At 56.9% G+C, this 69351-nt stretch overlaps 2 protein-coding genes across 3 annotated transcripts in view; both read right to left on the bottom strand.

The window, feature by feature from the left end:
- Positions 1-12759: 12759 nt before the first annotated feature.
- LOC121161617 (TRIO and F-actin binding protein) lies at positions 12760-61175 on the bottom strand. Its single transcript, XM_040988129.1, has 25 exons — positions 61133-61175; positions 59518-59526; positions 58904-59017; positions 58633-58789; positions 56254-56401; positions 55456-55615; positions 49214-50147; positions 47513-48985; positions 42926-43040; positions 41403-42404; positions 39630-39710; positions 37303-37440; positions 27649-27705; positions 25618-25686; positions 25442-25531; positions 25049-25158; positions 23624-24149; positions 23044-23154; positions 18333-18480; positions 16764-16866; positions 16181-16340; positions 15981-16088; positions 15061-15147; positions 14287-14455; positions 12760-13605 (listed from the first exon to the last, which is right to left on the bottom strand). The coding sequence occupies exons 1-24, from the start codon at positions 61173-61175 to the stop codon at positions 14294-14296; spliced, it is 6105 nt and encodes a 2034-aa protein (XP_040844063.1). The 3' UTR covers positions 12760-13605; positions 14287-14293.
- Positions 61176-68800: 7625 nt separating this feature from the next.
- NOL12 (nucleolar protein 12) overlaps positions 68801-69351 on the bottom strand; it is a 4374-nt gene continuing 3823 nt past the window's right edge. For both annotated transcript variants that reach the window (XM_040985835.1, XM_040985833.1), the window contains exon 6: positions 68801-69351. This exon is cut by the window's right edge and continues 1507 nt beyond it. The gene's annotated coding sequence lies outside the window, so the exon portion shown is untranslated.

Genomic DNA, 69351 nt, shown 5'->3' with positions numbered 1-69351 from the left:
TGGCATCAGCCCTGGGCTGAGGGTTCAGGGGTACCTGCCCCCTGGGCCCCCTTCCACAACAACACACTATTTTTATTCCTTAAGCAAGACTACCTGCCACTTTTTATACAATGAGCCTTGGCCAGGAGCTGCGGGTGGTCAAAAGGGGCTATAGCTGGACTGGTCAGTGGAACTGTTTGCTGACAAAGTAGCCTGAAGAGAAGGGAGGAGGTTTGGGTAGGGAGAGAGTCCTAGTGGGGGGGTCGTGCAGATACTACTGGACCCCTGGGTCTCCAAGGCTTAAGCAAAATAACAAGGTCCCACAAATACTCATACACAGGATGAATTAATCCTACATGACCCCGGTGGCACTGGCCAGCAAGGGGAACCATCAAGGGCCAGGTGAGTTTGGTAGGTTTGCTTTGGTACTGATCAGAAACGATACCCCAGGGTTCCCCAAAAGAAGTGGGTAGGGAAAGCTGCACCCACATAGCCACTCCTACACGGGGGATGTTGGCCCTGCACCCCCAGAGTTTGGCACCTCCCTCACGGCTCAGTGTCCAGCGAATCTCAGACTAAGTGCTGAATGGATCCTGGGCCATGTGCGTGGGGATTCTGCACAGTACCTTACTGCTTGCAAAGTGTTCCTCCTGCAGGTTCCTGGGAACCTGATGATTGCTACTCCAGCACCCTGCCCCCTTCGCCATGGAGAGCGCCAGACTGGGAAGGATGGATTGGAGTGGCCACCCCAGGAGTCTCAGGGACCCCAACCTTCATTGCACGTTGAGACTATCACAGCCAGGATCCCGGCCCCTCCCAGCCTCTGGCAAATTCTTTCCCTGAACTGCAGAAGAGAATGGGGGAGGGGTGGGCTCAGGTCACGGGGGTCCCAGCCACTTACATCCCTTCTCCGGCAACACCGGCCACAGCGGTCTAGTCTCCCCACTCCCTGCCTCTCCGGAGGTGGCGGTGGAAGGGGTGGATTGAAAAGGAAGTGTGAGGTAGGGGGCCCGCGAATTGGGGGAAGGATGAGGACAGCTGCCTCCAGGATGGTGAGACCTCGCCTCACGGGCAATGCAGAGCTAGGAGCTTCGGGGGACATCTGACCGGTCCTCCAACCCCCACGCACTCGCCGCCGCCGCCCTGGGGGCCAGGCCCTTTAACAACCCATGAGTCGCAGGGCCAAGACAGCTGCTCCTGGGAAATGTAGCCCCGGTCCGGGACCCTTCTGCGCCTCGGCACGCCTCCTTCCTGGCCTCAGTAACAGGGACTCTGCCTGCCTCCGGGGTCACCGTGAGTGTATAGTGGGATCCTGCATTAGACTGTCCAGGGCACCTGTTTGCAATTCGAGTTGTGTTTGTGCCCATGTGTACCAAGCCCTGGGTGCCTAAGAGCACCACTTGAGGGACAGGAAGCCCAAAGAAGCTTCAGGAGCCCCTAGCCAGGGCCCTTTCCATGCCCCACCTGCAGTCTCGTTTTTAGTGTTACTCACTGGGTGTGTGCCAGCCACGATGTGGGCACTGCACGTGCCCTGGACCATACAGCCAAGAGCTCTTTGCCTTTACGGAGCCAACATTCTCGTGGACAACCAATGACACCAAGTCAGTAATGACACAGTGCCAAATGTTCACAGCAAAGCAGTAGGGTGAGAAAGCTACAGGCAACAGCAGGTGGAGGTGGCTTGGTGTTTGTTATTTGTTTATTCAAGAGGGAGACAGAAAGATCCCATCTACCGGTTTGTTTTCCAAATGCGGACCATGCCAGGGGACTGGGTGGGCACTAAAGCTAGAAGTACAGAAGGCAATTCCCTTTATGTGGGTGGCAACCCAGATAGTTTGGGGCCATCTTGTACTGCTGTCCCAGGCATTGTAGTAGGAAGCTGGATGGGAAGTGGGGCAGCCGGGGACTTGAACTCACACTCATCTGGGATGCTGGTGTTGGAGGTCACAGCTTCATGCGCTGGACCAGTCTCCATTCAGGTTCTTCAAAGGAGAGCTGGGCCCAGTGTGATGGCTCAATGGCTAAATCCTTGCCTTACCTGCTCCAGGATCCTACCTGCTCCACTTCCTATTCAGTTCCCTGCCTGTGGGCTGGGAAAGCAATAGAGGACGGCCCACAGCCTTGAGTCAACTGCACTAGTGCGGAAGACCAGTCAGCCAGACTTGACCATGTCCCATGGTCTTGGCCCACCTCCACATCCCTCCCAGCCATGTTCAGCCTAATCTGATTGATGGAATGATTTTGACAGGCAGAGTGAGTGACAGCAGCATCTCAGCTCCTCTGGGAGGCTCTGGGGAGCGTTCAGGGCCAGTTCCCTGCACCCCACCCACCCCCAAGGGCATGGGGACCAGCAGGATGGTGGGGTGTGGGCCCCAACTCCCAAGGAATTCCTGGACCACACACTTGCTCTGCCTATGGCTCCTCAACTGGAGCGCTATGGGTGTTCGGGGCTCAGCCTGTTTCCCAGGGCTGAGGGTCCCAAGGCTTCCCGGAGGAGGCAGTCCAGGCCCAGCCTTGAGCCTGGCCTTCCAGCAGGGCAGGTGATTGCACTGCCCACGCTCTTGCCCACCTAGGTCCCCTCCATTTCTTGGGTGGGCTCCTCTTCCTTTTTGATCCTGAAATGTTCATTCCTGGGCCCTGTCCAAGGCCCTTTCCTGCTCTCCGATCATACTTCTGGGGAGTGTTCCTTGCAGACTTTTCCCAATTCCTGGCCCCAGATCCCAGAGTTTCCTGCCAGGACACCTCTGCCCAGAGCCCTCCAGGATCTGTAAAGCCAGTGTGGCCAGTGACCCTGCCCTACCCAAACAGCCTCTGCTGACTTGCCCCGCCCCCTACCTTGGCATCTGGTGTTCCTTACTTTTCCCTCCCTCAACCTCTTCAAGACTTATGAATCTGGGGTCAGTGAGATGGCTCAACTGGCTAATCTCCCACTTGCAAGCATCAGCATCCCCTATGGGTGCTGGTTCATGTCCCAGCTGTTCCATTTCTCTTCCAACTCTCTGCTTATGCCTTCAGAAAGCTGTCGAGGACAGCCCAAAGCCTTGGGACCCTGCATTTGCATGGGAGACCCAGAAGAAGCTCCTGGCTTCAGATCACTGGCTTGCTTTGGCCATTGTGATCATTTGGGGAGTGAATTAGTGGATGGAAGAGCTCTTTCTCTCAGTCCCTCCTCTTTCAAATAAACCCACCTTTCAAATAAAAATAACAATTAAAAACTCTTTTTAAAAAAGTATCAGTCTAATCACCTGAATGTCCCTGAAATCCAGGCCCTCATCCTCACTCACTCCCCAGGGATAGATAGACCAGGCACACCGTTTTTTGTCTTGTTTTGTTTTGTTTTGTTTTGTTTTTAGAGATTTACTTATTTTGGCAAGTGTGTGGTGGACAGAGACCCAGCTCCCCTCCCTCCCTGGTGGGCTGCCACCTGACCAGTCAGGGTCAGCCATAGTGGGCATCAGAAACTCTGGGAGAAGGGGGTGTGCCCAGGAGACCCAAGCTCAAGATCATCACCATGTGTAACTGGGCTGGAAGCCATGCCCAACACCCCTCCTCACCCCCCGTTCCTGCTGTGGGCAGCCAAGGCAGAGGTCATGGTGGGAAGCAGGAGGGACCCACTGGTGCTGCCGTAGGACCTGCCTCCTTCCAATGGAGACACTCAGCTAGTTCTAAAAGAGACCTCTAGAGGGAGACACTAAACTGCATGCTACCAAATGCAGGAAGCCAAGGGCAGGTTACAAAAAACAGAGGACCTGGTACCACGGCTCAGTGGCTAAAATCCTCGCTTTGCAAGCACCTGGATCCCATCTGGGCACCAGTTCGTGTCCTGGCCACTCCACTTCCCATCTGGCTCCTGCCTGTGGCCTGAGAAAGCAGTAGAGGTTGGCCCAAAGCCTTGGGACCCTGCATCCATGTGGGAGACCCAGAGGCCCCTGGAACTCTGGCCTTTTGCAGCCACTTGGGGAGTAAACCAGCGGATGGAAGGTCTTTCTCTCTGTCTTTCCTCTGTGAAGCCGCCTTTCCAATAAAATAATGCACTGCATATGTACAAAGCAAGTGTGCGTCCGTATGTGTGTGTGTGTGCGTCCGTGTGTGTGTCCGCGTGTGTGTGTGTGTGTGTGTGTGCGTGCGCACGCACTCCGCATCACTAGGGAGACGTACAACCAACTACAGCAGGCTTCAGGTTTTCACTGTATACGCTTCTACATTGTGTTAATTTAGAAATATGCATCAAGTATAGAGCCAAAGATAGCCAAGAAAGGAGCCATTGAGGGGTGCAGGAGCAGCGGGTGAGCACAGGGCTCAGCACTGGCCCTGGTACCCACCCTGGCACTGGCCCCAACACTGGTTCTAGTACCCATAGGAGACAACAGCAGCCCTCAGGCAGGAGGGTGGCACCGGGTCCTTCCTACACGGGAGTTGGTTTGCACAAAGGAACAAAGGGCTACAGCTTTAAACACCGTGATGCTGTAATCTTGCTTTTTTTAAATGAACAGGAGCTGGTTTGGAAGCACAGTAGCTGGGACTCAAACCAGCACCCACATGGGAGGCCAGCACCGCAGGCAGAAGTTTATGTTCCAGACAAACTACGATGTTTGGAGATGTATACGCTGGTTTTGGCCAGAGTGATATTAACACAAATACCTCATTGCCTATCTATAGGATCAGGCATTCAATCAACACAGATAGAGTTTAAGATTTGCTTATTTATTTGAAAGGCAGTACTAGAAAGAGAGAACTTCCATCTTCTGCTTCATTCCCCAGGTGGCTCTTACGCCAGGGCTGGGCAAGGCCCAAGTCAGGTCTGCCACATGGGTGCCGGGGCTCAAGCACTTAGGCCATCATCTGCTTTCCCCAGGCACATTGGTAGAGAGCTGGATGGAAAGTGGAGTAGCCGGGACTTGCATCAGCACACATAAGGGATGCCCACGCCATAGGCAGTGGTTTAGCCACCTGTGGCACAGCACTGGCCCTGATCCATGTGTTTGGACAACAGTTTCCCTCTGCACACAAGGACCTCAGATTATTCAACCCCAGCCTGGATCCCCTTGAAGGGCAACCCAACCTGAGTGATACTCAGTGAGGTGATCAGCCTGGAACACAGTCACAGCAGGCTGAACTGCCCCCAGAGACGAGGCGACAGAAGTCCCCTGCCACCCACGTGTAATAAAGCTGGACAGGACCCAGCGGTAAGTACCGAGCGAGGTGGGTCTGACTAGGGGGTGGCACTGGGTCAATGCCACACTATGTTTAGCTCTGTTTCCTAGCGCACAGCCTGGGTTCCAGCCACACAGGCATGGGACTAGGAGGGGCCAGCATGAGGTCGTGGTCACCACCCCTCACAGCTTCCCTAGGAGAAGCCCAGGTCAGAGGTGAGGGGCCCGAGGCCCAGAGAGGGGTGTGTGGCACACTGGGGGTAACGCAGTTGATCAGTCTGCAGGAGGTGCCTGGTGTTGTGAGTGCCTGGCCAGGGTGGGGGTGCATGGGTGTGGGCACCCTGGCGCATCTCCAAACCTCATGTAAAGTGCAGGGTGCCCAGCGGGAGGATTTTGCAGGCGTCAGCTGGCTCTGTCCACCCTGCCTCCCACGCCTGGGGCACCTCCTCCCCTTGGCCTCCTGGTTATGCCTGTTTCTCTTGGTGGAGGTGCCACTCCAGCCAAGCTGCCTTCTCTGGTCCCTGCGGCTGGGCTGTGCCATCAGCTCCCCTGCCCTGGAATTGGCCTCTTTCCTCGGGCCCTCAGGCAGGGACAGGATGTGCTCCTTCTCCTCTGTGTCACCTGGCTGGGACAGTGGCTGTGATGGTGACGGCTGCCCTCCACGCACATACCCCACCCCCTGGCTCAGGGCAGGCAGGCAAGTGGTGGGGGAGGAGAGTATTGAGGGTACCTCTGCTTGGCCCCAGCCAGGCTCTCCCACGCCATGCTCTGCTGGGGGCTGTTTCACTACTCCAAATGCTCATCTGCTTTGGACTAGAGAACCCCCCGCACAGGGCGTATGAGAGCATTTCATGTCCACATCTGTGTGCTCTTGATGTGGCCCCTCCCTGAGGAGGACAAACTCCTCCTGGCTCCCACTTGTCCAGGACTCCCTCCCACTGGGTTGGCTCCCTGGGACGGAGTGTATGTGTGCACGTGTTTCATGGTGTGGTGTGTGTATGTGCTATGAGTGCAGGGTGTGTTGCAGTACATGGATGTATGCACACGCGACATGCATACACACATGCAGTATGTGTGCACGCACGGATGTGGTTTGGTATGTGGGTGCATGTGCATTGTGGCACGCATGTATACCTGTGGTGCAGGGTGTGTAAGCCTGTTGTATGTGTTGTAGTTGTGTGTGTATACACAATGTGTATACACATGTACGCAGTGTGTGTACATGCAGGTGTGTGTGCCCTTCCCAGGAGGATGTTAGCATCTACGAATAGGTACGTAATCCTGGGCCAGCCATATTCCTGGTTTCTTTCTTTCACACTAACAGGGGCCACGTGCTTTGTTCTGCTGCCTCCCAGCACAGCCTGACGCTGTGTCCGCACCACACACTTGCTGGCAGGAAGCCACTAGCTCCACCCTTCTGCTGACGTGGGTGTGCAATGTGGCTATAACCTAATGCCGGTATAGCGAGTCCACCAGCAGCCGCCTCTCACACCCCCTTGGCAAGCACAGCCTGCCCTTAGGTGTATGGGGAGGTGTATTGGGGATGCCCCAACCAGGTCCCAGGGCCATTGGACAGCCAAGCTGGGATGAACTTTGAGACAAAAGGTCTTCCGTGTATGCTGATGGGGGCTGTGGCAGTCAGGGATGGCCACGGGTCTCACCGAGCCACAAGGGAGCTCATGGAAGTTGGGAGCAACTGTGGCCAGGGTAGTGGGAGCTGGGGTGGGTCTGGCCTGAGTGCTGAGAAGGCTAGGGAGGGGGCCCGGGCAGGGAGCACCGTGTGCCTGAGCTCAGGAGTTCTAGAGAGAAAGTGTGGTTGGTTTAGGTTGTGGCTGTGACTGGAAGTGGATGCTGACACTCCTGGTGTACCCCCCGCCGTGACACATTAGCTTGGAGCTGGACTGGAAGTGGAGCAGCCAGGACATGAACCGGCGCCGTTATGGGATTACACAGATGGAGGCTGTTTGTTATGCTACCATGTTGGCAACTCTGCAATATTAGGTAAACTGAGGCAGGAGAGCAGGATGGTTTGTTCACGTTGGCCCTATGGAGCTGCCCTCAGGTGTCCCCTGCCCCTCAGGACCTGTGAAACACTTGGCTTCCAGGGGTCTCCAATGGGCAAACGTGCTGAGCTCAGGGTTAGCCCAATGGCTGTAAGCTACAGTCATGAGGCCTGGCCTCTCAGGGGAAAGGAGAGACTGTGTGGGAAATGCTCGTTCCAGGGCCTGGCCTACCATTGCAGCCATCAGCACTTGTCAGGGAGGGCAGCCTAAGTAAGCCAAAAGCCTGGGCTCGGTCAGGCCTTCTGGAAGGCAAGGCATTAAATCACCAACCTGGGTGAGTTACAACCCTCTAAGTGCCTCAGTGTGCTCCTCCAAGAAATGGGAAGGCAGCAAGACTTCAAAGGATGGGGTGGGCACCCAGCCAGGGAGACGCCTGGCCCCATCAAAGCGAGCCCCGCCCGCCCCCGGGCCTCAGCCCCCACCGCGGACAGGACAGGCCGCTGGCAAGACAAACATGACTCACAGTGAAGGCCCCACCCTTGCCTGTACCGGAAACGCCACCAGCTTCCTGACCCTGGGCCGGTGACCCAGGCTCGTGCCATTTGGCCTGGTGCCTCTGTCCTTCCTGGAGAGTGCCTGGCTCTGGATCAGTAGTCTCCAACCAGCCAGTGGGCTGGGGTGAAACCACACGAGTGCTGTGTGGGCACTGAGGACCCCAGGTGGTTTTGGGGGGCCGCAGCCTGGGGGAGTCATCTAGAAAGCACCTCCCCTTGTTGGGGATGGGGGGTGAGCCCTGGGAGGCGGCAGCTAATGACTGAGCCAAGTCCTACCAGAGAGGAAAGTATGCGTATGGGAGAATAGTGAGGGCAGGCAGCATGGCTGAGCTGCGGGACCTGATGCAGTGGAAGCCCAGAACTCATAGGACCCAGGGGGAGGGGATGGCGGTGGACAGGCAGAGGGGTTCACAAGCCAGGATTCAATCCTGAGGTCTCAGGGGCGAGCGGGATGAGGGTCCCCTGAAGCCCATGTGCTGGAAAGGGGGGGCCAGAGGCTGGGTGGGAACTTTGGAGGAAGCCGCACTGGGAAGAGGTGAGGTCATGGTTGTTGAGACAAGGACAAGCAACAATGTCCTGGAGAGGCCAGGGTTGGTTGACTAAGGGGCAGGGGTGGGAGGAGTCAGGTGGCGCCCAGTGGCCAGATGGGGACACTCAAACTGCCAGGGCCACTGTCCCTCCTGCCCCATTCCCCCAAGCACCTCTCTCCCCCACCTCCCCACCTTTGTCACCTGCCAGGGGCGAGGAAGTTGCGGGCTCCATAACTGCAGCCTGTGGCTGGCGGATAGCCCACCTCTGAGACAGCCCTGATGGGTGACAGGTGGGAGGCTCTGCCTCCTCCCAACCAGGGCACTGGGCGCAGGGCAGCCAGCTGGCTGCTGAGCCTCTTCATGAAAGGCCAGCTCCTGTTTGTGGAAGGCCTGCATTCCGGGCCCCATGCCAGGCATCTTGAGTCCCTCAAGGAGTTTATCCCTCACCACGCCCCATCTCAATAACAAGCACCACGGGAACAACAGCGCCAGTTCACGGCGACGTCACCACCAGCTCGGTGCCAGGCGCCCTGCCTTGGTGTCTTACATGTACTGGACCATGGTTTGAATTGTCACACTAATGCATCATGGGTACAACTAGCCCTGACACAGACGAGGGTGTTGAGGCCCAGTGAGGCTCTGTAACTTTCCCATGTTGCGGAACTGGGAACAGAGAGGGCCATTTGCCCCGCTGGACTGGATGAATCTGCTTCTTGGGGGCACCTGTGTGAGGGTACACCTGGGTAAAGGGGGTAAGGATGGCAGAGAGGGCGGTGACTTCTTGGTGACCAGAGAGGGCTGAGGGACAATGACCTCCAAGGCAGGAGAGTAGACTGGACTGCAAACAGCCCTGGAGAGGCAGCTCTGTCTCCAGACCTTGTACCTGCACCAGGCTGGCCTCCTCTCCCAGCCACACCATGTCCCCACCGCCCAGGTCCTAGTGAAACCTAGCTGTCCTAGCTGGCCTCTTCTCTTGCTCCCCCGTGAATGCCCCTTCCCAAAGCATTCTGTGCCCTCCCTGGGTACTATCCGGCTTTCTCCACCTGCCAGGGGCTCTGTGGCTCCCCACTCTCCTGCCATGAACCTGGTGCCTCCCAGGGTGTCCATCAGCAGGAAGCTGGAATAGGGAGCAGGGTTGGGACTCAGATGCAGACACTCTGGGACATGGTGTCTAGCGTGGCCTCTGCCTATCTATTTATCTATCTATTATCTATCTATCTATCTATCTATCTATCTATCTATCTATTTATTTGTTGATGAGAAAGAGGCTTTCTATCTGCTGGCTTAGATAGCCAGAGCAGAGCTGGGTCAGTCTGAGGGCAGGAGACCCAGATGAAATTCTCCAGTGAAATCGCACATGGGAGCTCAGTCTCTCTACCTCTCCATCCTGGAGCCAGCCTGGACTCAAGGGGTGAGACAGTGTCACAGCCCGAGTGCAAGCCTCTCTGTAAGCTTCTCCGTCTTCCTCTGTCTCCTCGGAGTTCCTCTTTGCCCTGCCCACTGACAACACAGCCATGTCTTTCCTCACAATGACCCTATACCTCCTACATCAGGCTTTTGTTACCATCTGTGCTAACCACCCGCCTCTGTCTGAGTTCTAGGTCACCCCTAGGGCCTTGTCTTTCTGCACCCTGCTGTCCTTCCATGTGTGTGTTGGACCCCTGCCTGGGTCAGTCTCTGGGGACACAACCCCCACGCTAGCATCCTGTCTTCATGATGTCCCTGCCTGGGAGGGAGGTGAATGGGGAGTCAGGCCATTTGGTAAAACAAACATCAGCAGAGAGCACAGAGCAAGTATAGCCTGGACAGGAAGATAGGAGCCAGGAGCTTCTTCTAGACCTCCCAGGTAGATGCAGGGTTCTAGGGACTTGGACCATCCTTTACTGCTTCCCCAGACACATCAGCAGGGAGCTGGATCGGAAGTGGAGCACCCAGAACCCCTCCGGGGCCCATATGGGATTTGGTGCAGCAGGTGGTAGATTACCCTGATACACCACTGCACTAGTTGCTCAGATGACATTTTAATCACTTCCCCCTGGCACCGGACTCTGGGACTGGCACTGGGCTCCTGTGATGGAAGCGATGTCCCAGCATGCCTAAGCCTGACCCATAAGGAGTATGCAGTACGGCGGGAAACTCCCTAAGGCAAGGAATGCCCATGTAAGAAGTCAGACTGGAGACCACCAAGCTGTCAGGAAGCCCCAGGGAAGAGGGGCACGTGAAGAGGCAGAGGTGGGGAGGGGAGAGGGGTGCTCAAGCAGCTCCCTGCTGACACAGCCGCTGCACCGAGGCACCAGACATAGGAGGGCCAAAGCCATTTCTGGTGTCCAGCCCAGCAGGGCCAGGTCAGCTGGCTGGCACGTGCGCGAGCATTACAGGCTGCAGCCTAAGCCAGCGTGTGTGTGTGCTTGTGTGCTGACTGTTGACTCAACAAAAAGGTAATAGGTAATTTAATAGGCATGCCAGCCTCGGGGGAGATGTTATTGTTCCCACTTAACAGACAGGAAAATAAAGCCAGGGAAGGATGTGACTCAGCATGTGTGGAGCCAGCAGTTGGGGGTGTTTTGCTTTGCACTAGTTTATTTGAGACACAGAGCACACTCCCCAAACGCCGGCAGCACCTGGGGGAACTGGAAACACGAGCCTGCGGGTGGCAGGAGCCCAGGCTGCTGGGGTTTGGGGCAGGTCTGCCCATACTCTGTGGCACACTCCCAGCTGTCTGAGGCTGTGACCATCTCTTGGAGTCAAACCAGGTGGCCCTGGTGGCATTCTCTAGCTGGTGGCAGCCACTGTGGAGTTCCCTGCTGTGACTCGCTAGGGCATCGGCTGCTGTTGTGTTCTAGCTTGCTGTGTCTCCAGTTTGTTATGTGCTAAAGCAGGTGCTTGTGTTTTGCTATTGATAAGCGATGACTCACACATTGGGAAATGCAGAAACCTAAGTTCACATTGTGCTCGCTTCTTATGTGGGTACATGCCTACATGCACACCACCCACATCCAGAGTGGACTTGGGGCCTGGTGTAGGGGCACTGGGAGGTTAGGCCACTGCTTGAGACCGTGGCATCCCCTATCAGGGTGCTAGAATGCTATCAGATCTGCTTCAAGCTCCCTGCTGATGTGCCAGGGACGACAGAAGACAGCTCAGGAGCACTGCGTAGCACCCAGCTCTGGCACAGGTATTCCGGGAGTGAACCAGCAAATGGTTCTCCACTCTCTCTGTTGCTTTGCCTTTAACTCAATCTTTTATAGAGCAATCCTGGCACTGAAGTGTTGCTCTGTGCCACTGGGAGGCCTGAACCCCTCACTGTCACAGCCCACAGGTGCCACCTCTCAGATGAGGATGGTTGCTGTGGTGACCTTGGCCTATCTTCATGGATCTTGTGTTTGCAGCTTGTGGTCCTTCTTGGCTGCCTCCTCCTTTGACTCAGTGTCAGGCGTAGGTTGGACCCATAATCCTGCATGTAGCAATAATCCTTTCCAAATCACCAAGCAGGCGTCTCATATGGGAGTGTGGCCTGGCCTGGGGGTTCCTTCTACTGCCCATGGACACTCCTGGGGTCTGGCTGCGTGGGCTGCTGGGAGCAAGGCTGGGGTGCAGATGGCCAGGCCAGGTACTTCTCTGTGGTGGTGCCAGGCTGTGTGCTGCACACAGGCCTAATTTGACAGGCAGGAAGCTGCTGGCTGCCATAGAATCTGGAGGGACGGCAAGCTTCCATCCTCTGCACGTGTTGCCAACACTTGGCATGGTCAGTGCTTCTCCCGAGACTTGCTCCTGGCAGGGACGTGGGGATGCCTTGTTTCAGTGGCTGACAGGGAGGCAGAAAGAGGCTCCCACATTCAATGTGTCAGATGTGGAACCCCACCCTGACCGAGACGCCCTATGTACCTCATTAGCTGGACTCACATCACAGTTCCAGTCCTGAGCCAATCAGGTGCCAGCTGCTCCGCAGTCTCAGTGGATGCTCCGAGCTCCTGTTCCTGAACTCTCCAGGGATATGGCGCTTACTCCCACTGGGCTTGCCTTTTTTGCTCTCCTCTCCCCATCCCGAGAGGGGTCCTAGCTCAGCTTCTTCCTGAAGCTTCCCACCAGGTGGCTGGCCAAGCTGGGGTTTCCTCTGGGGCTCCACCACCTCCTGGGCCCGTGGTGCAGGAGCAGGGTCATGGCCAGCACTGCCGGTGATGAGGAGGACACCTGGCCCTGTGGGCCTGGATTTGGGGGGCCCCATCCAGGTTCAGGCACAACCTGTGGGCATTGGCTCAGTATAAGACTAAATGGAAAGAAAAATGGACCCATAAGTTGGAGAAGCAGGCTGGGTGTCAGAGAGGGAACGAGGCTGACCCAGGGTCATGGTCAGGGTCTTTCCAGGCTGGGAGGGGCCCCCAGATTCTTGGCACCAAATCCAGGAAGCAAAAAAAAACAAGGAGCCGGTGCTTCCCCTAGCCTTCTCAGTGTGGCTGCAGCACCAGAGGCCTAGCCCTGGCCTCACAGCTCCACCCTCAGAAGCTCCAGCTTCAGGAAGGACCAGGTCCCACAGGAGTGCAGGGGTGTGGGTGCAGAAGTCACCTTCACAGGGAGCCCAGTTGGCTCTGCCCGCCCTGCTTGCCATCCAAGATGCTAATGCTGTCAGAACTCTTTATTACAACAAGTAGGCCCCCAGGGCGGGGCGAGGAGCCTGCAGGCCCAGAGGCTCCAGGGCCTGTGCCCGGAGTGGTGGGACCAGGGGCACCTCCCTCTGTCCATGTGTCCCTCGGCCAGAGTCTCAAGGGGCGAGCCTACCCAGGACAGGAAGTAGTCAGTAGGAGGTAGGGCTGGAAGAGAGACACTGGCACCTGCCTCAGCCAGCAGTCAACTCTGGGTCTCCCAGAGTCCCTTGGGGCAGGGCCGCGGCCCCGAAGCCCAAGCGAGGAGGAGTACAGAGGCGGGAGTGGGGGTGGGTGGGTGGCAGTGATGGAGGCACACAGCCACCAGGAATGGCTTTTTTAAAAAGTATCAAGTGTTTCTGGGAAATAAAAAGGGGGGAAATCTATATAAAAATCTCTTCACATATAAAATCCTGGAGAAGGTGCAAGGTAAGACCCAGTGCGAGGGGCGCGCTCAGATATGCAGAGTGTATGTCCAGGTGTGTGCCTGTGTGTGTCCGTGGGTGCATGTATGTCAGTGTATATATGCCAACGTGTGTCCGTGTATGTGTCCGTGTACGTATGTCGGTGTATATCAGTGTATATGTCTGTGTTGATGTGTGCATGTCCATCTGTGCAGGGTCAGGGAGTGCCTGTGCAGCCCACAGATGGGGAAGGACCCTTGGCTTCTGACTTCACACTGCTGGGAAGGAGGGTGACGGGTCAGCACAGGCAGGCGGTCTGCAGCTCAGCTGGACTTCAGGGACCTGCAGGACAGGGAGAAGGCGCTGAGGGCCAGAAATGCCTGGGCCCCAACCTGACATGGACCAGGATAGGTGACAGTGTGTCCTTCCACCCCTCTCAGGTTTGATGGCTGGGTCACTATTGCTTCTCTGGGCAGCTCTCCAACAGCCATGCCCATCCTGGGTGCGTCAGCAAGCCCTGAGGACTTGGCAGCTAGCAGACGCTCCAGGTTGACGTGGTGTGGAAGGTACAGTGCAGGTGGTACCAGGCAGTTGCTGTTTGCCTGGCAGCCAGGAGTGCCTGGACTGAGACCCAGCTTGGGCTCTGACTCCAGCTTCTTGCAGGTGCACCCTGGGAAGCAGGAACGATGCTCAGGCTCCTTGTGTTGGCCTGAGCCTAGCCCTGGCTCTTGGGGGCATCTGGAGAGTGACCCAATAGATGGGAATGGTTCTTACGTTTCAGATAAATTAAAAAATTTCAAAAAAAAAAAAAAAACCACTTCAGGCCCTTCAAAAGTGGGAACGACTGGCAAGCAAGCAAGGGCAGGGATGGCCACAATAGTTGGGCAATGTGCCCATCCTGGGTTAGTGCTGGCCGTGGGACCCCCTGATGCACCGGCAGTGCAGGTAGACACAGAGCCCCTGGCCTGGGGTGGAGGACCCAGTGAGTCCCACCTCCAGGCAGCCCACCCACCCAGCACCCACCTCGCCTCTACTCAGCCAGGCTGCCGCGCACCGCCTCCTTCTCCTGCAGGGCAGCCATGGCCAAGCGCAGGTGCTCCTTCAGCTGCCCAATCTCCCGTTCTGAGCGTGTCTTAATGTGGTTCAGCTCCACATACACATCCTGGTACTTTCCTGAGGTGAAGCGCTTGTCCTGGGGGGGGGAGGGGAGGGAGCCGTAAGGCCAGAAAGCCCCACCCACTCTGCCCCGCCTACAGTCTGCAGGGTGCCCACTCAGGCGCAACCCTCCCACACCAACCCGGAGTGGCCTTCCAATCTCCTTGGGGGATTGAGGACGGAGGCTGAGGAAGGCCATGTCTGCCCAAGGCCACAGGCAGTACCTGGCTATGAGCAGAGAACCAGCTTAGCCAAGCCCAGCGCCTAGACCCTGTGCTGAGTCTTCCAGGGCAGCCCCCACAGCGCCACCAATGGGTCCCCTTCAGGGCAGGAACATGGCATGGGGACATTGTAGCCCAGGGGGTAAATCTCAGCTTTCTCACCCACTGGCAACCAAGCTTGTTTGGCAAGGGAGTACAGTCTTTTGTCACCCAGGACGGCGTTTGGCACCTAGGAGGTGCTTAATAAATACATAAAATAAACTGAATCCATCAGAGTCTTGGCCTGTCTCCTTATCTGTGAGTGGGGTTGACAACCACAAGGGAGGGCAGAGGACAGGCTCGGAGGGGGCGTGGCACACAGCAGGTGCACTGGCGCCTGTGCGCAGGTGGCACTGCCGCCTCCCACCCCGGCTGCACGCACCTGTTGCAGTGTTTGCAGCTCGTCCCGGAGGCACTGCACCTGCTTCTTCAGGCACTGCAGCTCCTTTTCCTTCACCCGCAGCAGCACCTGGCATCACGGAGACAGGGACACTCGGGCACAGAGACCAGGGCTGCCGGGTCCCCTGTGGTCTAGCTTCTCCCCACTCCTATACCCCAAGAATACAGCCCAACCTGCACAAAGACCCACGGCGTTCCAGAAGCTGACTCCTCCAGGAAGTCCTCTCTAAGTCTCCACTTCCCTTCTACCCCCCCTCCCCCACAAGCAGGTTGTCTTCCCTACACAGTCCTGGCCCGCAGCTGTGAGGCCTGGGTGACATCCTGGGGCCTAATGGGGGCCTCAGCCGCCTGGGCCTCTACTTATGCCCCTTGTACATCCCGAGGGGCAGATGTGGCCAACTTGACTGAAAGGGGATGGACTCAGCTGGGGCTGGAACACTTGCAAGGAAGATCCTGGTCTGCTCCTGCACCCCTGGGCACCTGGGCCCCAGCACCAGATGCCCCGTGTGGCGGGAACACTAGTGAGCTGGTGGGGCTGTGCGGGAGACAAGGGGATAGTCAGGACAGGATCACAGAGGCTCCCTGGTACACAGAGCCCTGTGGAGGAGGCATCTACCAGTGAATGAAAACATCAGGGAGACGCCGGGAAGGCACATGCGTGGACCCACTCTGACCTCCCCCAGGCCCTCAGAGGCACTAACATGGCACCCACCAGAAGAAGGGGTCTAAGAGCAGGCAGATGACTGGCAGCAGCGGGTGGGAAGGGTGCAGGTGGGCGTGTGGCAGGGGATCCTCCTGTGCCTCCTGGGGCAGTGACCCTCCCAGCCTGCAGGGAGCTCTCCTTACAGCACCAGGCCCCAGGAGGCTGGGCTGCCGGGTCAAGAGAAGGTGGGGTGTTCTCACCTCCAGCTCGCAGGAACTCCGCTCGCTGTGCCCGGAGCCACCTGCACCCTGTGAGGCCACGAAGCCACGCAGCCGGTCAATCTCCTCCGACAGGCGGGCATGCAGTTCCTGGTGGGGTGGGGAGCAGTGGTCAGGGTTGGGGGGGCAAAGGCAAGGCCAGGCCACCTGCACAACATCTCACATCTTGGGACTGGGCCCACCTGGTTGTGGCGCAGTAGTTCCTGGCCCTCCTGTTGGCAGCGCCGCAACGTGTGTTCCCGCTCTTCAGCCTGCCGTGTCAGCGCCCCAATCTCGAGGCACTTCTGCGAGTACTGCTCCGATAGCACCTGCAGCTCCCGCTTCAGCGCCTCCACGTCTGACCTGGGCAGTGGCACAGAGAAATGCTGCTGGAGGCCTCTGTCCCTGCCCAAGCTAGGGGTGTAGTCTGGCTGGCTCTCTCCCCAATGTGTGACAGCGATGGCCTCCCTGGACTCCAGGGTGAGCTGGGGGTCCCCTGTAGGCCCACGTTGCCAAACTAGGCTATAGCATGGGGATACTTACTGGTCATAAGTGACATGGCAGCCCGACTCTAGGGAACACTGTGAAAGTGACGAGGTAGAGGCCAAGACAGGACTGACGAGGAGCGGCCTGAACCTGCGCCTCCCAGCACTGGCTTGGGAGCCACCCAAGCCCTGTGGCTATTCCTGGGGTCTGGGATGCTGAAGGGAGACTCTGCAGTGGACACTAAATGGACATTTCTTCTGCCCTCTGCACCCTCCCATCTTCCCAGGCCCAGTGCCTTACTGGTGCTGCTTGCGGAGCCCATCGGGTCCCTGCTGGAGACAGCGCGTTTTGCTTAGCTCGCGGCTCAGCTCTTCCTGGTAGGCCTTCTTCATGGCTTCAATGGCTGGAAGGAGGGCAGAAAGGAAGGAGAGGAGCGGGAAAGGAGTGAGCATCTCGCGGCTGCATGCCTGGGACCCCATGGGCACCAGTGCAGAACACCAGGCTGTGTGTGTGTGTGTGTGTGCGTGCATGTATGCAAACAGCTGTGGAATCCTGGCCATGAGCTGAAACCCCCTTAACTGTCTGACCCAGCAGACACTGCTGGAGACACGCCTCGGCCTCTGCCCCTGGGAGCCCCTGCTGGCAGTGACTTCTGGGGAAGATCACCCCCCATGGCGTGTGTTCCCTAACAAGGCCCACCTCCACCTGCCCAACGCAGCCTTGGGCTCTGCAGTCGGTACAAGTCTATATGCGACTATGGACAGGTGACCACCCCACAGGGTCTCGGACTGTCTTCTCTGGAGACTGCAAACCTTTCCTTCGTGGGGGGCGGATCACCGAAAGATGGGGGGGCGGGTCCTGGGAACAAGGCCTACCCGCTGCCCGCTGGCTCCAGCCCTTGACTGTGGGCTGCAGAGGACTGGGTGGTTGTGAGGATAGTATAGGACACCAACTGGGTTCTGTCTGCAAGCCCAGGATGCTGCCGGCTTCCCATTGCTCTTTTGCGGAGAACCGAGGCCAGAGCAGCAAGAAGCTGTCGACAGTCGGTCTTGTTCCCTCAAGGTGAGATCTCTATCCACATGACAGCCAGAAGGTCACACTGGAAGGGCAGAGCCAGGTGCCAGGGCGAAGGCCGACACTGCTGGGGAAGGGGCTCTCACACATGGCTCCTGCTCAAGGGCCAGGGGGCACAGATGGGGCACCAGCAGGTTGGAGGTCACCATTCACAGGCCTCGCATCTCTTTGTGCTATTCTGCAGACCCCTCCCACAGCAGGCGTGCAGCCCACCCAGGGGGAACACTGCAGGGTGGGGCTCAGAGCACGGCTTTGTATCACTGTGCTCCAGAGTCTTCTGCCTTGGCTTCGCCACCTCCAGCTGGAGTCATATGGCATGAGTTGCTAGCCTCTCTGAGCCATCCCAGCTGTGAATTGTGGACGTTCCCTGGCCACCACAATGGCAATCTTATGGGGGAACATATTGTGGGTGCAGAACCTGACTCAGGCAGCAACCTTGCTGCCCCGGGGTCTATGTGCCCTGCATATCTAGGGGAGATGACACCCTACAAAGATGGGGTCTACAGCCAGTCAGTCACTGTCCCAGTGTGGGCAGCCGATGGGCATGAGGGGACCTCTCAGTGGCTACAGGGGACAGGGTTCACAGCCCATGGTGGCAGTCAGGGGAATCTTCTGCCTCAGTTTCCCCTTCAGAGACCTGCTCTGGGATCTTCTGGCTCCTCTTGCCCACCTGCTCCATGAGCGGCACTGAGACCTCTGCCTTGTATTCCGAGGCCTCCCCAGTCCAGGCAGGTGGAAGCCACCTTAAGGCTAGGCCTCCCCCATGTGACACGTGCCCCTGCCGGGGGTCCTCACCTGCGGCCGTAGCCGCCGTCTCCTCAGCCAGGAGCCACTCCTTCTCCTGCTGCAGGCGCTGCAGCTCCCGCTCGTGGTGCCGCTGCAGCTCCTCCATGACCTGCTGGTGTGAGGACTCCATCTGCGCTAGACTGCGCTCACACGCCTCCTGTGGGCCACAGGCCAGCTGGTCAGTCCAGAAACCCAGAAGCCTCGGGGGTAGACCCGCCGACCAGCTCTCCTGGACCCCATCCCGCCCCTGCTCTCTCGCTCTCTCCCCTGCCACTTCAGAATCTTCTACTAGGCTGACCCCATGGCCTCCATCCTGCCCCTTCCCTGCTGAGTACCTTCACAGTTAGAAAATAGAACTTGTAGCAGGCTCATGCCTTTGAGCATCAGCTCATGTCATTTCCACTGCCTGGAATGTTCTATGGCAACTTTCTCTTCCTGGGGAACTCACTACGCTGTAGCCCCAACTGTAGATCTCCCAGCTCTGTGCCCAGGGGCCTCTCTTGTGTGTCCAAGAGTTTTTTCCCTGCCAGACCCAGGTCCCTGAAGACCTGGGACAGCAAGCCCAGCATGGTCCCAGGGTGTCAGCCAGGGCCTACCCCTTGGCAGGACTCCAGGACTGAGCTAAGTATACAAGGGGATTTATGGACATGCATTTATCTATAGGCAAGGATTTACAGGGCTTGCAACATGCAGTGCTGGCAGCACAAGCTGGGCAATGGTGGGGAGTGGCCATTTGGCGGCAGGATCACATGGGTCACCCATCATCTGCCTTTGACCTAGTGGGTCCATCCCTGCGAATGACCCCCAGGGGGAAGGCAGGCATGGTTCCTCCCTTCGGCAAGGCAGGCAAGGTAGAAACTGGCAACAAGCTCAGTGTCTCACAGGGAAAACTTTATGAATAAATGATAGGATCATTACAGAGGAGCCCAAGCTGTTGTGAAAACCGTCGTTGGGGCAGGCATCATGGCTGTGAGTCAAACCACAGTTCGGGGTGCCTATGTCCCCTATCAGAGTGTGCGTTCGAGTCCTGGCAATTCTTCTGATCCAGCTCCCTGCCAATGTGCCTGGGAAGGCAGTAGACGATGACCTAAGGACCAAGTCTCAGTCCCCCATATGGAAGACCTGGGTAGAGCTGTAGGTTTCCGGCTTTGCCCTGGGCTGGCTGCACTGTCATGCTCATTTGGAGAGTGAACTTGTGGATGGATGATCTCTCTGTTGTTGGCACTCACCCTTTCAAATAAATCTTAAGACAGAGTTGCCTGTGTGGACAGGTGTGAGAAGGTTGGATTTTGACAACTCCTACGGGGTGAGCCTCTGGTGAAAACGGACAGGAATGGACATGCGCGGGTGTTATGTCTGAGCACATGTTTGTTCATTTCCAATTTTCAAGACACAAAGAGATCGCCCATCTGCTGGTTTACTCCTCAAACGTTTGCCACTGCCAGAATCCAGGCCATCTATGTGGATGGCAGGGTCCCAGGGAGCTGCCTTGGGAGCAGGCATTGGAGGCAGACCTGCACTGGCACTAGGCAAGGTGACAGGGAGGCGGCAGTCCCAAGCAGCTGAAGTGCTGCACCAAATGCCACTTTCCCTCAGCGCACATTTGTAGAAACATGGAAAACAAGGCGGAAGGGAGTGGGGTGGTGGGAAGAGACCAGCATCCCCCAAAGTTTCTCGGGGCTTTTCCCCAGAACCCATGACCACTGGGCGAACGGAAATGAAGGCTGCCAATCAGTGGGTGACAGCTCCTCCTCGAGCCGCCCCCGAACCCCCCTTCAGCTGCCCCTCATCACTCCCTGAGCGTATCCCACCTGTTGCCCAGACAGGTGGAGGTGCAGTGCCCAGCGGGTGTCCAGGCTCCTGGCTTCCAGACAGAGTTGGCTCACAGCCCCCTCTAGGCCTCTGTGCCCTGGTCCAGGAGCTAAGAGGCCAGAGCTAGCGCACTTTTCCAACTTGACGTTAATGGCAGAAACTTGTTTCAAAGGAAACCTAGAACGCATTCTAAGAATACAGGAGACAAAGACAGAGCTGCTCCAATCAGAGGTGGTGCAACTGCACCTGTGCAGCCCCCTCCCTCAGAAAGGGGGTCTGAGATGGTCCCAGCTGCCTTGGGCCATGGGGCCTCAAGAGGTCCCAGCGACCCCCCTCCCCAGCTTCAGGAAGGTTGCGACAATGGTTGTCCTTCCTTCTCCCTTCCCCAAACCCATGTGATGGCCCAGGTAAGCCTTCCACACCAGACCCCAACTCCCCCTCCCCCAGGCCTCCTTCAGGCCTCGAGGGTCTTGCACAGCAGCCTCTGTGGGCTGACCTCTGCCTTCCTAAATCCTTTCCTCTCCAACCCAACTCCTGTTCTAGCCCCGTCCCCAGCTACCACCCCTCCAGCCTCACTCTCCTGGTGTTGCTGGCTAACCCCAGCCCGCCTTCAGTCTACGAATGGAATACCACCTCCGCAGGACACACTAAAGATGGCTCCCTCTCCAGTGGACCCCCACACCCTTTTCAATTCAGGCCACAGCCAGATCCCCACTTGGCTCAGCATCTACCACTTCCCCCAAGAGGCCTTCCTGAGACCCTGCACTGTGGCCTCACCACCTGGAAACTGCCAGAAGCTTCATCTCGCCCAGGACATGGGGCTCCAGCACCCTTCTCCCCTTTAGGCAATAGTGTGCTGAGAGCAGAGGGCAGAATGTGAAAATGCTAGGAATTCTGAGACACAGTTATTAAGCACAGCCATTGTTAAAAATAACATTTATGAGCCCAGCGCTGTAGCCTAATGGCTAAAGTCCTTGCTTTGCAACTACCAGGATCCCATATGGGCACCAGTTCATGTCCCAGCTGCTCTACTTCCCATCCAACTCCCTGCTGTGGCCTGGGAAAGCAGTCATGGATGGCCCAAAGCCTTGAGACCCTGCACTCACATGGGAGACCCAGAGGTGGCTCCTGGCTCCCGGCTTCGGATCAGCTCAGCTCTAGCCATTGTGGCCACTTGGGGAGTGAACTAGCAGACAGAAGATCTTTCTTTCTGTATCTACTTCTCTCTCCAAATCTGACTTTCCAATAAAAAATACACAAATTTTTTTTTAAAATTTATACAGTTACAATTAAATTAGCTACATTAAAAAAAAAAGTCAGGGCCTGGCGCAGTAGCTCAGTGGTTAAAGTCCTCTCCTTGCACACACTGGGATCCCATATGGCATTGGTTCATGTCCCGGCGGCCCTGCTTCCCATCCAGTTCACTGCTTGTGGCCTGGGAAAGCAATAGAGGACGGCCCAAAGCCTTGGACCCGGCACCCATGTGGGAGACCCAGAAGAGACTCCTGGCTCCTGGCTTCGGATTGGCCACAGCACTGGCCGTTGTGGCCACTCGGGGAGTGAATCAGCGGACAGAAGATCTTCCTCTCTGTCTCTCCTCTTGTATATCTGACTTTCCAATAAAAATAAATACATACATATATATATATATATATAAAGGTCATAGAGACTGCAAGGGCACGTATGAAGCTACCACCTATTCCACCTGCCTGCTGCAAACTTGAGGAAGGGTGCACACCCCTTTCTAGCCCCGAGTTCCACCTCACACCAGCCATCCTGGGAGGATCTGCGGCATGGATACTGCCGAGCATCACAAATCAGGGCTTTCAATTTACTATTCTGTTGATTACGCAACCTCAAGCAAGTGAGGAAAGTCAGGCTGGTGCCAACCCCAGGGCACAGCGAGGTGGCCTTCCCGCAGCCCTTCCGCAGCACACAGAACCAACAACTGCACAGGTGTTCTCGGGTGAACATTTTCTCATCCACTCAACAGAGAACTCTCATCCTGCTCGGCCCAGCAGCTGCTCACGGCACCGGCCAAGGGACACTTTGGTTTGTCTTCTCATCTTCTTCACCAGCCCACACGCACAGCAGGGCCACACGTGTCCATGACAGGGCTGTGACCCGAGAGCGCGGGAGGCCACAGAGAGCAAGCCGAGGACAATCCACCTGCTACATGAACTCACAGCGCAAGGCGTTGGTGTCCTTTTATTTTGTAAATTGTGTGTCAGACAATTTACAGCTTGTTTACAACACCAGTGAAATTCACAGTAAACATGGGTAGGTATCTGTGTGTACACACACACACACACACACACACTTCTGGAGAACCTCCTGTCCCAGCTGTCACAACCAGAAGTGTCTTGTGGACACAACAAAATGTCCCAGGGCACCAGATGCCCATGTCCCGGCCTTGGACCCCTGTCCTGCAGGGCTCGGACCGGCCAGCCGAGCCCAGAGCTGCCTGTATTTAGGGAGCGACTCCAGGGCCACTGGCTCCCCGCTTCCCCAGAGGGGGGATGCAGGGGAAGCGGCCCAGATGCAGTGTGTCACACGGGGACTCACACACGGGCTCTGCCGTCAACCGGAGCCTGGCTCAGATCCCACTTCTGACACCTGCGGGCCGGGTGACCTCGGGCAAGTCACATAACCTCTCAGGGCTCAGTGGTCTGGTCTGTAAGATGGGCACAGTGACCACGCCCACCAGCTGTGGGAAGATGGAGATGATGGCATGTCAGACGCCTCACACGGGCCCAGCACACAGGCCCCAGAATGTGGAACAGGACCCTTTCTGCACCCCCACCCCAATCCCTGGCTCTGCTGGTCTCAGCTCCTTTCTGATCACACAGCAGCCAGAAAGCTGTCCCAAAGTCCCACAAGACAAGACGACCCCCGCCCCCCTCCTCACCTGGGAGATGTAGCCTGGGGGAATGGGGATGTCTTCCTGCGACCTGGGCGAGTGCTGGGGCGCCTCCCCTCGGGTCCGCCAGGCCTCCAGCTGGGCACGGAGGGACTGGACCTGGAAGGAGAGGAGGTTGGTCAGTTAGGGCTGGCGGCTGTGAGCCCAGCCACCCGGAACTGCCAGGGAGAATGCTGGGTTTGAATGGGAGATGAGTACCATGGGACAGCCATGGTGCAGAGACAACAGGATTGGCAGTGGGACATTGCTGAGACAACCCCTGGCAGCCTGTGACCCTAGGAGACCACGAAGTGGCTATGAAGATTACACTGGCCGAGGGAGGCAGAGCACCAAGCCTGAGGTCTGCCTGATAAATGGTCCCTCTGCCGGCCCACACACCTCCCCACGGCTACAGGACTAGGAAGAAGACAAAAGGCCACGTTTGGGGAAGATTCCAGTTCAGAAGGCGCCTACGGTGCCAGTGACTGAGGGTGAGCTCCCCATTGCAAAAGGTATGCAAGACAAATGCCAGAACTACAGGGGTGCTGTGGGGCCAGGGGCTCCCAGAGAGGCCAGCCTGGGTGCTTACCTCCTTCTCCAGTGCTTCGTGGCTGTCACTCGGGGCCGCCCGCCGCTCCCCACGGCTCTGGTTGAGCAGGGCTGTGAGAGGCACTCGCTTACTGTCCCTCAGAGGCAGCTTCTCCAGTTCTTGCCACTTCTTCTCAATCTCTTCGCTCAGCCGGCTCTGCTGGTCCTCGGTTAACGGGGCGCCCAAGCCCCTGCGGGGCCCCTCGCTGGTGGGCGTTTCTGGGGTCCGGATGTCTGTGGCCTCAAACCACTTGCGCCGCTCCTCGGAGCGCTGGGCCAGGTCCCGCTCCAGTTCTTCCTGCTTGGCTGGCCGGTCAGGAGCCTTGGCCGGGGTGCGGGCCCTCTGCGGGGAGCTTTGGCTCAGTGGGGACAGCTCCACGTAGTCCAGGGCCTGCCGTTGCCCATCTACCTTGCGGGGGCCACCCCGGCTGATGAGCTCAGGGCCCGCCCGTTGCTCCCCTGCCTTCAATGAGCCCTTTGAAGTGCCGTAGCTGTGCAGCGTGTTCTCCTTATTGCAGTCTGAGAGCCTAGGACGCCAGCAAGGTCATGTCAGGTGCAACCTGGCCCCCCTCACCCCCAGGGAGCACTTCCAGGGTGTCCCCTGGCATGCAGGCCCTAGGCCTAGACAAGGGCCACACCAGGGGAGGAAGCATACCAGCATGCACAGGAAGAATGCCAGCTTCTTAGTTAGCAGACCCTGGGGTATGCCAACTGCACTCTCACCAGCAGAGGGACCTGCCTATATGGTGTCCCCTCCCCTTTGCACCCCAGTACCTCAGCTGTAACATGGGAGAGCAGTGCCTCCCCCAGGATGGAAATGAGTGAGCAAATGTGTCCACAGAGACCAGGGAGCCCACTATGCTGTTATCATAAATAAGAGGTGAGATAAAAACAGAATGAGGCTTGGGCCTGGACTCTAGTGGCTCCTGGTGGAAGAGGGTGAGTGATGGGATGAGCGCAGTGACCCTGGGTGCCTAGAGGACACACAGCTGAGACTTGGAGCAAGTATAGTGGTTCTCGTCCTCCTCTCCCTGGTACCAGCTGGGGACATGGGCCCTCAGCAAAATCTACACTTCTGGCAGCTCTGGCAGGCATGTATGGCCATGTGATCCAGGGTCCAGGGTGTGAGTGGCGGCTCCGTAGGAAGGGCTGGGACTCCAAGAGTGTCTGAGCAGTCAGTTCTGTGTGACCCTGATGGTCACAGATAGGCCAGTGTGTCTTGCACTTTTTCACTGAAGCAGCTGAGCTTATTATGTACTAAGTAACAGTCCAGCCACACTGCGCTTCAGGGCTTTGCACGAGGTTCTGGGTGTAGGTGCATACCAGTCACACACACACGCGCAAGTGCACACGTGTGACACAAACATGACTCAGGAGGAGGCAGAAACTCAGAGGGGAAAGCCACTGGCCTAAGCTCAGCACTTACTTGGTGACATCGGGGGCTGACGCTGGACGCACAGTCTTCCTAAGAGCCTCGATCCAGTTCCGCCGGATGCCGGAGGTCATGGCCGACAAAGTGTAGACAGCATCCTTGGTCTACAACAAACCCACCCAAGGGTATATTGTCTTGTGGTCAGCCTTGAGGCTCCCCTCCCGCTGTGGACCCCAGGGTGGGCGGGGGGAAGTGGGACATCCCTAGGGAGGCTGTCCGCAGTGAACAGAGGGGACGCACACTCTGCTCGGCCTAAGTGAGGGGCACAGGACACCAGAGCTCTGATGGACTCTGAGTAAAGGAGGGACAGGGAAGCACTGTCCACACTCTCCCTTATGTCCCTCTCTGCCTTCCATCCCCAGTTCCCCACCACAGCCCCAGCCTCACGTGGATCTGGAAGCCATAGTTGCGCTGCACCATGCACTCGCTGACATCCGTGCAGGAGCGTAGGTCAATCTCGCCATCCAGCTCATCTGCCTGCAGCAGGAGGGCCAGCCACGGTTCATGCAGGCTTGGGAGACCAAACCGCCCACAGCCCTCCCGACGCCCCCACACGGTCTCACCTCCTCAGCCGTGGAGTCTCTGTAATACTTGAGGCTTGAATCTGTCAGCACAAACCAATGCTTCTTCCACTGTGGGGTACAGGTGCAGGTACACATAAGTGGGGAGGGTCGGAATGGGGGTGGGAGTGAGACAGCACACCAGAGCCACTGCAGGGAACCACTCAGAGTGAAAAACAAAAAACAAAAAACCCCAGCTCTGAAGGCTGGCCTCAGGGGCAGTGCCTCTGCTGGCTCCTCCCTCACAAGCACAGCCCCCCAGGTTCCCCCCCTCCCCGGAATCTCTCTCTGGTTTGTAGAAGCTCCCAATCAGGCCCCTTCAGCCAGCCTCACCCCATCCCAGATCCAGGAGGGGCTGGGACCTGCGTCAGGTCACTGCCCGGCCAATTCAGAAGTGGAGCCAGAACGAGGCAAGAACTTTCCCTCCAGTATTCCCTTGAGTCAGCACGGGGCCTGAAGACAGGCCTCAGAGGGGGCAGGATGGGAGCTGAGGTAGGTGTGTCTGGCTTTATGCCCTGGGTGGGTGTTGGCAGCCGGGCACTCACCAGGACCTGGACGTTTCTTCTTGAGGATCAGGCATTTTACCTTAGTGCCTCTTTCTGCTCCCACCAGGGTTGGGCTGGCGGGACCCATTGGAAAGAGGCTGATGACATCCCAACCCGGCTGAGCTCAGCCACTCCGAGCAGATCCTGGTCACTCCACTGGAATGCCAGCTACGGTCCACCCACTGCCAGGGTCACTGCATGTGGCCCAGTACCCCGCCCCCAGGCCTCCCTCGTTGCTTAGTTGTGCTTCTCTGAGGGGGACACTTGCTCCCTAGGTGGAAATCCTCCGATACTGCCTGAGGGCTTCAGGCCAGCGTCTCCCCTTCTCTGAGCTCCAGACTTCTGACCTCTACTGGGGGCTAGTAAGTCCCTAATAAGCTTTCTGGTCAGCAGTGCCTGACCCTCCCACACTTGACACGGGGACAAGCACCAGGTTGTTGGGGACTGTCCCAAGACAACCGTCCGCTCTCGCCTAGTGGACCAAGCTGCGGTCCAAGACCTCAATCACCTGTCTGCAGAGTAGGGTGGGCCCTTTCCAGTCTGGGTTTGGACTGAGATGAGAGTTGGATGGGGCTCACCTTCAGTTCTAAGCCTGGGGTTGCTCAAGGTACTGGACTAGCAGGGGCCAGACAGTCCTGTAGGCCAGCCTATGCATCCAGCGGCTGGGCTGGCTGAGCTCCCAGGCTCTCCTAGCTTGGACATTCCAAACCCTGTGAGGGGTGCTGAGTAACAGACAGTTCTGGGCGGGGCCCATCATCCCTCTGCCCTGTGGGTAGGGAGGCCTGGGTGGGGGTCACTGGCAGGGTACCAGGCCTTGGGCGAGCCTGCAGAATGGTCACCAGGGCACAGAGGGCAGGCAGTGGGACAGACAGAAGGCTGGGGCTGCAGGCAAAAAAAAATGTGTGGGCAGCAAACACAATGCGACTCGCTTTGGCTCTGGGCCATCCCAGCAGGCGGGCTGCACACAGACCCGTGCCTCAGGCACACGTGGGCTGACCTGGCCAGATGTCCCCTCCCAGGCAGGGCAGGCAGAGGGCAGCTCCAGCTTCCAGCTGCGCCCTGGCAGCCGGGCTGGTCAAAGACCCAGGTCCCACTAGCTCTAAGGAGAGACAGGCTGGAGGAAGGCAGGGAAAGGTTCCTGCTGAGCCCCAACAGGCCCCTTCCCTGCTTCATCTCTGCCAGTGACCCCCACTCTGGAAGGAACCCTCTTTGTCCAGCATGCCCCACCACAGGCGTGACCCCTGAGGTGTACAGAGACTGTGACTTGGGCGAGAGAATGGACATCTCGGGTCAGATCATCTCTGTCCCAGGGCCTGCAGGTAGAAATGACCAGCAAGTAGCCTCTTCGCCTTCCATGCCAACAGTCCAGGACTCCCCGCCCCAGCTTCTACCCTGGCCTCAGCCCCATCCCACAAGTCAGGGGTCTCTCCAGGAGGATGAATGAGCCACTCAACCTCCTGGGCTGCCCTAGGGACCTTGGCCCTCCTACCTCTCCCGGTTCGTCCAAGATCGACATCCATCCTTTCTTGAAGTTGAGCAGGTCAGGCTATGGGGAGATGAGGAGACAGAGGGGTCAGCCCCAGCTGGGAGCCAACCAAGCTAGGAAGACTGGGGAGCACCCCCCAACCCACCTCCAGGACTAAGCTCCTGGGAAGCCAATAGAGATTGTTAAGCATCCTCACTGTTTCTCCCAAATGCAAGAAGGCTCCCCAGCCTCCAAGGCCACTGTTCTCAATGTTCACCATTCTCTGCAAGCCAAGTGGTTGGGCTAGGGGCTGGTACTCAGTGCCCAGACAGCCCAGCCTTCTCCCCACCATTCTTTCTCTCCCCTGCAACAGTGGGAGACAGGGGGCCAAGAGAACCTCACCTGTCCCAAGAGCCCCCCGGAGAGCCTAGAGAACAGCCCATTCCAGCGGGTAGCCCACCAGGGACACGTGGTAACAGTCGCCAGCCCCAGCCGCTGACTCTCTGTGATACAACCTGTCCCATCCCATCCCTCATCCCCTGAAGACCCTGAAATTAACAGTCGGTGCTAGGCTGCAGTAAGAGACCCTGTGGTTCTCCCCGCCCCACTCCAAGATGTCTCTGGGAAGGTCGGGGCAAGGGCACCTCTGTGCCATCCACCCTACCGTCCAGGTCCTGCGCAGGTAGGGGCCACCCCGAGCTCTGGGGGCTCCCAGCTGCAGCATGTTCCACGGGGACCCAGGAGCCACACACCCCCAGGCCAGGACTAGAAGCAGTGGCTGCTCATCTGGGCATTTCTCTGGGTGCATCTGCTGGGCGCCCGCTGCCTGGAGCTGGCCCTCTCCGCCCTCTGGGGAGAGGGTGCTTGTCTAGTGGCCAGTCCCTCTGCAGCACAGGCTGCTGCTCCTGGGGCCAGGCTGGCAGGCAGGTAGGAGGTGGCCACCTGTTGCCATGGCTCTGAGCCCACCTATCAGCATCCACATCACAGCCTCGCCAGGCAGAGGTGTCTGGTTGCGGTGGAGGCAGCTGGCGGCGGCACGGGGCGGCAGGCTCCAGGGCAGCAGCTAGAAACCAGAGCCACCTGACCTGGCCACCTCCCCCAACCCCGGGAGCCCACAGAAAGTGGACTGAGGGTGGCTGACACCAGCAGTCTGGGTATTGGGACCATCCAGGACCAGGGGCGGGACCTCAGCAAGCTGGCAGCCACACCTGCTGGGCTCATCACAGCCCTTCCCTGGCATACCTGAGGGTGGAGACACAGGCTCTGCTCTGAACCACAAAACCTTGGGGCTGTGTGTGTGTGTATGTGTCCAGTCTATTCCCTCTCAGCCTCTGTCTCCCACCCAAAAATCTGTCTACAGCCAGGAGGGAAGATAGATGACCACACCTATTTGTTTCCCATCAGCCAGGGCTGGCCCACAGCTCCAGGGTGTGGCCATGAACAGCCCTCAGGGAGAGTCTGAGGAAGCAGAATCTGCCCTCCTCCACCTCCCCGGCTACTAAAACCCCCAGGACTGTAGGGACAGTGTCCCCTCCCTTATGAGACTGGTCCAAGGCACAGACCTCGGAAGGCCAGGCAGACCCAGGCCAGAGCTGGGATTAAGACTAGGGGCTCCCGCAAACTGATCAAGGCCTTTGCAGGCTGGAATCGGAGGTCGAGGGGCTGTGACACCCCTCCAATCCCACCCCATCTCTGAGCCCTGGCTGTGGGGAAGGGTCCTGTCCCCTTCTGTTCTCTCTCTAGCTTCTCCAGAGGATGGAGAGGGCCAGCAACCCTTCAAAGGCTGACAAAGACATACCACATGGTGCAGTAAATGCAAAATGGCACTGCAACCTCAGGGTGAGGAGGCCACGCTCTGGGACCAGAGGGAACCCCGCTAACAGCCGTCTCTCTAGCCCCTCCGCCACCTGCAGGACCTCAGCTCCTTTCTCCTTCAGGAGCATCCACAGTCCTCCTCCCTGTCCTTGGCTCCAGATCAGCTCTGCCTCCTGTCTGCTCCCAGCACCAAGCCCCCTCTTAGCACTCAGCCAGGGGCCTGAGAAAAGCCTCATGTCACCAGCCTGCTGCTTTAGGTGGCTTCCAAACAGTGCAGCTTCCGCAGGTCGGCTTGAGAGCCTCCCCCCGCCCTTCCAGCCTGACCTGTCCATGGCTCAGGCACCCCAAGTTCATATCATCACAGTCCTCCTGGCCCCAACACGCCAGGACTCCAGCCCTGGCACCTGCCTGGGTCCTTAGCTTGAATTACTAGGCTGACCAGACATGCCCTACTCCCCAGCCAACTTAATTACCACCCCCGGGCTCCCTTTCCCAGCATGCACAGGGCCCCGGCTGCCGGAGGGACCTCAGTGGCCTCATGAATACCTTGAGGCCACTTGCTCAGCCTGCACACGTCAGGACACACACTGCTCATCCCAGGGCTAGGCGCAGAATTGGAACGGGGTGCTCAGGAAAGGTTTATAGTTTTGTAAGTTCTTGTGGGGGGTTGTTGTTTGCAAAAGCACCAGGCAGTGGGCTTATCAGCTGTGAACAAGGGCAGTGGCTCTCCTGCCCTCGTGGGCCTCAGCAGAGAGCCAGGCAGTAAAACAAGTGACTGGGTATATAATTTGATGCTGGGCATTACCTGGGGAATGAGGTCCCCGGGCCAGGGCTCAGGCTCAGCCCAGATTGCCAGCTTCCCAAAGGTTCTGGGCATCCACCCACCCACAGCACCTGTGTTGCTGCCTCTGTAGGGATCCCCGATGGGCGGGGACAGGAAGTAGAGGATGAGGAAGGATCCAGTGGCAGCCAGGGTGCACCTGGCCAGTCTCGGCTCTGTCCCCCAAACCCTTCGCAGTTCCCCACTGCCGGTGCCCAGGCCCACACTGCACGCCCTTCTCCCCAGGTGCCTTCCCTCTCCTCCACACTCCACAACAGCCACCGGTGCTGTCCCCACAGCTTCCAGTCCACCTGACAAAGCCCTACCATCCAGGAATACATGATGCCTCCTCCAGCCATGCCCACCCCTGACTCTTCTCCCAGCCTCATCTTTGCTCTCACACTGGACTGCCCCGGGAGCGGGGGGGTGGGGGGGGAGAGGCAGCCAGGCACACATCTCTCCCAGACAAGAAAACTGGGGCACACCTGGGGTCAAACAGGCTGGGCTGAGCCCCAACAGCATCACCTGGGACCCAGCACCCCCTCACCTTTTAACATCTCAGCCTGTCATCTGTCAGCCTTAAAGGATCCAATCTAATGAGCGCCCAGTTCAAGGCCTGGCAGGCACCCAGTGGGCAATGCAATGCCCCCACCCCTGCCCCACGCCAGGACACTGACTCAGCTCCCCTCACACACACATCCCCCTCTGCTCCCTGAAAGGGGAGGCTGCTGGCGACAGGAAGGGCCGGCAGGAGGTGGCAGGATGTGCGGAGGCTGAGGAAGTCCAGGCCAGTGGCGACAGCAGCCAGATCATCACATTCAGGGGGCCAGGGGGTTCCGCCGGCCACGCCCCCCTTCTCCCCAGCAGCCCTGCCGGCTCCTCACCAAGGCACCTGCGCATGCTCAAACACACCCCCTGCTCGGCCTTGCCCCAACCCCAGCCAGGGTAATCAGGCTGCCAAGAGCGTCCCCCAAGGTACCAGCCAGTAATCAAAAGCGGCCCCAACCCTCCCTTCCACCCTATCCTGTCCAGAGACCTGACTGTCCTGGAGCCGCCTTTACAACACGCTTCCCTTAAGCATCAGTTTACCCAGCTGGGCAATGGACTACAGTCAATTTGGCTTGTAGCAACTGAGGCACGAATCTTGACCAGGCTTGGGGGAACCGGGAGAAGGGACGGGCAAAGGCAGATTTCTGCTGCACTAGGTCCCTTCCTTCCCACCGGCCGGCCGGCCCCACCCACGTCCTACCCTAGAACCCGGTTATCCCGCCGCTTCGGGACGCCCTAGGAGGGGCTCCGGAACCTTGGGGTGGGGCAGCCCGGCTCCTGTTCACCCCGCCAGGCGGCAGGCCAGCTTGTCCTGCTGGGTCAGACAACCCAGAGGGGAAGTCCAGGCCAGGCCCACCTCCGCGGTACCCTGGCAGCGAGGGGCACCGGGTGTCCAGCTAGGGGACTGGGAAGATGGGAAAGGGACACCCGAATCTGTCCATGCGAAAGTGAGAAGGGATGGGTGGGGTCACCGGGACCCCTGGAGGTGAGGAAGGGTGTGTGAGCGAGGCTGGGCCAGGTGCGCCGGAGCTGCCCTGTGCCTTTTGGGGTCACTTCCGGAAAGTGAGGCAGGGGCTGTCCGGCGGGGAACGGTTCGGCTCCCCCTCAGGCGGTGGTCGCCCTCCTCCTCCTCGCCTGGGCTGCCCAGAGGGGCAGCCCCGGGGTGGGGGCGCACTCACCGTCATGGCGGCGCCCCGGGGCGACGGGAGCTGCAGGCCGGAAGGTGGAGTGGGCTCTCGGAGTGGGCTCTCGGACTGGGCTCCGCGGCGCGGCCGTCCCGCCGCCGCTGCCCCTCTCGGCTCCCAGCCGCCGCTCGTCTAGCCCTTGGCTTCCCCTTCCCTCATCCCCTTCCCCTACCAAATTCCCAAACAACCAAAAAAAATAACACACCAACCATTTCGTAATACCCTTACTAACCAAATTTATTCTTAACTCCCTCCACACCCTCTCTTGTTTCCCTCTTCTTCCTACAACTCCTTACATAATTCCTTTTTTCTTTTCCACCATATACCTATACTTTCTTTCTCTCATGTCTTCCTTTCTCTCCTTTACGTTATTCTCTTTCTTTCTTCATCGTTTCTTTCTTGTTCACTTGCCTCTCTTTTTATTCCTTAACTTCCCATCTCCCATTTTCCACCTTGCCTTCTGTTTATCTTCCTCCTTACTTATCCTCTCTATTTAACCCATCTCCCTCTCCGCGCTTTTATGGCTCCCCCTTATAATTTGGCTTTTTCCACTCCTCATACCCACTACACCCCTCCCTAAAATTATTATTTCTTTCCACATGAAAAAACACCTTCCCCATATCATTTTCACTTCAAACCCCTCTTTCCCACACAGAAAACCTCTCTTTTTCTCAATCCCACTCACCTATCCCATATCCTACATACATTCACCCTCCCATCCCACAATTACCGACACCCAATCCATCATTATTTACCACACTAGATTTCTACCCCCCCATCTTCACCATTTAAACCACTTCCATATGTCTCCCACAACTACATCATTAACCCTTTCCCCAATTTTACCACAAGCTCAATAATTCATATACCACATATCCAATTTTTATCCCCCATTCATACATACCTTCCCTTAACCCACTCAAAACATATCCAATTATCACCCCCACCTTCCCAATTTTGAAATTTATCTTAACTCTATTATCTTCCATCCATATTTTCAGCGGTCATTCAGGTAACCGCTCCCAGACTGCATGCAGGTGCCTGACTCAGGTGCCATTGAGACATTGTACTATTTCAGTTATTCTGTCTGCTTAGGGTTCACAGGGGCTCTAATGAGCACGATCCCCACTTTACAGGTAGACAAATGGCATCCCCCACTGGCCTTGTCTCCCCCAGGAAGAGTGTAAGGTTAACTCCAGGACCAAGGCCTCTGGCACTTGGTGCCATGTTTCCCATCTGCCCACCGGATCTTAAGCATTCAGTCCTTGGGAGGGTAAATGAAGGGACACCATCGAGGCACCTGCCCAGCAGCCTGGGTCCCTCGCAGCCTCCTGGCCTTTGGGCTTCCCTCTTGTCCCCTAGCTGGGAGGGGGTGGATCAGAAGTACTGCCTGCCCCCAGTTCACCAGCGCCAGCATTTACTCTGCCGCCCTACCCCAGGCAGTTGGCCTCTATCCTGACAAGGCTCCTGCCCACTGTCCCTTATCACACACCAAGTGTACACACTCCAGCTCTCCTGGGACTTCCCAGGATAAGCCAGGTCCCTTGCACTTCCTGCCTGCCAGGTCTAGGGCACTTCTCTTCCTGTTCTCTGTACCCCAAAACTTTCTGTCTCTCTCCATTTCTTTCTCCAAATGGCTGTTTGCCTTCAGGTCTGAGTTCAAGGGACGTCAGAGTACCTAGAGGCTCCTTCCTGCACCTGACTTCTTACAGTGCTCCCTACATTTGTCTATTTCCCCCCCCATCCCCAGGGAGACATCCATGCCATGTTGTAACTGGCTCCATCTTAGTGTCGCCACCTAACTGTGCTCCTCGGGAGCAGGGATGGAGTGGATGTCTGCACATCCAGGACAGATGTGGCACAGCTGCAGGGACTCAGAAGTGAGCTGTTCAACTGGCAGAGACCAGGACCACCTCACACTGGGCCAGCCCAGTCCCAGAGCAATCCTCTGTTGAGAAGGCTCAGCAAAAAAAGATGAGGACCCAAGGCACACAGGGTGGGGGCAGAAAGAGAAGTGGGAGAGTCCAGGCTCTCTGGCTCATGGCCCTGGACTAATTTAAATCAGCCCAAGAGGTGTTTGAAGAAATCCTAAGAGACATCTGGAAGACCCCACTGGCAAATGCGCCCCAACTCCTGCTTTTTCTTATTCCCACCTGAGAGAAGCAGGTGCAGTCAGACTCACCACCAGGCCTCACTTGCTACATCTGTGTAATGGGGGCAATCATCAAAGACTAAGGGCTCCCCATGAAAAGAAGTGCAGGTTCCATGGTCTGCCATGGAGTGCAAGTGCCAGGGTCGAGCCTCCTAAGAGGCTCAGAGCAGTGGAGAGCATAACCAGGTGCGCATGGAGGATATGGCAGTCTATCAGAACCTGCAGGGGATACCTGGCACCACAGAACAAATCAATCAGCTACCCCAGCCATTTGTTGGCAGTGAAACACTGGGCAAATGGAGACTCTAAGGTGGACTAAGTCAATCAGTGGCTTCTGCAGTGACCTCGTTGTACTTGGAATGGCGAGATTGGCAGCAATTCAGAACTGTTGAACTATCAAAACCACTTGGGCAAGACCCTCAGAGCATGCCTCATGTTGGGGACCTGGGATGGGTTGGGAGACTGGGTGGGGCTTCTCCCTTTATCTCCCCCTTTAACCCAGATACAGGAAAAAATGTGGAAATAATAGTCTTACCCACTTTTCTATAGCCCTTGAACCTTTGTGCCCTAAATGACTATGTGAAGATTGTCAAAAATGAAGAAAAAAAAAAAAAAGACTTGGGTCCAGTGGCGTGGCCTCGCCTTGAACGCGCCGGGATCCCATATAGGCGCTGGTTCTAGTCCTAGCAGGTCCACTTCCCATCCAGCTCCCTGCCTGTGGCCTGGGAAAGCAGTCGAGGACGGCCCAAGGCCTTGGGACCCTGCACCCACATGGGAGACCCAGAAGAGGTTCCTGGTTCCCAGCTTCAGATCGGCACAGCACTGGCCATTGCAGTCACTTGGGGAGTGAATCATCGGACGGAAGATCTTCCTCTCTGTCTCTCTTGTCTCTGTATATCTGACTTTGTAATAAAAATAAATCAATCTTTAAACATAAATAAATAAAAGAAAAACAATTTTTAAAGGAAGGAAAAAAAAAGACTAAGGGCTCCAAGGAGGCCCTCTGGTGACGCATATGGGGATGGCTAGGTGGATCTGTCAACACTTAGCTCTGAGTTCAGCCAGCACCCAGTGAGACTCTTAGTTCTGTCCTTTGTCCCTTATGTGACTTGAGAAAGAGGAATTTCTTCTCCAAGCTTCTTCTGCACAGCCTGGATCTAAAGGTGGCAAGGATCTGTGTGATCAAGCGTGCCATGTACTGCACCATGACACCAGGCATACAGTGGGCACACAATAGGCTGGCACTGTGGGGCAGAGACACCAGCATCCCATGTCGGAGTACCAGCTGTAGTCCTGGCTGCTCCATTTCCTATCCAGGACCCTGCTAGCTCACCTGGGAAGCAGTGAAGGAGGCTGGTTTAACCACCTGGTTCTCTGTCATCCATATGGGAGACCAGGGTGGAATTCCTGGCTCCTGGTTTTAGCCTGGTCAAGACCTGCCGTTGTGGCCGTTTGGGGAGGGAACCAGCAGTTGAAGTTCTCTCTCCAAGTCTCCTTCTCTCTGTCACTCTAATTTTCAAATAAGTAAATCTATTTTTAAAAAAATAATAATTGGGGCCCGGCGCAGTGGCGCAAGTGGTTAAGGTCCTCACCTAGCACGCCTGGGATCCCATATGGGCGCCGGTTCTAATCCCGGCAGCCCCGCTTCCCTTCCAGCTCCCTGCCTGTGGCCTGGGAAAGCAGTCGAGGACGGCCCAAAGCTTTGGGACCCTGCACCCACGTGGGAGACCCGGAAGAGGCTCCTGGCTTCGGATTGGCATAGTATCGGCCGTTGCGCTCACTTGGGGAGTGAATCATCGGACGGAAGATCTTCCTCTCTGTCTCTTCTCCTCTCTGTATATCTGCCTTTCCAATAAAAACATAATAAAAATAAATCTTTAAAAAAAATAATAATAATTGCTAGTTGGGGCTGGTACTGTGGCAGAGTGGGTTAAGTCAAGGCCTGTAGCCTGCATCCCATATGGACACTGGTTTGAGTCCTAGCTGTTCTACTTCTAGTCCAGTATCCTGCTGATGTGCTGGGGAAGCAGAAGATCGCTCAAGTGCTTGGAACCCTGTTCCCACGTGGGAGAGCAGGAAGAAGTTCCAAGCTCCTGGCTTCTCCCTGACAGAGTCCCAACTGTTGCAGTCATTTGGGGAGTAAACCCTCAGATGGAAGATCTCTCCCTCATGTGTGTGTGTCCTGTCTCTCTATAACTCTGCCTTTCAAATAAATAAATTAGTTTAAAAAAATAGTTGCTTGTTTTCATCATCATCCTAGCTTTCTTTCCTCCACTTCTCTCCTTGTTCTCCCTACCAAGAATTTCCTTGCCTTGTAGTTAGCCTGACCAGGTAACTATGCCCATAGCTAGAAGGTTCCACCCTGCCCGTCAGACAGCCATGCCTGCCTGAGTAAGTGCCTAGTCCCCAAGTACGGCCCCCGGAAGCCAGGAATGGGTGGGAAAGTTCATGTTTGAAAGCCCTCCCCCGCCAACCCCACCAGCCCTGTGTATCCCAAATCCCTGAGCACCAATGATGTGGATTTGGACTGCAGTCCTGCCCCCATCTGGGGATAAGAGTGAGCAATTTCTTACTACCCCAGCAGTGCCAACCCAGGCAAGTTGGCTCCCCACCCTAGGCCTCACTTTCCTCCTTGGGGCAATGGATGTGTTATCCCAAAGTGTCTGGCTAAGTACCAGCAGCAGAGCCCAAAGTGGTCCAAGAGCGAGCCTGCAGCCCCTGCGGGAGAGCTAGGCCCCTCCTCTCGCAGGGCAAAGCGGGCCAAGGGGGCAAGTCACAGCTGCTTCCCCACCCTGCCCTTGAGACACCCCAGACATAGGCTGTGTTGACAGCTCTCTCCGGGCAGGGGGTGGCTTACGTAACGCCAGATGTTTGTGAACCTGGCTCAGCCCCAGATCTGAGCCATGCTCCGCAATCCCAGAGTCCCTTGCAGGCCTCCCTCCCTCTGCCCATTCCCGCCCCTCCTCCCTCAGCCCCAACCTGGCTCCCTATAGCCCAGGGCTGGGGAGAAGCTGCTGACTGGACACTTGGCTTCAGTTCAGATAGATCATTCAGCCACCCACCCCTGCCCTGCACCCCAAGGTGATGCAAGTGCATGAGCTCCGCCTCCTTCCCTGCCCCCCACATCCCTTTCTCCCCTCTACTCCCCGTCAGCCTACCCTTTGCCACCTGAGGACCCCCAGAGACAGCAGGAACGGATTGAACAGCGTGGGCCGGTCCCCCGGCATCCGCCATGAGGTCACCAGTCGGCCCTTGAGTGAGCTCCCAGCCTTGCCCTCTGCCGGCCTCTGGTCTGCCTGTCAAACAGGGTCCTGTGTTGGCCCCAAGGTACCTTGGGCCAAGTGCATCCCTGCCCACCGCAAAGGCCCAGGGTTTCCATCTTCCTCCCCTCCTGCAGTTGCCAAGAAAAGACCTCACTGGGGTCAGCACTGGCTCACAGAAGGCTAAGCAGTCACCTGAATCCTGGCTGCTTCACTTCCTATCCAGCTCCCTCCTTATGTGTCTGGGGAAACACTGGAGGATGGCTCAATTGCTTGAACCCCTTGCACCCACTTGGGAGATCCAGAAGAAGCCCCTGACTTCAGACTGGCCCAGCCCTGGGCACTGCAGTCATTTGCAAAGCGAATCAATAGATGGAAGATCTCTTTCTGTGTCTGTCACTCTGTCTTTCAAGCAAATACATTATTATTTTTTTAAATATCTTACTAAGTCGGTCCCACTACTTTGTGTTTGATGGGACTGCTAGGCTCAATGCCCTGCGGGCATGAACCTTGCTCCCTGAAGTCAAGCCACAAGTTGGTAGAGTGGCAGGAAGGCAGCCTGCAATGGGGTGTACGGGCTGGGAGGCAGAGGGGGATCTTCAGCCACAGTGCTTGCAGATTGCTTTGCATTGGCTTCCAAGGTTAAACAAGCCTGAATTCAACATCTTAACACACACCCCATTTCTCCTGAGCTATCTAACGATGCAGATCCTTTAGGGCCCTCTGGAGCTCCAGGGTGACACAAGTGCCCCCTTCCCTCCCATCCTGCCCCAAGCCTGCTCTTGTCACCTTTGTTACCTGCCTGGCCTTCAGGGCCTTGGGTTAGTGACCCCAGCTTAAAGGAAAGGAATCAATCACAGACTTTTACAGACACCCCCCCAACCCCAGCAGGGTCCCCAGAAACTTCCTTTGGCCTTATCCTTACCAGGTAAACTGAGGGCTTGCCCACAGCCACCCATGTGGCAAAGTCCCAAATCCCAGTACAGGTTCACAAGGGCATTGGTGGTGGGGCACCATGGCATGTGGCACTGTGTCCCTACCCCAGGCTCCACATTCATCCCCCACCCCCATCCAGGCACCAGGAGTGAGTAAGTGAGGGAGGGAGGGAGGCAGTTAGCAACTGGGTCCAGCCAAGGCAATCTAAGAGTGGATGGGGAGGTATTCTGTGTTGTTGGAGACTAGACAGGCCCCATGTGGCCATTTCCTCTTTGTTCATAAGCCTCGGGCACCAGGAAGTATGAAGCAATCACCCCAAAAGAAGAACGAGCTTGTCAGGGCCTCCACAGAGCCCTGGGAGCCTCTTGGTGACCAGAGGACCATCTTACCCCCAACCCCAATGTCACAGGTGGGAAGACTGGCTCAGCCAACAGTTTGTGGGTGCTGCCTGGGTGAAGTCCAGCAACAGAGCAGGGCGGAGCGGAGAAGCCACGTGGGCAGCAGTGGTCATGCAAAGGGAACACTGGGGCTCAGTGCCAAGAGCCCTGGGTTCTAAGTGTGAACTAGACTGCCACCAATTGACGGATTGCCAACTGCACAGGGAGGGGCTGGATGAAACACCCCACCTCCCCCCAGCTCTGCTTACCAGCAGGGTCTGACTTGGCAGGGGTTTTAGCATCACCACCCAGATAGCCCACACATACACTGTGGCTTCTCTGGACAGCAGGACACGGAAACAGTGCTTCGTGTCTACCTCCCTGTGCCGTCCCGCTGTGCTGGGCTCTGACCTCACACACCCCCCACCCAGCAAAGGCGTGGACTGATGGGAAGAGTCTGTTTGGCAGGTGGTGGGGAGGGCGGGGCTGAGTTGCACGCTCCAGCTCCGGCACTCATCTCTTCCACTTCCAGGCCCCTGGAGACCCTCCAAGCTCGGGCCTGCTCCACCTTCAGCTCCCAGAAGCCTTCCACTTTCTCTCAGCCCGGCCCGGCCCTTGAGAACTGGAAGAACCTGGCTTGCAGAGACCACGGTCTAACTGCTGCTTGCCTGGGGGAAAGGCAATGAGTACACAGGGAGCTGGAAGCAAAGTGCCAGGCTCCTGACCCCCAGGCCACAGACAAGGTTGCCCTATGGCCCAGCTCCCCTACAGCCAGCCCCTCTTCTCAGGACCCCGTCTTGCATATGATGACCCCATGGCAGTCAACCATGTGAGAGCTCAGCCTAGCCTTCCTCTGGCCTAATTTTCCCCTCTTGTGTCTGAACTATGTGCCCATGCCCAGGACCCAACTACCGAGTCAGCTTGCTTCTGGTCAGTCGGCACGTCTTGGTCTCTGCTTGGAGCCTCTGCCTCTTTAGGTTCTTCTGGCTGGAACTGGAGATGAAAAAGAACCCAGCTTAGTTCAGGTTCCACCCATATGGGGTCCATCCCTCCACTCACCTCCTTCCTCATCCACCCACCTATATCACCCACCAATCCAACATGTTTCCAGCACCCAGCATCAAGAGATCCGCATGCCTAGCCAACAACCATTCTACGTTACTCACCCTCTTATATGTCCAACATCCATCCTTGTTGACTCATTCATAGCTCCAACCTGTCATTCATCATGTACCAAGCCATCAAACCTCCACTCATCCAGCCACACATCCTTCCAACACTCATTCATTGTCCAACATTTCTCCATCCATGCACTATCCATCTGTCCACTCATTACCATACTCACCCTTCATCTAAGCAACACCCATCAACCTTCCATCATCCATCCATCATTCGCCTGTTCATCATCCATCCAACATCTATTATCTATCCATCCCCCATCTCTCATCTCCCCATTGCCCTCCCCCTACCTTCTCTCTACTTCCCACACATACTTGGAAATCCATGTATTCCCTGAACCCACTTAAACTGAGCTACCTCAGCAGGTGTTTGGCAAGTGAAGAAGGAAAGGAAGAGCATCCTACCCAGTAGGAATGGCATGTACCCAGACAGGGAGCATGTAGAGGAGCAGCCAGCATTCCCACAGGACCTAGGCCATGCCTCTGCTCTGTTATTTGCTATGAAATGTCCTTAAGCACCCACTGCTGCTGCCTCTGCCCCAGTCTGTCACCACCTCCCAGCCTTCCAGAGACCCCTGGGAAGGATGGCCCACTGACAAACTGCACTGTGGTAGTTAAGAAGCCTGGACACAGCAGGCTTGTTTCTCACAACTTCAGCCTAGTGAGTTGGAGCCTGAATTATCCTCATCCATAAAGGGGGGACAGTGGACACTACAGCACGTAAGAGCTGGCACCTGGTGAGCATTGATTTCTGCAAGCCTGTGTCACCCCCGGAGGAGGCGGCATTGGGCCACTTCTGTGCATCAGCGGGCTGAGAAGGATTTGGATGTGCAAACAGAGGGAAGCAGCTGGTCCCATTTAAAAGAGGGAAGCCGAGACCCAGCAAGACTGAGTGTGCAGAAGCACACACTATGTTCCTTGGTGAGCCAGGGGGCTCTCCCCTCTGCCACTCCATCCTCAGTTAGCACCACAGTACTGCCTGTTGGGCAGGCCCCTGAAGGCCAGCTCAAGCCAGGGGCACTGTTGTCCCATGTTGGAGTGGAAGGGGTCAGTGAGGCTGCCCTGGACTCCGCGAAGGGAGGGGATACAACAAGATGTGAGCCACCACATCCAAATCAAGCCAGGTGTTGCGGGACCCACAGGGGGATGGGCCTGGCCCAAATGTCTGGCGTGAGGCCCAGTGACCTGTGCTGAGCAGCCCAGGGCTCCGGCCTCCCAGGTTGCAGGTGGCTTAACTCGCTCTCTCTCTTCAATGTAGGGAAGGAATGCCTTTCTCCTTGGGTTACCATGGAGACCGAGTGGGGAAAGTACACATAAAACATTCAGATCTAGGGCTGGGCTGGGCCACCCACAGGACACATGCTCAGAGAGGTGCAAGCCAGGGCCAGCACTGTCTACCTTGGTGCAGGCTTGGTTAGCAGGGAGGGTCCGGTCCAAGTCTCAGACTGGGTTGGGTATAGGAGATGAGACAGGCTATGCCAATTCTGCGGGGCAGGGAACCACTCACCTCTGCTGTGGCCGAGCTGGGCAGGTCTGTGTCACTGCTACTCCCCAGTTGGCCCATCTCTTCCAGTTCAGCCACTGCTGAGGTCTCTGGTTCGCTTGTTGCTTGAGTCTTTGGCCACTGGGTGGAGGTGCAGGCAGGGCTGGGTGGCTGAGTCGGGCTCCTGACCCACTGCCCAGGGCTGTGTCCGTTGATGAGAGTGGTTTTGGCCCACCCTTCAGGCTGCCTGTGTGATTCCAGTTCTGGGGCATCGTTTGTGTCAGGAGGACCGAGCTCTGGGCCAGAGGCCTTAGCTGGGTCATCCCAATAGCCAGCTGGGCCCTTGTGGGGCAACCGAGCCTGTAGGAGCTCCAGGAGGCCTTCCCAATTGAGCCGCGGGAGCCGGGCCCAGGCCCCCTCTCCAGGCTCCTGGAGAAGGCCCAGCAGATCTCTCCAGTCAAGTTCAGGGTGCGGCTCAGGGCTGTGTGGCTGTGGGCAAACTCCCTCACCCCCCCAGCCCGTGGCAGAGGGTGTCCTGGACCCTTGGGGTGGTGTGACTTCCTCTGGGCCTACCCAGGGTGTCTCCGCGGAACTCAGAGACTGGCGGGGGCCAGGCAGCTCCTGTAGACTGTCCCAGCTCCTGGGGGCCGGTAACTCCTCCCAGGCCTCCAATTGCCCCCAACTTGTGCTAGGTGGGCCTCCCCACATTCCTTCTGGGGCTCTGGAGGCTCCGGGACCCAGACCTTCCTCCCCAGTGCTCCAGCTCCTTTCCAGATGTCGGTGAGGGCCCTGGGCCCGTGGCAGCTCCCCGTGACCCTGCCACGCTGCTGCAGGCTGTTGAGGACCAGCTTGGCTACTCTCTAATGGCTTCTCCCTCTCACAGCGGCCGACTGTCGTCCTGGGAGCTGGTGTGGTCCCCTGAAGACGTTGCTCTCCCTCAAGCCACCTCTCAGGACTCCTGGAACTGGAGAGTTGTGCTCGGCTCCGCCTAGCCGGGTCCGCTTGCTTGGCAGGTGGCTTGGTCACCTGAGGACAAGATGAAAGACGGGTAAGGTCTCAGGGTCCCTAGCTTAGGGGGTCATTATCTTGTCTTAAGGGATGGGAAGGGTGCAGCCATGCCCTTAGCAGCCTGGGTCTGTGCAGGTGGATGAATGCAGGGCAGGAAGAGGTCTCCTGGTCTTCTGTCCCGGGTCACCTCTTTCCCCGTCACCCGTATCGCTCAGTTCTAGAAAGAGATCTGCAAGGAGCTGCTCACTTTCTGGGCTCCTCCACCCCCACAGGGAGATATTGATTCCCGCCTGGGCTATCAGGTGCCCGAGTTTCCAGTGCCAGCATCTGCTTCCTCCAGGGCAGGCTTTGTGCTCTTTAGATATAAATCCCCACCCTGAGAGATGTGAGCACCCCTACATTTTGCCAAAAGCTGCCAGCCCTGGGGGAGAGGGGAGAGCTGGACAGCCATGCCCAGGGTGGGTGAAACATGGCCATCCTGGAGGGGAGCAGGGCCAGTGGGCAGTGGGGGAGGTTGAGGCATGGCTGGCCGTGCTCACCTGCCTGCTGAGGGTTGGGCTGGACTGTCTTCGGAGTAGCTGGCTCTGAGCTTGGCTGGGCTGCTGGGACCATCCCTCTTCTCGAGCCTGGAAGGCCCCCGGCGCCTCAGACTTCCTAGGAGCAAAGGCATGCCCTCCTCTGAGGACCTTGGGGACCCTCCCCCTCCCCCAGCACACCAGACCCTCCCCTCTCACCCCTGATAGGAGGGCCTCAGTTTTCCCCTTCTGTGAAACAAAGATGCCGAGTGCTACCCTCTGCTATCTCCTGTGGCTGGTGTGAAGAAGCTGGGTGGGGAAAGGGCGGGTGAGCAAGTGAGAGTGCAGGGGCACAGACCTTGGCCGTGGTAATCCCGTCTTAGTGCTTCCTGTCACTAGCCACCACCCACCAGCAGCCCAGAAGAAGATCAGACTGATCCTTGTGGGAAGTGAGATTTATTGAGCGCCTACTGTGTACCAGGTCTTTACGCATACGATCAGAAGCAAGGGCAAGGATGGATTGAGCTTCTCCCAAGTTGCAGGTGCCAAGCACTTGCATGCACGGTCCCATTTCATCCCTATAAACCATGCCGTGGAGAACAAGTACTGTGGAAAGCAGCAGACTCCCACATGCCATTCTTTCTGTCTGTCCCTTCTCATATGACACATATGTTATTCTCAGGCCCCACTTTGTTCCGCTCCCCCAGTGCCAACTAGAATTCCAGCTCTGAGCTGGGAATACCTGAAGCCATCCTGGTGGTTGGCATAAGTGCTCTTAGTGAGAGCAGAAGGAAGAAGGTTACCCTTGCCAGCAACTCCAAAGGGTTACTGCCAACTGTCCCGGCAGAGGTCATGTCTACACTATCCAGACTTCCACAAATAGCCTCTAACCTGAGCAGCAAATCCCCAGCTTGCTTAATAATTGGTAGCCATGACTATTAATGTTTAACGTGCTATCTCTGTGAGACAGGGAGGCCAAACGGAACATGGACACACCCCTTCCTGGCCAGTGTGAAGGGCTATGGCAGAGAACCAAACAGAGCCCAGCTTGATCCAAATCAACAACTGAAGCTCAGCTCTGGCAGCCGATCCCAAATAGGTGGAGGAACCCAAAAGAGCTGGTGCTCCTTAGCCCAAGAACAGGGCAACAGGAGGCTCTGCCCAGGGCCAGGCTGCCCTGCTCCTGGCAGTGGGCCACAGAGAGGATGACAGATATGAGCCTGGGTGGTCGGTGTGGTCCTGTGGCTGTGGCCAATAGCTGGAGATCCGGATGCATGATGTCATGGGATTCCTGACAGCTGCCTCTGGGTTGGGGAGCAGGGAGCCCCAGTTCCCCAGAAATGCTCCTCACTTGCCGGATCCAACTTCTAAATCTGATTTTGGGGACAGCATAGCCTCCCTCTCTTATAAGAAGTTCTCAAACCATCTCCATCTGGTTTAATGATCTTGTTTTCCTTCCCTTTCTGCCCCCTGCCCAGCAAGGAGGAGACACAGGCATGAGGGCCCCGAGAAGATGCCGAGACCCCAACAGAGACACTTTTCGGATGCTGGAGCAACAGCATCACAGCATCCCCTTGGACCCCCGTCCCTGAGGGCTGGCATAACCACATCAAAAATGACCAAGCAAACACGTGACCTGCAGAAGCTAAGATGGACTTTGGCCTCAAGCGAGGGTTGGAAGATCAAAGCTGTCAGTGAAGAAAATAGAAAAGTGAATGCAAGAGGCCACAGAATGTTTAGAGATTACCAAGGCATCAGTACAAAAAACAAGCTCTCAGGCCAGAGGCCAGGCCGTTTTGAGAAGTGGAAGCTGACCCTTTAAGAAGACTGCCCCATGCTTGGGACTGGCATGGAGGCATAGCAGGCTAACCCTCCACTGCAATAGCAGCATCCAATTGGACAGGGTTGGAGTCCCAGGTCATAAGCATCCTGGAACATCCTGCAAGATGACGGGGCAGATACAACGACACTGACTCCTTGCAGAAACATTAAATTCCCCTCCAGCTCCCTGCATGTGGCCTGGGAAAGCAGCAAAGGAGGGCCCAAAGCCTTGGGATCCTGCATCCACATGGCAGACCCAGAAAGAAGCTGCTGGCTTTGGGTCAGCTCAGCTCTGGCTGTTGTGGCCATTTGGGGAGTGAACCAGTGGATGCAAGATCTCAATCTCTCTAAATCTGCCATTCAAATAAATAAATAAATAAATCTTAAAAAGTTTTCATCTACTTGGGAAAAAGGTAATAGGGGAAAAAAATAACTATTCAGTAAAAAAAAAAATAATCTAATTGGAAGGTAATAATCTACCTCAAAGAAAGCAGAATAAGGGTCTAGCGGCTAAAGTCCTCGCCTTTCATGTGCCAGGATCCCATATGGACACTGGTTCTGGTCCCAGTGGCCCCACTTCCCATCCAGCTCTCTGCTTGTGGCCTGAGAAAACAGTCGAGGATGGCCCAAAGCCTTGGGACCCTACACCCATGTGGGAGACCCAGAAGAAGCTCCTGGCTCTGGATCGGCTCAGCTCCAGCCATTGTGGCCACTTGGGGAGTGAATCATCAGATGGAAGATTTTCCTCTCTGTCTTTCCTTCTCTTTGTATATCTGTATTCCTAATTTTTAAAATCTTTAAAAAAAAAGGTAGAATAAGATCTATGGAAGTAATTTTATAAAAATAAGTCCTTAGTTAAAGCATACACATATTCCTAATTTCTAGTATAGACTATTTATCTCTCTAAAAGTCCTGGGCGAGTGTGGAAAAAAAACCAAAACTTTGACTTAAAGATCTTAGCATCAGAGCTGGTGGTGTTGTAAGCAGGTAGAGCCGCTGCCTATGATATCAGCATCCCATATAGACACGGGTTCGAGTCCTGCTTGTTTCACTTCACATCCAGCTCTCTGTTAACACACCTGGGACAGCAGTGGGAGGTGACCCAAGTGCTTGGGCCCTGCACCCATATGGGAAACCCAGAAGAAGCTCCAGGCTCTTGGCCTCAGCCTGCCCCCCTGCGGTCCTTGTGGCCATTTGGGGAGTGAGGCCAGCAGATGAAAATCTCTCTCTTTCTCTCTGTAACTCTTCCTTCCAAAATAATTTGATGAGTGCCAGGGACTCCTTGGATGGAAAGGGGACGGTGCTTCCTGGAAAAGGACAGCTGAGAGACAGAGCCTCTCATAGCAATTCAGCGCTAGGACAGACAGGGGACCTAGCGGGAGGAGGTCAAGAGGGTCTTAAACCCTGGAACATCACACAATGACAGCTGACTCCTTGCAGAAACACTAAGTCCCAAACCACACCCCGAGGCCCAGCGAGCCACCAGCCCTGGCTCTGTTCTTTTCACCTCTCTGCTGTTTGAAAACCCCTGGGCTGGAGGCACTCGGGGGAATGAATCCCAACTCGGTCAAGCAGACATGCTTCCTCTCCCAGCCCAGGCCTGGAGCTTCTGACCAAGGAGGCCTGCAGATGGGGGTAGTGGCATCTTGCCCCAGGAAAGTGAACTTAACTTCTATAAACACTGTGGGGCTGCGAGTTCCTTTCTTTTAAGAATATAGCTCCAGCTATTTATGTTTTTTAAAGATTTATTTTTTTTTAATTTGAAAGAGATTTTATAGAAAAAGGAGAGACAGAGAGAGAAGTCTTCCATCCACTGATTCACTCTCCAAATGGCCACAATGACCAGAGCTGAGATCAAACCAGAAGCCTCAGGAGCCTCGCCCACAGAGACCCCCATGTGGGTGCAGTGGTCCAAGCACTTGGGCCATCCTCTGCTGCTTTGCCAGGTCATAAGCAGAGAGCTAGATTGGAAGCAGAGCAGCTGGGACTTGAACTGGTGCCCATATGGGTTGCTGGCACTGACCCAATGCTATTTTTCTTAAAGTGATACCTCTGGGGTGAGCACTTGGCGCAGTAGCTGAGACACCATTTGGGACACCCACACCCTCTCCAGTACCCTGGCTCAGGTCCTGGTTGCATGCTCAGCTCCAGCCTCCTGTTACATCACAGCCCGTGTGGACACCCAGACCCAGTCACTTGCCTCCTGGCCAAGTCCCAGCTGCTGTCAGCATGTGGGGGACTGAACCAGGTCTGTCTGTGTTTCCAGTAAATAAAATAAATCTAAATAAATACATTAATGTCTTGCACCAGGGCAGGGTGGGAGTGATCTGTGTGTTTTCTTCCTTAAGGCAAAAGAGAATTACCGGCATTTGCCTAAACCTCCCTCCTTAGAGGAGGGAAAAAAAGCAAAAGAATATGAAACCAACTTGTGTCTCTAAATTCACACAAGGGTTTGTGAGTTTCACCTCATTTACATAAATGTGCTTTCTCCCCCATTTTACAGACAAGGAAACTGAGGCTTCAAGGAGGTTGTAATCACTGTAGCCGTGGTGGGTTTGGCCAAGATTTTGTGCCCAATGTGCCTGGTTCCTCCTATCCGCTTTAAGATACCGCATAATCTGCAGCAACACAGCAGTCTAGGCCACACAGCCCCTAAGCGGCAGGCTGCGGGGGGAGGATGAGCTGCTGAACCCCTTCTTCCTCTGGTAGCTTCACCCTGACAGCCTTCCACCTGTCCTGTCTCCGCCCCAGCCCACCTGGCTGCCCCTGCCAATGCCGCCCTGGGCTCACCTGCGCTCTCTCCCGAAGAGGCGCTCCACCTCTGCGCGGCCAGGGCTGCGAGTGCGGCCCCCGTTGCTGCCCTGCGCCTGCGGCCCTGGCTCCCTCCGGGCCAGCCTCCTGGGCGGGGGCAGGTCGGCCAGCACGCTGTACTCCTCCCTCTCCAAGCTGTGCCTGGTCTCCCCAGAGGGCCCCGAGCCTCGGGAGCTACCCGGCGTAGGGGACAACGCCAGCGGCAACGCGTCGCTGGGTGGATGGCGGGGCGGGGAGGAAGCTCGGGGGGCGTCGCGATAGCCAATGCACACTTGCGGGGGCAGCAGAGGGCAGCCATGCAGGGAGTCAGTGGAGGGGGCCAGACTCTCGGTGCTCGTCCCCGGGGGATCCTGGAAGAAGAGGGTGGGCTCCGGAGCCTGGCGTGGTGGGGAGGAGAAAGAGGGAGCATCGCGGTGCCCGATGCACACAGGGACGGGAACGTGGAGGGGTTCGTGCAGAGAGTCCGTGGAGGGGGCGAGGCTCTCAGTGCTGGCCCTGGGGAAGTCCTGGAACAAGAGGGAGGGCTCCGGGGCCTGGCGTGGCGGGGAGGAGGCCCGCGGCGCATCACGGTACCCAATACACACAGGTGGGGGGAGCTGTGGAGGGTCGTGCTGCTGCGGGGGCTGAACCTCCGAATCTGACGTGTCTGGTAGGAAGGGGAAAGGGTCAAACTGGGTGTGGCGAGGGGGCGAGGAGGCCCGGGGGGCATCCCGGTGCCCAATGCACACGGCAGGCGGAATGTAGGGGGGCTCATGGTGGGGCAGCTCGCTCTCAGTCGCTCGGGGTTCTGGAAAGAAGGGGAAGGGGTCATGCTGCAAATAACGAGGCGGCGAGGAGGCTCGAGGGGCATCCCGGTGCCCGATGCACACAGCACAGGGGGCCTGGGAGGACTCAGCAGACACCTGGGGAGTTCCCCAAGGGACAGGGTGTGCAGCAGGGACCCCCCGGGAGGTGGCTTGCTGGCCAGGGTTATGGGAGGAGGAGGTGCCCCGGGCGGGTGAGTGGTGTTGGGCCGAGCCAGAGCAGGACTGGGGTGCATCCCGCTGGGCTGCTCTGGGAGGGGAGGACGACTGACACCTGTCACCTTGAGTTGGCCGAAGAGCAACGGATGCCCAGGGCACCTCGCTTGGCTTGGAGCGAGCCGGGGAAGTGGTCCGGGGGCCATCACTCCGAGTCGGCCGGAGGGGGAAGGAGGCCCAGGGAATGTCCTTGTTGGTACGGTGTGGCGAGCATGGCCGGGGGTGGCTCTGCGGGCTGGAGCGGTGGGGAGATGGTGGTGCGGGACGGTCCTTTGGGGTACAGCACTGGGTGGAGGCCATTCCAGGATTGTCCCGACGGGAGGAGGAAGTGTGTGGGTTGTTCCTTTGAGTACAAGCAGTCCTGAGATTATCCCATCTACTGCACTGGGCTTTGGGGCTGTCCTGGGGGGCGCAGGAAGCCCTGGGGGTGTCCCGCTGAGCAGTCGGGTTGGGAGAGGAAGCCCTAGGGGTGTCACGTCTGGTGGTCCGGCTGGGAGAGGAGACCCTGAGTGTGTCCCGTTGGGCACAAGGAGTTTTAGGGGTGTCCCGCTGGGCATAGGAGGCCCTGGATGTGTCCCATTGAGTAGCCCGGTTGGGAGATGAGGCTCTAGGGTTAGTCCGTTGAGTGTTCCGGTTGGGAGAGGAAGTTCCAAGGGTGTCCTGTTGGATGCAGGCAGTTTTCAGGGTATCCTGTTGAGTGCTCCGATTGGGAGAAGAAGATCTAGGGGTGTTCCGTTGGGCACAGACAGTTTTGGGGGTGTTCCATTGAGTGCTCCGGTTGGGGGAGGAGGCCCTGGATGTGTCCCGTTGGGCACAGGCAGTTTTGGGGGTGTCCCGTTGAGTGCTCCGGTTGGGGGAGGAGGCCTTGGGTGTGTCCCGTTGGGCACAGGTAGTTTTGGGGGTGTCCCGTTGAGTGGTCCGATTGGGAGAGGAGGCCCTAAGGGTGTCCCGTTGGGCACAGGCAGTTTTGGGAGTTTCCCGTTGAGCGGTCCGGTTGGGAGAGGAGGCCCTAAGGGTGTCCCGTTGGGCACAGGCAGTTTTGGGGGTGTCTCGTTGAGTGGTCCGGTTGGGAGAGGAGGGCCTAAGGGTGTCCCGTTGGGCACAGGCAGTTTTGGGGGTGTCCCGTTGAGTGATCCTGTTGGGAGAGGAGGCCCTGGGGGTATCCCGCTGAGTGGCGGAGCCTCTGGGATGGCCTTGCTGCCTGTCGCTGGGAGAAGAGAAAGGCTGCTGTGGATGGCTTCGCTGGGTGGCTGAGGTGCCGGGGTTATCTCGCTGGGTGATTCTGGAGGGAGAGCTGGCTCTGGGCATGTTCCGCAGGGCAGGTGAGGTCCTTGCAGTGTCCTGTTGGGCAGGTGGTGAGGTCTGAGAGGTGTCCCTGTAGGTGTTTCGGGGAGGAGAGGCGGCGCGGGATGCACTGCGCTGAGCAGAGGCAGCCTGGGCAACATCCCTCAGTGAGGTGGAGCTCCGGGTTCCGCTCTGTGGCACGGTGGAGGGAGCTGGGGTGGGTGCCGCCCGGGGCCGCTCCCAGAAGGCCCCACTTTCTCCCCGGAGCCTGGCCCAGTGTTGTCCGGCACTCCGGCTCCCACCACCAGGATCTGGAGTGAGAAGAGCGAGGTTAGCACTCCGTGGAGGAATCAGGTGGCTCTCCCACCTGGCTTTGTCCCAGTGGGGTGGGGGAGCATGATAAGGGCAGACCCCACACCTACTTCTTAGAGGTTCTCCATTGTCCCTACCAGGTGACCTCACCTCCCGACACCCCCCAAGTAAAGCTGACACCTCCCTGTGGCTGGGACCAGGAGCTTGAAATTGACTCCGGCACTGGGGCACCTTGGGTCCATAGACAAGTCTAGAAGCAGACTGGGAGAGATTAGGGACCCCAGAGACCTTTCCCCATGCTGCTGCCTTAATCCAAGCACACCCCCTCATGGTGACAGCTCTGGAACCCTGGCCCCCAGAACCCCAAGGAGGACCACACAGGTGTGGGAGGGTAGTCTTGGGTTCTACCCCAGGCGCACAGCCTTAGGGTCTGTCCCCACCAGATGCCCCTAGGCCTAGCAGGTACCTCACTGTCCCCACCAGTGAATGTGACTGCCCTGGACAGCAACTGCTTCACCACTCCCAGCCCCACGATGAGGCCATCATGCTTGCATCAACTTCCACTCCCCTCACTGTTCACCCCCATCTGTGAGTGGTGTTGGGTGCCAGTCCTGTGCATGTCATTCAGGAGAGAAGGGAAAGACATTGTAGCTCTGAGGAAGCCACCACTGCCTTCCTTCAAGGCCATGCTCTAGGCCACCGGTCCCCCTGGCCACAGCCCTTCCCTCAGTTGGACCCACTCAAGTATGATTTCCTAGCACCCAGCACAGCCCTTAACACATAGCGTCACCTCCAAATGTTGGTTGTTACTGTCTGGTGGACCAGTGTCCCGAGGCCACCCCAAAATGCAACCCTGGAGCCAGCACCAAGGTGCAGTACTGGTTAAGTCTTGGTTCATTGCACTGGGATCCCATATGGGTACTGGGTTCATGTCCATTTCCCATTCAGCCCCTGCACCCACATGGGAGACCCAGAAGAAGTTCTTGGCTCCTGGCTTCAGCCTGCCCCAGCCCTGGCCATTGAGGCCATCTGGAGAGTGAACCGGTGGATGGAAGATCTCTCCCACTCTCTCTGTTTACTTTGCCTTTCAAACAAATAAACCTTCTTTTAAAAATGCAGCCCCAATCCTGCCTCTCTCATACTTCCATCTGCTCCTGGATGGTGCAGCAAGTTCCCCTCCCCACCACTGTGTCCCAGGAGACTCCTTCCATGTCACTCTGTTCACACCTTTCAGGGACATGCTGTCACAGGTTAGGGGAGACAGGGGGATAGAATGCAATGTGGGATCCTGGGACAGAAGAGGGGGTTTAACAATGACCAAGCGACCCTGGAGAGAGCCTATAGCTGATAGTACAGTACCCATGTGCCAGCCTTGGTTTCCATCATTGTCCTAGGAACATATGCAACACCATGATGGAGAGGGAGGCCCAAATGCAAATTTCTGGTATCCTCTTTGCAACTCTTCCGTGGATCTAAGGACATTTCTATAGAAAATGTTAAGCTGTGCAGGGCTTCCCCACCACCCTGGGCATAAAGTTCAATATTTCCCACAGCCGGATCCTGCCGACCACTGCTTCCCAACTTGCCCTCCTGCACCGTGATCCCCACCCTCCTCCCCTTGCCACCACCAGAGCCCAGTCCTGGCTGCCATGGATACTTGGCAGCCCAGGGCTTTTGCACCTGCTGCTGTTTCTGTCCAGCTCTCTTCTCTCCCTCTGACTCCTCGTCCTTGGGGACGTACGCTCCGAGAAGCCTCCTGGGGCAGCTGGGCAGGGGCAGCTCTCTGTCCGTTTGCTCTAAGTCTGGCTGGTTTGTTTGCCTGTTCTCATCCACGTGTAGTAGGGGCCTAGTGCTCTCATTTCCCATCCTAACCCTGGGACTTGGAGAACCTTAAGCACACTTAGCATGGCATCAGCCCCTGGTGTGGGTGCTGGCTTCACAAAGTGATCTTGGCCACCATTCCTGGGCTTTGCAGCCCCCCAGCCTCAGAGTCTTTCCTTTTCCCCCAATCCCAAACCTCCCTTTGAGCCTAGCCCATTGGGGATAGGCCTGTGCACCTGCAGCTCCCGTGGTGGGTGCAGTGGGCAGGCTCCATGGTTACCCCTGGGCACACTCTGCCCTGTGGGCTCTGCAAGCTGAGATGTGCCCAGGAAGAGAATGGGACAGCTTCTCCAGCACCATGGCTCTGTCTGCAATAGCAGGAAGCTGCCACCAGAGGGACAACAGTGCCTGCTGCGGCCCTACAACCACCCACTGCCTAGCGAGTTCAAGAGCGAGTTCAAGAGCAAGAAAGCAGGCACATGCAAGGAATCAGAAAGTGATTGGAAAGAGTAACTCCTTCCCATACACCCCCCTCCTGGGCTGGCTTGGCAGGAGGGTGGGGGAAGACGACCAAGTTTCATTGATTTATCGTGGAAAGGGCTTAGCCAAGTGTAGACTTGGAAACTGCAAGCAGGGGTCAGATTGGGGGCACGTTTGGGAGGAGGCTCTGGGAACTGCTGATGACTCAGACAGGAAGGGCGAGGAGGGTGAGGGCGAAGGCTCAAGGTCTAAGCCCCTGACCCCTGGTGACAGGGAACACTGGGGCAGAGGGAGGAGCGAGCTGCCAGCCTGCTGCCCATGCCTCTGCTGTAGCTGCCTGCTCTCTGTTCGAGGAACCCAACATTCCTATCTTGAGCCCTGAGGCCCCTGCACTGGCAGCTCCTCTGGCCACCCACAGCCTGAGCTCCCCAGAAAAGACCTCCTTGCCTGCCCAGTCCTCTCCACTCTACAAACACCACGTGACGCTCTGATTGAGTTCATGCCTCTGCCCACGTGCCCTCCACTGGGTATTGGCTCCACAAACACATGACCTGGCCTATTCACTGCTGTTTCTCCCACACTGCTCAGGGCCTGCACACAGCAGGTGCTCAATAAGCACTGCCTGAGTGAAACATGGCGTGAAACATGGCGTGGCACCCTACACATCCAGTGGTAATATCAGTTATAGAGAATTCAGGTGAGAGGGACCGATGCTATAGTGCAGCAAGTCAGACCACTGGCTGTGACACCAGCATCCCTTATGGGTCCACCAGAGCACTGGTTCGAGTCCTGGCCACCCCACTTTGTGACCCTGCTCCCTGCTAATGATGCTCCCAGGAAAGCAACAAAAGATGGGCCCTAAGTATTTGGGCCCTTGCCACCCATGAGAGAGACTGAGACACAGATCCTGGCTCTCGGCCCAGCCCTGGCCGTTGCAAGTGTTTAAGGAGTGAGGCAGCAGATGGAAAGAAGTCACTCGACACTGCCAACACGCAGAAGCGCAGCACATTCATGCACAGGCACCAGAGGGGATGTCGCCTTGGAGCTGACACGCCCTGCTCTGGTCCCAGCTGGGTGCTGTCCCCGGGGCTCACAAATCCTACACAGCCAGCACTGCACCTTGCACCCCTCTCAGATCGTGTGCCCTCAGCCCCAGGCACTGCCACCCACACACACACCCCAGCCCAAAGCGTGACAATGAAGCTTTCTATCCTGAGTCCCCTCCAGGGCATGTGTGGCTTCTGCCTGCACCCGCACAACCATGCTCCTATTTTTACTTTCTTCACCTCTGACTGGGATGCTGGGCCACCCATGTTATTGTCCTTCCCCACAGTCACCAGTTAACTTTGCCTCTTGTCCATTTTACTCTATCCGTCTGTCCTATCTCTCCCCATCTCTCTCCTATCTGTCAGTCATCCATCTAACCCACCATATCCCTTCCCCCTGGCCTCATGGACCTTCTCGGCCAGCCCACTCACCCTGTGCATCTCCTGAGCTCCTTTTTCTGGTACTGAGAGTATGAGGAGGCGATGCGGCTCCCCACACATCGCCTCAGGACAAGGACATTCTCTCGGCTGAGCACAAGGTCATTATCACCCTCGGGAAACAGCACTGACTTGTCACATGCGCCACTGTCCCTTAACACACAGTCCTTAGTGCCCGGAGGCCCCTCTCCCCATTTGTCCAGGGTCCAGGCAGCGCCACATGCAGCAGCACCCCACACCCCTGCCTGGTTGCTTCTTAGTCCAGCTCAAGTCCCTGCCCTGGCACAGTTTCTAAAGCACAAACTCAGTTACTCCCTCTTCCTCAAAACCCTTCCATAGAGACTGGTGTTGTGGCATGGCAGGTAAAGCCAACACCTGTGGTGTTAGCTTCCCGTATGGACACCAGTTCTGGTCCTTGCTGCTTCACTGTTATGCATCAGTTAAGATGGCCCAAGTGCTTGGGTCCCTGTCACTCACATGGGAGACTCGAAGGAAGTCCTGAGTCCAAATTCCTTGACTAGGCTTTCAGCCCAGTAGGGTCAGGCTGAACCAACATCCCCCCTCCCCTTCCCCGCCACACACACACACGCACAGCTTTGCTCAACGTACTCCAAGTCACATCTCCAAGCCCCTGCCCGGCCATGTCCCCAGCTGGCATTATGCCCCACTCAGGGACTCGGTCCCTTGTGCACCAGGCCTGCCCTGATCGCCTTACCCCTGCATCTATTCTTTGCCAGTCCCAGGCCCCTGATCACTCTGGTCAACCTGTGTCCTGGAGCATTGCTGTCTCCTCCTGGACACCCATGGGATCCAACACCAAGTTTTACACATAGTGAGGGCCTATGAGACTGGTGTCTGCTGCAGGAGCCTAGGCCACCCGGGGCCGCCTCCGGGCTTAGGCTATGCATGCCCTAACGCTACGCTCCTGTGTAGACACAGGCCAAGAGGCAGGCGGGCAGGGCAGAGTGGTGCTTGGTGATCCACCCGAGCCACAAGACTGGCCTCCGCAGCCTGGCCCGACTCCACTCCTTGGGGCAGCACCTCCTGGCTTCCCTCAGAGAATGTCTTCTTGCTCAGGACTGGACTACGACCTTGACTTAGCATCCAGGTGGGCCCAGGAACTATACTCCTGGGGATTTAGCGACCAGGTTTGGAGAGCAGATGGAACGCAGCCTGGCCTTGCTGGTGGCCTTGTACTGGGGAGGGTCTGGCTGAGAAGGAAACTAGCAGAAGGAAGGCGGACAGAGGCCAGAGTCCTGCCAGGACACCTGGTTCCAGTCACACCTGACACTGGAACAACTCCTTCCTGGACTTCTCACCGGTATGAATCACTCCACTGAGGCTCAGCCCCAGTCTCTGTCATTCACAAGCTTACAGATCCTAACTCACCAGTCATGGATGATTAGGGCGGAACCGACAGCCAGGCACATTCCGACTGCTGCATAATAATGTGGAGCAGAACTGGCACAGCGAGCCCTACCCAGGGTCCCGAGATCCCGACCAGTTCAGCAGAAAGACTTACCTTCGTTTTTTGGGCTTGCAGAGTCTCCTCCCACAGGGGACCTAGCAGTGACCCTCCGGGCACTGTCAGCCCTGGGCCCCTCCTGCAGCCTCCGAGGGATCATCACGGGGGGTTCGTCCCAGCCGGGGACTGCCTCCTGCCTCTCCACAGCGTTCCAGTCCTGTCGTACAAGGGGGAGGGGGTGCAGAGCAGATGTGGGAGTGCAGATGTGGGACCTGGGCGTCTGTAGGCCCTGCCTGAGGAGCAGGAGGACCTGGCACCAGAGGGGCCCTGGTGGTGTGCTGGGTTCCCTGGAGGGACTAACTCGGCAGGTAGGGGAGCCTTCCCTGTGCCCAGGCTGTGTCTCAGGGCACCTATGTGGACAGCCAGCGGGAAGAACTCCCAGCAAGGCTGTTTTTAGTGAGAATGCTGGAGAGAAGCCTCCAGCCTGCCCCTGGCCCTTGCTACGCCTGGGTCACCTGCTCCCTTTCCAGGGTTGGCAATGGGGCTTGGCTTGCTGTGAACAGAGCAGGACGCTGTGCCAGCCCCATCCTGATCTTGCACACTACAGCCCAACATACAGGCAATGCAGGCAGGCTTGTACTGACCCAAGAGTCTGGGGACGGACCAGGGAGCCCCTGCCTGTCCATACCCCTTCCTACAGCCTCTCTCCTCACCCAGCCGGACTTGCAGCCTGCCCCTGGGCCCAGCTTGCTGGCAACCCCTCTCCCCCAGTTGCCAGGCTGCCAGACGATTGGTCAGGGTAACCCCGGGACTGGAGAGAGAGGGGTTCTCCCCCAGCTCCCAGTCCCAGCTCACCACAGAGGAAGAGTTGCTGGTATCATCGGGGGTGCTGCACCCGGAGCTGGAGCTGCCTCCACAGTCAGGTCCCTGGTCACAGCTGCCACATGGGGAAGATGTCAGGCCCTCCAGACAGGGAAACAAGTAGCCATCCTGGCCCCTGCACCTGGGGGCAACTGAAGGGTCTGGGCCCCTGGGAGCAGAGACAGACCCCAACCTGAAAGCAATGAAGGTGTGACCCCACTCCCAGAGGCACACATGCGCTCTCGCGGGCACCAGAAAACAGGGGATCCACCTGCTAGCAGAGGGCTGTCCCTGCCCTGGGCTCGCTACACGGGTCACCTCGCTCACCCACAACAGCCCCCTCTGAAGTAAGCATGATGGCATCCATTTTACAGATGAAAAAAGTGAGGTCCTCATAGGACAAGAAACCAACCTCTAGACAGCAGAGGATGACCCAAGTGCTTGGGCCCCTGCCACCCCTTGGGGGAGACTCAGATGGCATTCCTGGCTCCTGGCTTTAGGCTGGTCCAGCCTTGGCTCATGGGGGGCATTCAGGGAACGAACCAATGAACAAAACAGTGCACCCTCCATTTCTGTGTCACACTGCCTTGTGAGTAGTTAAAAACAAACATGAAAAAGAGTTCTGTTGTTAAAAGTAGTTTTGGACACACTCCATGCCTTCCAGCTTCCCCTAGCCAAAAACAGCCACGGCTGCTTGCAAGCTAAAGGCCCTGACAAGTCCTGCAGGGAAGATGCCAAACTTCATTACCCAACCCTGCCTGAAAACAGTGGAGCTAGTTGGTGTTTTCAAACAAAGTTCCCTTGGAGGAACACATATTCGCAAAGCAATGGTCACTCAAGTCCAGCCCTCTTCTACAAAGAGATGGAAGCAGAGCTTGCCCAAGGTCCCAGATTGTGGCACACCTGAAGCCTTTTCATTGTTTCAGGCCTTGTTTCTGAGTTTCCAGGACCCCCAAGGCAGCAGATTGGTGGTGCTGTGGAGTCTCAGCAGCCTGGCGGCAGGGAAATCACGGAGCCTAGAGCAGGCACCTCAAGTGGGTGCATGCAGCAACACCCCATGCACAAAGAGAACCCAGACACATGAGTGGGCTGTGAGCCCTACCCATGGCAAGGCGGGCATCACGGTGCTTCCCTCAGAAGCAAGGCTGAGCAGGCTGCATTGTACTGCATGGGGCCCCTGGGAAAAGCAGCCAGGGTTGGGGACAGCAAGCATCAAGCCCAGGGTGCACACAGAGACAGTCTGTTGGAATCTCTCCCAGTGGGCCTAGCGGACATGCCCCCTGCCTGCCTATGCCCAGATGGTGAGGCTGGAGCACGTGACCCATGCCAAGAGCTACACACAGAGACACTGCCATTGGGAAGGGGTGCAGGCAGGGAGGGTGGAGACTTCCCACCCTGGAGAACCATCCCTGGCCCTTGGCGCGGCGGGGGGGTGGGGGCGTGGGGTGTAGCTGGTTACCTACCTCTGAGGCCCTGGCCCAAGATTCTGGTCAGCCGCACGCTGGAGGCTGCAGGTGGAGGTGGCCGACAGAACCCCCAGGGCAGCTGGGCCTCGGGGCAGGTCACAGTAGAGTGCCTCAGCACTTGAAGAATTCCAAGAGTCCTGGGAGACAGAAGGCAGCTCAGCGCCCACGTGGGGGCAGCCCCTCCCAGCCCTGGGCGGGGTGGGCGAACCTCCAGCCATCTCCTGGGATCTCACACTTTCCCAGGAGGGCTGCTCATCATGCTGGGGAGCGCCCCAGGGGACTTGAGCTGGTGGGGGTTGATGGGGGTAGCTGGTGTGTGCAAGCATGCGTGTGCAGGTATGCAGGTATACAAAGGCTGGTGTGTTTGGGGCACACGCGTGCACAGGTGCGCTGCCAGCATGTATACCAAACGTGTGCTGGTGTTCCTGTAGGCTCACCAGTGCAAGTCCATGGAAGTGCACCCGAGTGTGGCGGAGGGGGCAGGTGCTTTGGAAGGGACACTGCACAGGGGGACACTGAGGAGAGCAAGCTGGCTTGTAGAGGTCTGAGAAGGAACAAGGAACGGGTAGTCTGATGGAGGAGGAAACTGGAAAAGATGACCTTGGAGGAGGGTTGCCAGCTTACAGAGAGGCAGGGGAGGGTATAGGGCTGAGCGGTCAGGGCCTCTGGATGGGGCCGGGGGCCTGGAGCCAGCTGCCTGCTCCTCTCGCCCTCCCGCACTCAGCAAGCTCACACCCTCACACCCTGCAAAGGCTGGTGCAGGGCTTACCCGGGGGGGGGGGGACGGCTGCTGGCCTCCAGAAAGGCCCCCCCAAGTCCTCCCCCACCTGCCAGGAGTGGCAGGGCCCTCCCCTGGCGGTGGGAGACAGTGGCCTGGGCACCCCGCGCCCGCCTCCTCTCAGGTTACCTGGGCAGTAGGCTCTGTGGTGACGGCAGTGACGGCTGGCGGCTGTCAGCACCCTCGTCGCCGGGGGGCTCCGGCTCAGGCCCCCACGCTGCTACCCTCCCAAGGCCCTGACTTGGGGCTGTGGTGGCGCGGTGGCAGCAGGCGACGCAGCAGAAACCTTAGAGGGGCCAGCTCCGGGAGCAGGGGCCCCTCATTACTGTTTCATAAGCCGGGACCCAGCCAAGAACAATGCAGGACATGAAACCGCGGGAACCTGATTCCTGTGGCTCACCTGAGAGCCAGCCGGGCCAGCCGCCTGGGCAGGGGCTCCCTGGGGACTCCGAGCCCAGAGCCATTCCAGGGACCAAAGCCGAGGCCATGGGTTTGATCAGCACCTCCTCCTCCCCTGCGGGTGAGCCCATACACTCAAGGTTCCAAAAAAGCCACACATGGCAGGGTCTGGGTGGTGCCAAGGAGTGGGGCCGGGTGTCTGCCATTCAGCTAGACCAGTGGCTGCCAGTCGGACTCTGCTTGCCCTTGCCCAGCAGTCTGATTCTGATCAGAACACACACAGCAGCAGGTGTCAGATCCACGGCCCTGCCTGGCGCCTTGGCCACCCAAGGGACAACACAGCACCAGTGGGGAGGGAGCAAGCAGCTCCCAGGACATTATCGAGGGGTCCCAGTGCAGCCAGCAGGCCTTTTGGGACCCCTGCTGACATGGCAACTTGCCCTTGCTCATACCCCGGAATGATCACTCACTACCACAGAAGCAGGCTCAGCTGGCAGTGCCCAGCTCTGATTTCCTGTCAGGCGGGCCAGCCCAGGCTCTGGCCTCCAACAGTCCTTGGGGCCCTATCCTGGCTCTTCTGCTTCCTAGCTGGGTGATCTCAACCCAGTGGCCTACCTCTCTGATCTGTGAAATGGAAACAGAGGCAGCTGAGCCCTGAGCTAGGGGACTATTTCCTGTGCCCTAGCTCATCAAAGCCCCGTGACACTGGCACCTGCCAAGCGTTATAAACATGATCAAATGACGGAAGAACATCACGTTGGATTTCATGCAGGTGTAATCTGCATGTCAGTGTTCAATACAGTTCAGAATGAATGTGTGGAAAAGGCAAGGGCAGTGCCCAGACCGCCTTCCCTCTGAACTTGGCAATGACCTGGCTTGATCACTTTCCCCCCAGAGCGGCTGAATCAGAGGGGTTTTCAGAAAGTTTGTGGAAAATGCAGGTTATGAAAATGCATTTCTGCATTTGGGCAGCCAAGTAAACATCTTTCAATTCCATCCTTCATGGGCTTTTGGGGTGAATCTCTGATGTCAGAACCAGACCTGCCCCCCCACCACCTGAGCTGCAGAGGGCAGCTTTGCCAGTGTTCCAGTACTCAGCTTGCAGTCTGGTGTGTGTGGGGGGGAGGCGGGCAGTCAGGAGAGAGAACAGACAGAGAGGAGGACAATCAGAGAGAGAGAGCTTCCATCTACTGGTTCACTCCCCAAATGACCATAATGGCCACAGCTGGGATAGGCCAAAGCCAGAAGCTCCTGTCTGGCCTTTCACAGGTATGGCAGGGACTCAAATAGGTCGGCATCTTCTGCGGTTTTCCCAGGCAAGGAGATGAACAGGAAGTAGAGAAGCTAGGGCGGCTTGAACTGGTGCCACAATAGAGAAGGCTGGCCTTGTAGGCTGGGGCTTAATGTACTACACCACAATGCTAGTTACTGGGAGATGATTTTTTTTTTAGCAAATGGAATAAAGAAAAAAAAAAAAAGCCAAACCTCTAAATGTTTGAATTCTGTTGACCCAAAGCTAGGGGCAAACAGAGCCAATCATTCAGAGTCCTTAAAAAGCAAATCTGACCAGACATGGTTCCACGGGGATCAGCAATGACAGCAACAGGAGGGGACAGAGCAGGCCAGGGGCCAGGACAGCTTGGCTCCCTAGGCAGCAGCAGGAGGCACCCACCCACCCACCCACTCCATCAGCAACCAATGAGGGAGCAGCACAGGACGGAGCTCAGCAGGACATCCCGGATGCCGGGAAGGCACGTGGAAGTCCACAAGACATTTATCATCACATCTGGGACACGGGATCATCTCTTGCCCACAGCCAGGTCTTAGCCCTGGTCACCCTCCTTGCCCTCTTAAGGGAAGTTTTCAAAGCAAGGGGGATCTCAAGGTTTCACACCAGTGCCTTGAAATTTCTCAGGCTCACACAGCCTCTGGCCACTGCTGTCCTTCCCTAAGGCTCAGCCTGTATCCTGTCACATGCTGACTGCCGCAATCCCCGCCACCACACACACACCAGTCCTCTTCTTGGCCCACTCAGCATTCTCTCGCATACACAGTCGGCTCTCCCAGGAGCAAGACTTTAAGCAGGGACCAGAATCTGGTGCCAGACGAGCCCCTGTCCTCCAGGTCTGCCGTGTCCTACACCTCCTGTTCCTCATGTGCCAAACTACCCAGAGAAGCAACTCCCATCCTGCAGATTCGCCTCCTGCTCAGGGAATTGGTCTCCCAGTACCTGTCACCTCTGGCACGAGCAAGTCCAGGAGCTGTTTCCGCATGGGTCACCCCAGTTCACTCTGCCCTCCAGAGACTGCATGGTGCATAGCACTCAGAGCGACTCAGCACACCATCTGCCTCCCTCCCTCAGCTGCAGTCTGCCCTTGGGGGAGCAGCAGGGTTGGGCACAGCAGTCCAGACACAGCCTCCTGGAATGCTTTAGTCCTAAATCAGCAGCACCCAGGTTCAAGTTCTGACTCCACTCCCAATTCCAGCTTCCTGCTGGTGCACGGTCTGGGGGTGGGTGGGGCGGTAGACAGCACATGAGGATTTAAGTACTTGGGCCCCTGTCACTCACAAGGCAGGTCAGGCCGGGATGGAGTTTCAGGTCCCTGACTTCAGCCTGATCCATCCTCAGCTACTGCAGACATTTGGGGAATAAACCAATGAATAAGATCTCTTTCTCTCTGGGCCGTGTTCTTTTTTTTTTTTTTAAGATTTATTTATTTATTGGAAAGTCAGATATACAGAGAGGAGGAAAGACAGAGAGGAAGATCTTCTGTCTGCTGATTCACTCCCCAAGTGAGCACAACGGTCGATGTTATGTCGATCCGAAGCCAGGATCCAGGAACCTCTTCCGGGTCTCCCACATGGGTGCAGGGTCCCAAAGCATTGGGCCATCCTCTACTGCTTTCCCAGGCCACAAGCAGGGAGCTGGAAGGGAAGTGGAGCTGCAGGGATTAGAACCGGCGCCCATACGGGATCCCGGTGCGTTTAAGGTGAGGACTTTAGCCACTAAGCCACGCCGCTGGGCCCTGGGCTGTGTTCTTAAGCCTCCACCTGTGATGCTGGCGTCCACTAGGGATACTGGTTCGTATCCTGGCTGCTCCACCTCCCAATCCTGCTCCCCAGCCAATGGTCTGGGAAAAACAGTGGAAGATGTCCAAATATTTGGGTCCTGGTCATCCATGTGACAGACCCAGAAGAAGCTCCTGGCTTCTGATTAGCTCAGCTCTGGTCATTGCAGCCATCTGAGGAATGAATCAGTGGATGTGAAATCTCCCTGTGCCTCCCTTTCTGTGTAGTTCTGCCTTCACAATAATTGTATGAATGAATATTTGAAGAAAGGACCCAGCAGGATTTGTCTTTCTGGGCAGGAAGAGGAAGACAGGAAACAAGTATTGAAGAGCCACACATTCCTTGGCAAAGCAGCACCCTGTGTCCTGAGGGAGAAATCTGCTGTCCCCACATGGCACATGAAGCGGGAGATGCCAACCATTGCGATCCACATCCAGCCAATGACAAGCCCAGGTTGTATCCTGGCCCACCTGGCTCCAAAGCTGGGTGGCAACCTCAACAGTGGCCAGTTTTTGGGACCTGCCCCTTGATGGAGGGTTGGCTGCCAGGCCCTGGGGCAGTCTCAGAGCTCCCTGGGGACAATGGAGCCCAGGGCACTGGAGCCAGAAGGGCCTCTGGAGGTGCCAGGGTACCCTGCTTCTCAGGCACATAGACCAGGTGCTCTGGGCTCAGCATCAAATCACATGATCACACAGGGAGAAAAGGGCTTGCCTTTCACACCTTCAAGAAGAAAGTTTCCCATGGGAGATGGCTTCTGTGGAACCTGTTAACCGACAAGTAGCTTGCAGATGGAAGTTCCAAGTTCTCAGTCCATAGCTCCCCCAAGAGAGCATTTCATGAAATCGTTGAATTTCTTTTTCTAATGCTCTCTCTCTCTGATCTATCTGTCTATCTGTCTATCTATCTATCTATCTATCTATCTATCTATCTATCTATCTATCTATCTATGAGATTAGCAGAGAAGAGAGGGAGAGTTAGAGAGCTCTTCCATATATTTGTCTGCTCTGGAAGTGGCTACCATGACCAGGCTGAGCCCATCAGAAACCTAGGGCCCGGTGCAATAGCTCAGTGGCTAAATCTTCACCTTGTAAGTGCAGTGCTGGGATCCCATAAGGAGACTGGTTCATCTCCTGGCTGCTCCACTTCCCACCCAGCTCCCCGCTTGTGGCATGGGAGAGCAACAGAGGAAGGGATCCTGAACCCGTGTGGAAATCAGGAAATGCTCCTGGTTTCAGATCAGCTTAGCACTGAGTGTTGTGGCTGTTTGGGGAGTGATAGAAGATTTTTCTCTCTGTCTCTCTTCGCCATAAATCTGATTTGCCTTTCCAATAAGAATTTTTAAAAATCTTAAAAAAAGAAGTGGGCTCAGCTAAAGTCCTCGCTTTGCATGTGCTGGAATCCCATATAGGTGCTGATTCTAATCTTGGTGGCCCTGCTTCCCGTCCAGCTCCCTGTCTGTGCTTTGGGAAAGCAGTCAAGGACGGCCCAAAGCCTTGGGACTCTCTACCTGCATGGCAGACCCAGAAGAGCTTCTGGCTCCTGGCTTCGGATGGGCTCAGCTCTGGCCATTGTGGCCACTTGGGGAGTAAATCATCGAATGGAAGATCTTCCTCTCTGTATATCTGCCTTTCTAATAAAAATAAATAAATCTTAAAAAAAAAAAAAAGGAGCTGGGAACTTCATCCAGGTCTCCTACATGATTGGCAGGGGTCCAATTCTCGAACTGTCTTCTGCTGCTTTTCCCACATGCATTAGCAGGAAGCTGGGTTGGAAGTGGAGCAGCTGCGATGTGAAATCAGCTCCCATAAAGGATGGATGTTAGGATTGCAGGCAGTAGTTTTATCCACTGCACCATATGACAGTTCCCCTACCCACCCCAGCCCTTGTGAAATCTTCTAGCCATAAGACATGATCTGAACTTTGTATTTGTGGGAGCGATGTAAAGTTTTGTCTCAGCACAAAGAAAGGGTGTTGACCCAAAGAACAAGAAAGGAAATGGTAGATCAGATGAGACTGCAATAAAAACCACAAGAGGAGAAGGAACATGCTTGTAGATGGAAAATGCTAACAAGCACCCCAGCCACCTCACAGGCAGCCTGGGAAACCGAGGCTCTGTCCAGGAGGGAGGTTAACAGCTGGGCAGGTGCTGAACCAACTCCCCAGCGCCCAGCATCCCCCAGCACACAGCAATGCTGGTCCACCTGTGCTGAGCCGATGCCCCAGCACCCAGCACTCCCAGCACACAGGGACACCAGCCCTGAGCTGACGCCCCAGCACTCCCAGCACCTCCCAAAATGTGGGGACGTGGGCTCACCTGGTGCTGTGTTTGATGTACCACCTTGGGCTGGAAGCAGTTGTCACAGCTGCCCTGGGTGGACGCACAGGCCCCAGAGTGTCCACTGGAGATGTCCCCAGCCATCTCTGCCATTCCGGGTGAGTCAGGCCAGGCCTGTCCCTGTGAAGCAACAGCTGACTCTTCCACGTGAGGCCTGGGGAGAAGCAAGGGGAAGCAATGCCCAGATAACCAGCTGGCCCCAGGCCAAGGTAATCAGGCTGTCCATCCGTTCACCTGTCCAGTTACCCACTCAGCAGATGCTGCTTGTCTCCTAAGTCTGCCCAGATGTTCTGCCAAGCACTGCCCCTAACCCCTGTGTGGGTCAGGAATCTGTATTCCTGCTTCCTGGGATGCTCTTGGTATGCAATTGTCATCTCCCCACCCCATCTTGCCCCACTCCCATCCTCCAGCTGGAATCTGGCTGCCAATCTCCTAGGTAACTGCAGGACACCCCAAAGTTTTAGTGCCCTTGCCTCATAGTTAACCCTTCCTGCCTACAGTCACAGAGTGTTTGCAGTAGACTTTACCGAAACAAAAAAAAATCCCATGTACTGACCTGTGCGGAGGGCTCTCCCTTCTGGGAGCCCTAGCAACCACACTGGATCAGAGGTCCCCTCCCACTCACACACTTGCAGGAGGAGGCTGGGGAGTGCATGCAATGCAAGATGCCAGAACACACATGCATCACAGGGTGCGCCAGCTCCCTGGCCAGTTCTGTCCTTAGCAGGTGCACCCTCCCTCAAACAGTCCCAGGGGATGGGGCCTCTGCTGTCAACCAGAGCTAGAGAGCTGAGGAATTTCACGCCTCCCTGGGGCCTTGCTCCCCCACAGGACCAGGAGGGGTGGGTGAGTGGGAACCTGCATGCTGGGAGAGGCACCCTCTCGCCCCCCCTTGGCCGAGGAGGGCCCTAGATTCTCCCCCAGCTGTCAGCTTCCAGGGAGGGTGAAGTGAACCGCATCCATCCAGCTGGGGCGGTGCTTCTCCAGCCACATAAAGGAGCATCGCCTTGGAGGCAGGATGCCGTGCATTTGGCTGGAGGCGGGCGGCCGGCCGGGGGGGCTCTGCTCCACGTGCCCCCTCGCTTGCTCTCCCACACCCGACCCACGGGCAGAATCTTCCTCTGAAATACGCTGTAGGGGTGCATATAGCGACGAAACCCCCTAAGTGGATCCACACATCCCTCTCTGGCCAGCGAGGTGGGGGACCCCGACTTCTCTCCAAGCAGCCGGCCCTTCCTCGTGTCTCTCCTTCCACCACCCCACTCCCATAGGCCTCCCCTCTCTACCTCCTCGTCCACGCCGCCCAGCACCAACCTCGGCTCAGGTTTCCACGCATCGGGGCTGCAGCCCGGGGAGCTCCAGGGTCACGGCCTCCCTATTTTAACAATGAAATCAGAACCTCGCCCGGGAGGCGGCGGAACACCACACCCCTGTCGCGTTCTTATAGGCTCTCTCGGGTGCTTTATTTACATGTCGACCGTGGGATTGGCCAAGCCGGGGACGAGGGGCGGAGCGGAGGAGGGCGGTGCCCAGATGCCTTGGAGCGCGGGACTCACCGCACGTTTAGCCTGGGCTGCCCAGTCCCTCACCGGCCCGGCCTCCCCGCAAAACCCGGGTGCCCTAAGGAGGGGTTGGCCCATGCAAACCTGGCCTCTCTTCTCATCTCCCTCCGGTCCACAGTTCTCCTCTAGACTGGCTTCAGCCGGTCACTTGAGCCAGAGCCATCCCCTCTTGTCTGCGGAATGGCACTACTGAAAGGGAATGAACCAGTACTACAGCGCTGTGCACTGGTTTCCAACCCCACTCGCACATTTTCACACACTTGGCGCTCACTTCCCAGATATTTACCTCCTCCCCGCGTTTTAAACTAACGTTTATTTTGCACTACTTATACCAGTTCCTATCCCAAAGCTTTTACATCCATGTAGACACAAGGACCTAAATAAATTTTAAAGATGTATTTGAAAGGCAGTTACAGAAAGGGACAAACAGATCTTCCTTCCACTGGTTCACTCCCCAAACGGCTATGATAACCAGAGCAGGGCCAGGCCAAAGCCAGCAGTCTCACCCAGTCTCCAACAAGGTGCAGGGGCTATTCTCTGCTGCTTTCCTAGGTACATTTGCAGGGAGCTAGACCAGAAGTGGAGCTCTGGGACTCAAACTGGTGCCCATATGGAATGCTAGTGTTGCAGACGGAAGGTTAGCTTACTACCCCACAACTCGGGCCTCAGCAAAGGAAGCCCGGAGGAGTTAACTAAGCTGCCAGTGTCACACAGCTAGGAGGTGCAGAGCCAGGACTAAGACGGGAGGGTGGGACTGCAGAGCCTCCTTCTCTCGCTCACTCGGGGGCTCTCCTGTGCCTGATATACTCTGCTGCCAGATGTACCCACAAAACCACCACACACCGAGAATATCCAGGAAAAACTGCACCTGTGTAAAACTTGGTTTTCTTGTCACCACTCCCTGAACGATACAGCGTGACAGTTCTTTTACATGGCAAGTACGTTGTCTTTGGTATTCTAAGTGGAAAGGAACAAGTGTCCTCAAGGGTCTATCCTACAAGGCACTTGAGCATCTGTGGTTCCAGTGTCCTGCATGCAGCCCTCCAGAGCCACAGAGGGACAGGCCGTGTGGGGCATGAGGGAGGTGGTAACAGGAGCCAGTGTTGTAGTGCAGCGGGCTGGACTACTCTGCTTGCTAGCTGGCTTCCTGCTAACGCACCTAGGAAGCCAATGGAGGATGGCCTGAGTGCTTGGATCCCTGTACCCACTTGGAGATCTAGATGAAGCTCCTGGCTCCTGGTTGCAGCCTGACCCAGCTCTGACTACTGCAGTCATTTCGGGAGTGAATCAGCAGATGGAAGATCTCTAACTTTACTTCTAGACAGAAACATTTTTTTTAAATATGAAGAACTCCCAGCTCAGCAGGGCCTGGCTGAACCACAGCTTCTCCACAATTTCCATGTGCTTCCTGCCCAGGTTCTAGCACATCCGGGCTGTGTGGTCTTGAGAAAGCGACTGACCTCTCTGAGCCCGGGGGGGGGGGGGGTAGGGCTGGAGTTTCAAGCAGAGTAGTCCCCGCCCCCAATAGCTGACCCCATAGTCAATCCAGGCTGGCGCTCCCGACTACTCATTCAGCACTTTCAGAGGGGCAGATACAGTGGTGCAAGTGAAGTCACCAGTCACAGTCCCAGCAGCCCCTATTGGAGTGCTGGTTTCAGCAGATCTTCCATCCGATGATTCACCCCCCAAGTGACCACAACGGCTCACGATATGCCCATCCGAAGCCAGGAGCCAGGAACTTCCTCCAGGTCTCCCACACGGGTGCAGGGTCCCAAGGCTTTGGGTAGTCCTCAATTGTTTTCCCAGGTCACAAGCAGAGAGCTGGATGGGAAGCAGGGCTGCCAGGATTAGGACAGGTGCCTATATGGAATCCTGGCGTGTTCAAGGCAAGGACTTTAGCTGCCAGGCCACGGTGCTGGGCCCGGGGCTCCACTTCTAATCCAGCTCCCTGTCAGTGTGTCTGGGAGAGTAGAAGACATCCCAGGTGCTCAGCCCATGTCCATGTGGGAGACCTGATGGAGTTCCTGGTGAGGGCTGTGGTTTCAGAGCCTGTGAGAAGGCAAGGCTGGGCTGGAGTGAGGGGTAGGGGGAGGATCGGGGGAGTTCTGGGGCTGCCTACTGGCCTCTCTGTGGGCAGGGCCAGCCTCCTGAAGGGAGGCTGTGGGGAGCGAAGGGGCTGCTGCAGGGCAGGGGGCACCGAGACTCTCAGTAACCTACACAGGGGTGGTGGCACTGTACTAGGAGGAAGGCAGATCCACCCTCCTAGCACACAATGAAGAGGAGGGCGCTTATCCGCCCACACCCCTGCCATACCACAAGGCTCCTCCTTTAGATTCACTCCTATAAAGGAACGCACAGGATCAATCACGTAGCCTAAGGCCCACTGTCAGTCCACAGTAGAGGCCAGTGGGACACAGAAGCTCTTGGCAACTGTCACCATCTGGGCCCCCTCAGCTTGTGCTGCTCCACTGGGCTGGGAGACCCTTGTCACGGAGCAAGAGAAGCTGCTGTGTCACCTGTTAAATGGGAATGGTCCCCCCGCCACCCGTAGGCTCTGGGCAGGTAAGGTAGAGGTGCTGGGGCAGGAGGGCACTGCGCTCCACAGGGGGTAACCCGAGATGGTGCCAGCCTGCAGCCACCCTGACCCCCTGAAGAGTAAAGAACCCATGTGGGCAGATACGCTCTTACTGAAGCCAGAAAGCTCAACTTTCACATAAATTCTTAACAATTCCTTTCTTAAAAATCCATTTTATTTGAAAGGCACAGAGACAGAGGAGGGAGAAGCATCTTCCACCTTCTGGTTCACTTCTCCAGGAGCACCTAGTACCCTCTGGGTCTCCTAGGTGGGTGGCAGGGAGCCATCACCTGCCACCTCCTGAGTCCCCAGTGTTGATCCATTGTCAGGCCTGGCTTTACTCAGAGCAGCCCCGAAACAGTCAATCAGTTGTCCCATCTCCTTGGTGAGGGCTCACGTGCCACCTCCTCCACAAATTTCTTAGCCTTAAGTAGGAGCTCACTCTGGGGATGAATTCCTCACATCTCTCAGGGGGTGAGGGGTACCCCCGGAAGGCAAGTTTTGGGGCATGAGCTTGCTTAGGGTCCCTCTCTCCTGCAGATGGCTCCCCATGGCTTGGGCACCCTTCCCTAGGGATATGCATCCGCCTAGAGAGACAGTTTAAATCCTGACTTCGACCCAGAGGCGGTGAGCAGTCAGACTGGTTGCCACAGTGGCGTAGCCAAGGGGGCACCTCACCTCAGAGCAGGCTTCAGGACGTAGCTACTATGACCACTCAGTGGGTAAACCATGCCTTGGTACAGCCAGTACTCAGAAACCAGAAGCTAGCACCACTCCTCGGCACCCCCACAGCTGTGCTCCCTGGAGCACAGTCACCCCCACGCCTGGGTGCTCAGGCAGGGCTAGGGGAGGGCCCTGGCCTTCCTGGCTGAGCTGGACGTCTGGGACCCGTGGTCATTGTTCTTGGC

The sequence above is a fragment of the Ochotona curzoniae genome, unplaced genomic scaffold, assembly GCF_017591425.1.
Source record: "Ochotona curzoniae isolate NIBS_2020 unplaced genomic scaffold, NIBS_Ocur_1.0 contig_1014, whole genome shotgun sequence".
Classification (NCBI taxonomy): Eukaryota; Metazoa; Chordata; class Mammalia; order Lagomorpha; family Ochotonidae; genus Ochotona; species Ochotona curzoniae.
This window is presented reverse-complemented; position numbering and strand designations above follow the sequence as displayed.

Bases quoted from the DNA above. Each gene is read 5' to 3' on its own strand.
- LOC121161617 (XM_040988129.1), bottom strand. From the start codon at position 61,175: ATGCGGAAACAGCTCCTGGACTTGCTCGTGCCAGAGGTGACAG. The intron at 48,986-49,213 runs GGACACCCTTGG...GACTGCTCAGCG, and splicing joins AAAACTGCCTGCATCCAACA to GGACACCCCCAGGGCTTCCT. The intron at 23,155-23,623 runs GTAAGCACCCAG...CTCTCCTTCCAG, and splicing joins ACGAAGCACTGGAGAAGGAG to GTCCAGTCCCTCCGTGCCCA.